This window comes from Protomyctophum parallelum (assembly GCF_964188405.1).
Source record: "Protomyctophum parallelum genome assembly, chromosome: 15".
In the NCBI taxonomy this organism is placed as follows: Eukaryota; Metazoa; Chordata; class Actinopteri; order Myctophiformes; family Myctophidae; genus Protomyctophum; species Protomyctophum parallelum.
Window position 1 is genome coordinate 36,486,289 of NC_139710.1, and position 72,089 is coordinate 36,558,377.

General features: G+C 44.3%; 5 protein-coding genes and 1 pseudogene across 6 annotated transcripts in view; 1 reads left to right on the top strand and 5 right to left on the bottom strand.

Moving 5' to 3' along the window:
- Positions 1-3,399: 3,399 nt before the first annotated feature.
- LOC310871827 (nicotinamide/nicotinic acid mononucleotide adenylyltransferase 1-like) lies at positions 3,400-4,176 on the top strand (the record flags this gene model as incomplete). The annotated part of the gene is made up of 1 exon (XM_083783463.1): positions 3,400-4,176. The coding sequence occupies one exon, from the start codon at positions 3,400-3,402 to the stop codon at positions 4,174-4,176; it is 777 nt and encodes a 258-aa protein (XP_083639589.1).
- Positions 4,177-10,624: 6,448 nt separating this feature from the next.
- Positions 10,625-11,155, bottom strand: LOC310871828 (COP9 signalosome complex subunit 8-like; the record flags this gene model as incomplete). Its single annotated transcript, XM_083783464.1, has 1 exon — positions 10,625-11,155. The coding sequence occupies one exon, from the start codon at positions 11,153-11,155 to the stop codon at positions 10,625-10,627; it is 531 nt and encodes a 176-aa protein (XP_083639590.1).
- Positions 11,156-12,329: 1,174 nt separating this feature from the next.
- Positions 12,330-16,445, bottom strand: LOC310871829 (DNA excision repair protein ERCC-6-like; the record flags this gene model as incomplete). The annotated part of the gene is made up of 1 exon (XM_083783465.1): positions 12,330-16,445. One exon carries the CDS (start codon positions 16,443-16,445, stop codon positions 12,330-12,332), a length of 4,116 nt encoding a protein of 1,371 aa, XP_083639591.1.
- A 19,849-nt stretch (positions 16,446-36,294) lies between these two features.
- Positions 36,295-36,900, bottom strand: LOC310871830 (E3 ubiquitin-protein ligase TRIM21-like; annotated as a pseudogene). The gene has a single exon. The product of its transcript is annotated as an E3 ubiquitin-protein ligase TRIM21-like (transcript).
- A 320-nt stretch (positions 36,901-37,220) lies between these two features.
- LOC310871570 (E3 ubiquitin-protein ligase TRIM21-like) lies at positions 37,221-40,652 on the bottom strand. The gene is made up of 2 exons (XM_083783167.1): positions 40,640-40,652; positions 37,221-39,585 (listed from the first exon to the last, which is right to left on the bottom strand). The coding sequence occupies exon 2, from the start codon at positions 39,574-39,576 to the stop codon at positions 37,939-37,941; it is 1,638 nt and encodes a 545-aa protein (XP_083639293.1). The 5' UTR covers positions 39,577-39,585; positions 40,640-40,652; the 3' UTR covers positions 37,221-37,938.
- Positions 40,653-62,464: 21,812 nt separating this feature from the next.
- aacs (acetoacetyl-CoA synthetase) overlaps positions 62,465-72,089 on the bottom strand; it is a gene marked incomplete at its 3' end in the record, with an annotated part of 81,114 nt that continues 71,489 nt past the window's right edge. Inside the window, exons 13-18 of the mRNA XM_083784056.1 lie at positions 68,885-68,998; positions 68,442-68,567; positions 67,749-67,818; positions 66,259-66,317; positions 63,349-63,551; positions 62,465-62,602 (exon numbers count right to left, since the gene is read on the bottom strand). Coding sequence (XP_083640182.1) covers positions 62,465-62,602; positions 63,349-63,551; positions 66,259-66,317; positions 67,749-67,818; positions 68,442-68,567; positions 68,885-68,998 — 710 coding nt within the window. The remainder of the gene's footprint in view (positions 62,603-63,348; positions 63,552-66,258; positions 66,318-67,748; positions 67,819-68,441; positions 68,568-68,884; positions 68,999-72,089) is intronic.

The window sequence follows — 72,089 nt, forward strand, 5'->3', positions numbered from 1 at the left end:
GTCAGTCTGGTGTCACTGTACAGTTTAAACCCTGGCTGTGACAGTCAGTCTGGTGTCACTGTACAGTTTAAACCCTGGCTGTGACAGTCAGTCTGGTGTCACTGTACAGTATAAACCCTGGCTGTGACAGTCAGTCTGGTGTCACTGTACAGTATAAACCCTGGCTGTGACAGTCAGTCTGGTGTCACTGTACAGTATAAACCATGGCTGTGACAGTCAGTCTGGTGTCACTGTACAGTATAAACCCTGGCTGTGACAGTCAGTCTGGTGTCACTGTACAGTATAAACCCTGGCTGTGACAGTCAGTCTGGTGTCACTGTACAGTATAAACCCTGGCTGTGACAGTCCGTCTGTGTCACTGTACAGTATAAACCCTGGCTGTGACAGTCCGTCTGTGTCACTGTACAGTATAAACCATGGCTGTGACAGTCAGTCTGGTGTCACTGTACAGTGTACTGTAAACCATGGCTGTGACGCAGCAGTCGCCAAGAGTTCGGTCAGAGCCACAATCCCCCCCTTCGCATCTCCTCCCTCCCAATCCCGCAACTGATGCAATCTACAGGCCCATTGTAAATCAATGGAGACAAGTGAGTCTAATTTAGACCATTTGATGTCAATTTGGCCTTGATATCACCACCCCCCCCCCACCCCCCCTGCAGTTAATGGCTGGCCCTGTTTAAAGTTTATTACGCGGAACGGCTAGGATCACCCAGAGGTGCGCACACACGTGTGTCACACACGCGTGCGATCAAGCACACACACACACACACACACACACACACACACACACACACACACACACACACACACACACACACACACACACACACACACACACACACACACACACACACACACACACACACACACACACACACACACACACACACACACACACACACACACACACACACGCCCTGACACCGACCATAACTCGCTGCCCGGTTCCCTGAGATTTCCATATTGCTTCTGTCAGAGACAGTTTTGTTTACTGGGCCCTTTGGATGAAATAACAGCACCTCTCGCTATCAATTACCACAGGGTGGAGGGGGTGGGGGAGAGTCTGTGTGTGTGTGTGTGTGTGTGTGTGTGTGTGTGTGTGTGTGTGGGGGGGGGGGGGGGTCTTGGAGGCAGAGCGTGAGAGAGTAGGAATGAGAGAGAGAGAGAGAGAGAGAGAGAGAGAGAGAGAGAGAGAGAGTGAGTAAAGAAGGACTGAGGTACAGTATGTATGATAAGGGAAGCAAGGCAGAAGGGAGGAGGGTTGGACCAGGAGAGAGATGGGGAGGAAATTAAATCAGGGGAAAGGTGAAGAGGGACGAATGACCTGGCAGTGGAAAGAAAGAAAGAAAGAAAGAAAGAAAGAAAGAAAGAAAGAAAGAAAGAAAGAAAGAAAACTGGACACACTGAAACAAAATAACCCAATGATGCTCACAATGCCTTGCAGTACTTGAAGAGCTGCTATGTTTGGTAAATGGCACAATTATAAATCAGGCTGGAGAAAGCCCCAATATAGCCTTCTCTTGGTTAGAGAAGAAGGCAGAGATGAAAGTGACTAAATTGTACAATTATTTTCTTTTACTCTCTAGACCTTTTTACTTGAATACAGTCATTTAGCAGCTTTAGTAGTTATCTTTAGATTATTGATGCAAAACATCCATTCACTGATGAATGGTTTCATGGTGTTTCTGGTGAAAATGTTACTATTTCGGAGGCAGATTCTTGATTCTTTATATCCATTCAGTGCTCTATTAGTTCAATATGGTAACAATGTCAGCACACCAGGTTCAAATATGGGCTGGAAGAGAAAGGTTACAGTGCAAAAGCACATAAAGTCATTAAAAAGTGATGAGTAATATATTACTATCCAATAATAATATGATTATGAAATGTGCTATTCTGGCATGAGTACTTTTTTACGCTTGGTACTGTAAGTGTATTTTGATACTTTGATTAGGTTTTTTTCAACAAAGGTTCATGTTTTAGGTTGTTATTAGAGAAAGTAAAATTAGTGCTTTCTTTCGTTTTAGGGATTTTAGCTGTTTTTGCACGGGGCATTCGAGCATGGGGCTAAATATGTATTTCTTTTATTATTTACTATAGTCCTACTATAAAACATTGTAAAGAAATACATATTTAGCCCCGTGCTCGATTGCCAGTGAACCAGGGGAATCGAGGGGATGAGCAAGTGACGTCAGGACTTCGACGCTCTATTATGGCGCCCTCCGTTTTGGTTAAAAACTATACACCCAAACTCCAGCCAACAAGATTTGCCACCAAAATAAATATATTTAAATATATATATATATTACTTCCACTTCTTCTTTCCTTAATCTTCGTTCCTACTCTCACCTATGGTCATGAAGTGTGGGTCATGACCGAAAGAATAAGGTCGCGAATACAAGCAGCCGAAATGAGTTTTCTCAGACGGATGGCTGGCATCTCCCTTAGAGATAGGGTGAGAAGTTCAGTCACATGAGAGAGACTCGGAGTAGAGCCGCTGCTCCTTCGCCTGGAAAGGAGTCAGCTTAGGTGGTTTGGGCATCTGGTTAGGATGCCTCTCGGGCGCCTCCCTAGGGACCAGTCTATGCACATTTTGTGCAAAGTTTTAGCCCACGACCTCCATCAACCTGCTGTATAACCATAAACAAATCCACATCGCTATGACTCAGACATAATAACCACAATAAACAAGCTCGACTATGACTCAGACATAACCACAAACAAACCTGATACACCCATATATAGGCATATTATGGAGATCCGGTTGTCCATTGCCACATCAGACCGCTATGCCCATATAGACAGACAAACTATACAATGGGTACTCTGACAAAGCCCCCTCGGTCTGATCGGCGGTGCGACGTAGGTGCTCTGGTGCAATAGGTAGTTTCTAACGGGAAACGGATGGTTGACATGATAAATTCATACATCAGTGGTTGCTAGGGTATAATAGGCGGTTGCTAAGGGTAAAACAGGTCATTGGTAAAACATACTTTCTAGGGTAAATCAGTGAGTATTTGAAGGCCAAATGTGGAGCATTGTGGAATATTTGGGCAAATTATATATTGATGATGTCAGTGAGGAACTCCATATAGGCATGAGTGAAAGGACACAGAGACACACATGTGTGTGTCTGTACTCTGTACTTGACTCTTAGGTTGTCATGGTTACCCCATATTCTGATCAGAGTGCTTGAATGCCAGTATCATGCCATATTTGGACAACTCCTTGAACGAGACTGGTGTCAGAGTGATGACATGAGTGTCGAGGCAGATCAAAGGTAAAAGCGTAGCATGCTTTAAAGTTAGTCTGCCTTTCCTCCAGGGGCATACACCCAATACGTACGTATAAGTCACACAAGAAGAGGAGCCATTAGAGCAGAGAATCAGTCCAAAGACAATGGAGTCCCAGCATCCAACCAAAGTAGTGCTGCTGTCCTGTGGCTCTTTCAACCCCGTAACCAACATGCACCTGAGGATGTTTGAGCTTGCCAGAGACTATCTGGAAGACATGGGCCCATACAAGGTGGTGAAAGGCATCATCTCTCCAGTGGGTGACGGCTATAAGAAGAAGGGCCTGATAGAAGCCCGCCACCGTGTGCAGATGGCCCAACTGGCCATAGAAGACTCTGACTGGATCACAGTAGAACCCTGGGAGAGCGAACAGCCTAAGTGGATGGAGACGGTTAAAGTAGCGCGGCATCACTTCGGGGAACAGGTAGCGGCAGGGCGGAACAAAGAGCTTCAAAGAAGGAGAAAGAGTGCAAAGGAGGAGCAAAGCCCACGGCTGATGCTGCTGTTCGGGGCTGACGTCCTGGACTCCTTCCAGACTCCAAATCTCTGGAAGGAGGAGGACGTGGCTGAGATCCTAGGTCTCTATGGCATGGTCTGCATCAGCCGCCACGAGACAGATGCTGAGGAGGTCATCCACAAATCTGACGCTCTATGGAGGCATCGTAAGAACATCCACGTGGTCCGCCAATGGGTGACAAACGAGATCTCGGCCACTCGTTTGCGGCGAGCGTTGCGGCGGGGACAGAGTGTCAGGTACCTGACGCCAGAACCCGTAGTTCGCTACATCCAGGAGAACAACCTGTACTCCGCTGAGAGCGAGCAGAAAAACGCTGATGTTGACCTGGAACCTCTGCAGAGAAACATGGCCGTCTCCTCAAGCTGAAAAGGCGCAAGTCTCCGCATAAAGATGCATGTAGCAGAGAGTGACTCGCATCTGCCTGAAAGACCAAAGAAAAAGCCTAATATCTCCCCTGGCCAAGCCATGTGTCAAGCCATGTGTCGGATGCACTGTGATGGATTCAAACCCCGGTACGGTGGTGGACGGACACTTTACACGTGGGCTACCTGACCACAGGGTAATCGTTATATAATTGCCATGCCTGATACCCTTTTTTGAGGGGTGCTAACCCTTCCTATGTCCATCTTTGAGGGTTTGTGTAAACACAAGCATTGTCCTAATACAAACATTGAATGCCATTGATAATGAATGGCCAGTTTTGATTGTTTGTGTAAACACAAACATTGCAGACAAAAGTGAGGTCGCAAATTGGGATTTGCCGGAATGAGATGACGTATGATGATGTATTATGAGAAGAGCACCCCTCACTTCACACAGGTGCAATTTTGTAATCACTGCCACCTTTTGTCATTAATGATTACTTTTCAGGTAACTGTGCACGGACATGACAGTGGAGAGAAAGAAACTCTATATATGAGAGACGGGACAATACGGTACTCTTTCCTTTCTTTTGTCTCGAGTTCAATTTCATACTCAAGGTAAGGACATAGTTATATCAAATGCAGAGAGACAGTGCATAGTGCCTCAGTAAATTAGGATTCAGGTAATCCATGCAGAAACCTAGCATCAGACTAAACAATTTACTAAATAATAATATGCACATTGAAACTATATACCAGGTAAACGATGAACCTAGTGTCTGTCTAATAAACATGAGATCTAAATTATGTTGTATCCTTGTGGTTAGAAAAAAACAATCCTATACAGAAGAACAAAACGACCAGGGTAAACTGTCTGCATGGTCGTCATAAAGGTCAAGTGTGTTTGCTGTTTTCAGGGTGCCAGGGTGACAGCTAAGGCTTTTAGTTGGAGATCACCTTTTGTCTGCATGCGACACTGTCGTGCGATGAGAGTATGAACTCACCAAACACTGTCCTTGGAGTCCCTGGGCCGAGCTCCGTAGCCTGCGTGGAACACGTTCAATGGTCAGGCTGCCGTCTGTGTCGTGAGCTGACTGGAAGTCGGTCACCACACGACACGGAATTCCCAAGCACCTCATCACTGCGGAAAAACAAAAACGCAGACTTATATAAGTAGAACAAGCACTGAGCCCTGTTGTCATGTCATTATGTCGTATTACTGTCAAGGAAACAGCCTGGTCACATGGTTCATGTACTCGCGCGAGCCCATAGACTCCAATGCATTCCATAAACTTCCGGTTGTCCCTATGTGGAGCCTTCAATTAGGGACAAACCAATAGAAGTCTATGTAGAAGAGTCGCCATTGGACTGGCCGCATGAAGTGAATGGAGTTTGTGTAACTCTGCTCTGATTACTGTATGATATGTATGTCATGTCATGTCATGTCATGTCATGTCATGTCTGGTAGGACACCAAGCCTATAAACCACTGTGAATTAAATCTGAAAATGTGAAGAAACTCTGTTATACAATTTACAATTAACAATTTAGGCATTTAGCAGACGCTCTTAATCCAGAGCGACTTACATTAAGCAGGAACAAAAAGCATGGGAATACATCACAAAAAAGCATTTATCATGAAACATGCGTAAGCTAAGAAAGTAACAGTGGAATATCTATATTATGAGACTATACATATAAACTATATATCTATACTACTATGCTATACATAATGTACTATGGCGTGCTATGACTATATACAATGCAATTATAGTGCTGTCTATACATAACATGCTATAAGTCTATCAAATGCTATCTAAGGGGGTAGGATAAGTGCTATGGGCCATGATGGAGTCTGAAAAGGTGGGTTTTCAGACTACGGCGGAAGATTGGGAGTGATGCTGCAGTTCTGACTGCAATGGGAAGTGCATTCCACAGTTTTGGAGCCAGAAGGGAGAAGAGTTTGGGATGTGTGGAGCGTTGTCCCGGCGTTTTTAGTGAGGGTACTTCCAGCTTCCCGTTATGCCGCTATGCCCGTTATGTGTCCATTTGGACACGTATTACAATGTATTTGTATTTAACATTGTGATGCATATACCTTCCAATGGAGTGGACATTTTGAATGATAACCAGAACTGTATAACACTAGAGCTCACATTAGCTTCATGGGTTCGTTACCTGTGCACATGACCCCGGCGAACACCCAGCACTGCCCGTACTTCACCGCGTGACAGTTATATTTGCGCCATTTCCGCAGGATTTCGACACTCGACTCACTGGCCTTGGAACGTCTCGGAATCCCCCAGGAGGAAGTCACTAATGTTGCTCTGGAGAGGGAAGTCTGGAGCTCTCTGGTGGAGCTGTTGCCCCCGCGACCCGACTACGGATAAGTGGTTGAAGTTGGATGGATGGATGGATGGACTTCCACTTCTACTTGTAAGTTTTTCTACATTGCAGTATTGATATTTTTACCTAAAGCAGCTATAAGTAATAATATATCAAAATTGTAACGACATAATTATTTATTTATTTTTCAGACAGCCATGCAAGCCAGCAATGGGTCTCTGTGACACCTCTGTGGGCCGCAGTCTGCCTTCAAAGATGACTTTGACTGTCCACTTCCTGATTGGTTAGTCATTCGCCGGCAGCAAATGAGTCAGACCAATGACAACGCTTCTAGTAAAATCGCTGAATGCAGACTGCAGCCGAGTAGAGGTGTCACAGAGACTCATTTTCTTGCGGGAGCATTTAATATCCCATTGCTGGCTGACTGAATAACAAAAGAACGTCAAAGCAAATTTACTTTACACATTACTTTACTACTTATAGTAAAGAATGTGCGTACTGCAAGGATCTTGGTCCGAAGCAAACTGTTGTTCATGCATGGGCTGATGGGCATGCCCACGAAGGAGTCATTTGAGGGATGAACTGACAGCATTTAGCACAGTTTACTGGGTGCAACTCTTTAAGTATAGAGACAGCTACTTATAATGCAACAGACTGTCAGGAAGGTGCTGAACTGCTGATGCTGCGCACGCACGCGCACACACACACGCGCACACACGCACACACGTGAACCAAGTGACAGTCTTAAGTCTTAAGTCGAGAGCAGGGGAGTAGTTTGGGTGTGTAGAAGGTCACTATGCAAAAATAACAGAGCATTTAAGCAGGTTTCCTGTCAAAGTTGCAATAACAAAATACTGTACACCCATCTGAATTTAACTGCAGGGGTATACTGCATGCTACACAGACTGGGAGTTCATAGTGTTATGAGTCTTAAATAAAGCACTATAGACCTTTGTGTAGCTCCATGCGTGTGTTTTGGAAAGAGATCGATTCAAATGGTCGGTTAGGGGTGCAACGGTTGATTGAACGAATTGATTTGAGCCATTATTTTAAAAAAAAACACAATTTTAATCATGGTTTAAAAAAATAGCTGATCTACAAGTCCACAATGCATTGTGTCGCGATATGAGCTTGTAGATCAGATATTTGTGTGTGACACCGTTCTATAGAGGGTATGTGCAAGCTTAAAGTGAATGGCACATCGAGTGGCAAAGTAACAGGCAAAGTGAGTTTAACATTGTTTAACGTTGTTTAATGCAATCAGATAGGACTTTTCTATTTGGATGTCTGGGCTGTCGAGGCCAGAAAGCAGTGTTTTGCCACTCAGTAGGCGTTCCTGCATAACTTCCTGGTTTGATGATGTCACGTGCATAGCCTCTATTTCATACAGGCCTATACATTTTATATTATAAAACAGCAACAGGCTGAAGTGGTTCATCAAACGAATAAATGCAGGTACTGTAGAAAAGGTGGTGATCCGAGCACGCAAAAATGTTTAAAAATGAGGAGAGGGTGGATAAAAATCACAGTAGTTTATTTAGAAATGTTTGAAAAAGCCAACATGTTTCGAATCACAAAGGAGTCTTCATCAGGGCAGGTCTGCCCTTTCTCTAGTAACCCCAGTCTAACTGATCTTTGAAGCACCAGTCCACTTTACTTTTAAACTTTTATTACACCTCCATTGAGCACCTGGTTGATTCTCTCTTAATCAATGTAGGTGATTAAAATGAAATCTATATATCTTATATAGCTGCTAAGAAAATACTGATAGATGAAGCCTTAACATACATGTAGATGTTTGTACCACCATTGTTTTTTGACCCATTTTGGGCGGGACCCCCTTTTGGCGTTAGCATTATGTTATAATTTAGCCATTGAAAAATAGCAGATCTACAAGCTCATAGTGCGCCACCGAGTGGCACGCTACGAGCTTGTAGGTCTGCTATTTTTGAAAAATCTCAGAACGACTGACATAGAAACATAGCTATTTCAGAAAACTGTTAGGATGTAGAAGACATTTTTAGAATCTGATCTCAGGTCTAAGTGAGCATCTCCAGCTCTCTGTCTCAGTTTATTTGCCAGGCACCTTCATGACTCTTTCACACTAGAAAGTTTACAATGCTGCATTTGTTTTCAGCACAAAACAAAAAGGATAAAAGAAGCCATAATAACTATTGTCTTTGCAATGTGTTTACTCTACCTTGAAACGGTTGCCGGCTCACCGGGGTTGCACTTTGTGAGACAGTGATTCTCAACCTTTTAAAATAATTGGGTGCAGCAAAAGGGTCCAGCACGTCCAATTGACTTCCGACGTCTTTGTGGTAACGATCACAGAGCGACAGCGGTTGAACTCGGTAAACAAAACGGTCTTTTACCCTCGCCGCCTGCCTGGAGGAGATAAAGGCCGTGGATGAGACACGTAAAAAATCAACACTGATGCAGAGTGACACATAATGCAAAATCACTAGATGGTAAATGTGAATTCTTAACAGAAGCACGCCATGACTGATGACTTAAATACACACATTTCTCTGTTTGACTTTTCTTTTCTTCTCTTACCACAGTGTGCTTCGTGATTCTGGGCATTGGGAAAGGACTAGAATGGGATTGCCTTATGGCGCCTGTCTCAAAGTGGGGAGCATGATTGGTTCTACTGGACCATATTAACTGTACATATATTTTATTATTTTTATAAATAAAGTAGTGAATTATTATGTGGGTACACTTCTGAGTAGTACAGGATAACTCGTTAAAATGTGTATGCAACTGTACGCTATTTCTTATATGGTGGGAGATGTGCCATTGGTTGAGAATGAGATGATGTATGATGACGTATGATGTAAGAGCACACGGGTGTGATTTTCAATGTATACTTTTGCTTTTCCTACTACTAAAGGAAGACATGGACATCATTCACATGATTTGTTTCTCTCGCATAGGACAAGGTTTGACAGAGCTTTCTCATAAAGACGCATCACTGGCTGCTTGGTGATGGTCACCTGCTGGTGAGGCTGACTGGCTGTCAAAGGCAAATCTCACAAACCACAGGGACGATCGATCAGATACTGTGTGCAACACTGCATGCTACCAGTTGGTCAAAGACGTATACTCATTTTTGAGCAGTGCTAACGGCTCCAACACTTCACTATGAGTGTCTATTTCAGCACGGTCACTGTGGTTACTGGGTCTATTTCAGTGACGTAATGATTCCAAGGGCAAGGCACTGCTAACTTCACAATGGGTGTGATTTTTTTTTAAATATATCTTATGTTTCATAACTGAAGTGAAGGGCAGTCGAGCCATGCCAATATGAAGCAATATGTCGTAGATGACAAACGTCATAGACTGGACATCCGGCCTGATGAAGATACAGAATGAGTTCATGAAACATGAAGGAAAAAAAATCTGGAAGTGTCTTCTTGGCCCTCGGCTTCATGTGTGCTGCATGATGGGGAAGGAATTCACACAGGTGAATTCACACAGGTGACTGATGGCTCCTGAATGGAGAGTGAAATGGCCCTCTTAATTGTCATCAGCAGGGCCCAGAGCACTTAATGGATGCATGGAGGATAGCTTTGGGGCGCTTTTTCTTGGATAAAGATGGGAAAGTCTTTCTTTTACGGTAAGACGGTAAGCCTTGTAGGTGCTTTGAACTCTCCACCATGGCATTTTTAAGTCCCGAGCTATGAAAGGATATTCTAATGGTTTTGCAGAACTGGGATGTCGAGTGTTGAGGGCTTTGGTAGATTTAATATCAAACAGTGGAACAATATGCTGTCTGACCCTAAGCAGGATAAGTGCTCAACATCAGCTAGCTAGCAAAGAAATTACTTGAAGTTGGTTCACCTCCCGCCTCGCTCTCTCTCTTCCCAGTTCCTTTTCTGTATTGTTCTCACATAAATACATAAAATGCTAAAACGTCTAAAGATGGAGAGTCCACAAGCTAACACTGTACCACTGCAAGGGCCAAGTATTGCATTCTGCATGCATGTTTGTGTGTAGCATGCAAAATCCAGGAGGGAGATTCTCAACAGTAAGTAGGGTTTGAACTTCTCAACGAATCCATCCAGCAGATGGACAAGGTGGTGTTAGCGGAGGTGGGGGTTATCAGTTCTCCAGGAAAGCCACATAATCAGTGAGTCTGGTCAACTGCTCCTCGTTTAGAACCAGAGAGACCGGAGGGGGAGTTGGTTTCTCTGGGATTACCATCCTGGTGTCGGGGTCTTCCTTCCAGTCCCGACTCAACGCACCTTTGACAGCCTCCTCCACAGAGTAGCCGACCAAGGCTGCGAGGTCTTGCGGTGCGATGGAGCTGTACGCCTGGGCCACCAGGGCGTATGCGCGCCTCCGCGTCTTTTCTCGCAGGGCCTCCATCACCGGCTTGATGTTTTCGGACCACTGGAAAGCCGCGATGGACGTGTAGACCGCCGGAAAGTCTCGTTCTTCCATGTGCTGGCCGACAGCCCAGAGCGCCTTCTGCTCGGCTAACTTCATCGCATGAGGAATCCGCTCCCAGAGGAAACCGGCGTTAGTCACGTCATTGTCCATTAAATACAAAGACAGCAAGTGAGTGTAGACTTGGGATGTTGCGATGCCTGCTGGAGCTTCCAGCTCTTGTGTTTCACGCTGTCCTAGCATTTGACGGTAATTCTCCATAATCACAGGTAAGGTTTTATAGTAATATTTTCCTGCTGTTGAACACCAGAGTTGCTACAAAGGAAAAACATGTATACATCTTATTATATACTGAGCAGATTCCTGGTCTGATGTCACACTCCACACGAACCGTTGCAATGCATGCCTAGCTATGCAGATTTGTGCAGTTATACATTTATAGGTAGATTTCCAGCATCTAGATAGAGTTCTATTGGTAATTATGGAACAGTTGCTGATGCAATTGTGAAGTGACAGAGACAGAATTTCTACTTGCTATTATCTTTTCCATCTATTATTGTCGTACTGCTTAATACTTAATAAAGGTGTCTCAAAACGGGCACATCTAAAGTAGAACATATAATTTTGTGTTAAGCAACAAAGTATTTTTCACTGAATCATTCTGATCTAAAACAGCATTGACTAGATATTCTACTGGAAGTCAATGCAGGTTGGATACGACAGGTATGACGCAGCAACTTGGGAGAGTTCAGGGATGGATTTCCATACATACATACATGTACTATGAGTCATGGTCACTGACGTCATAGTCTATGACGTCACTATACCTGTAGTAACTATTTGGTCAATACCTGCAACACCTAATTCTATAGCTCTGATGTTCTATCATGGACTGGAAAACAATGACAATACCTTTGTTATACTACAATGATACTGGAGATGGGGAAAAATAAACACAAATATATTTTCATCAATATCAACTAATGGCTTAGTACAATTTTGAGGTATATTTGTACTTTACTCTCCACTACATTTCAGAGGCAAATATTGTACTTTTACTCCACTACAATTAATTGAAAACTTAGTTACTAGTTACTTTGTAGATTTTTATTATTATTACAAAACATACATTAACCACTTCAGCCCATTTGAAAATAGCCAATTTAATAGATCTGCTATTTTCAAAAGATATAGATTTGAAAACTGCATCTGCGTTTGATACTTAAACTACAATTTTAAAGCCAATACGTTTGTGCTTTTACTCAAGTACAGATTGAATTTGGGAGTTTTACTCTTAGCAGAGTATTTATATAATGCAGTATTGATACTTTTACTCAAGTAAAAAAAAAAAGATATCTCAGACAGAATGTCAGTCCATTCTTGAAGTGGACTGACACTTCAGACAGTTTATATGCACTCAGCGGTAATTCTCTTTCAGCCTCCAGATGCCCTGCTGTCCGGCAGTTCTGTGGAAGTCACAGATACTCCTGAGCAGTTCCCTGAACACCGGCGTCTGCTCCCTGTTCAGCCTGGGCGTGAAGTACGCCAGCACCTCCTGGGTACTGGCTTGTCCATCTACGCAGGCCCGGAAGGACACAAAGTCACGCAGTTCCATGAGCAGCTCCACGTGCTCTGAGGAGGTTGTGGGTGGGCCTCGGGCTGGGCCCCCAAACGCCTCCTCCTCCACTGCTTCTTCCTCTCGGCTCAAGGCAGGTGTGACCAGGTGACTACGGGCTCTCATCGTAGCCAGCAGGGAGGAGGAGGAGAGCGGGGCTCCATTGGTTGTCTCTTCCCCGCTAAAATAAGACCCCGAGCAGGGTGTCCTCGTGACAGACTTCTTTATAGTAGTGGTATGCTTGCAGTTGTTTGGGGCAGGGGCAGCTGTGGTGTACGGTGCAGACAACTGGGACAAGGGAGTCATTTCTGGGCCAAACCGTTTCCTAGCAGGAGGTAGAGGAGACCTGTTGTAGGGAAGGCGACACTTTTGCTGCGACCCCTTGAGTGCTCTCAGGGCCTCTTTAGCAACTCTATTAGCCTCTGCCTCTACCAGAACATAGTCCGGGTTGGAGGCCTCCATGATGGTATCGTGCTGCATCACGCTGTGAATATTGGATTTCTCAAAGAGCTTTGCTAAGACATAGTCATCACTCCTCTTCTGGTCCTGGCTGTTGTCTTCTTTCTTAAACGTCCTCCTCTTCACCAAGTGGGAGATAGGTTGACCCTCCAAGAGGGCATCACAGGATTGCTCTTGCTTTCTCTTCTTACGTCCGCTTGTGTCAGTTTGGTCACAGTGCCTCCTTTTCCCCCTGTGATTATGAGGGCTGCTTGGATTAGTCTCTCTGCCTCTGCACCGGTCAGGTGAAACCAAGAGCCTGCTTGTCTGTGTGCAGTCTCTATGTTTCTCTCCCATGTGCTGTGAAATGTGTGATGGAATATCTGCACTGCTCTGACTGGCACACAAGTCAGTGTTTCCACCTCTTGGTGTGGTAATGTGATGGGGTAAGGTGTGCCTGTCCTTCTGGTTGGCTGAGGAGTGTTTCCGTGCATAGTCGCAGGCCCCGTCTGATGACCTTAGCCTCTCTGGTTTCTTTGGCGCCGTGACCTCTGATCCCGTCCCGGTGAATATGACACTTGTCTCCGTTTCCCGAGTTACGTCTGGGCTGTCCAGAGTGAAGAGCTCATAGAAATCGTTGGACTTGAAGAAACGTCTTTGCTTGGGATCCTTCAGCACCCGATTGGTCAGGAACTGTTTGAAGATTTGCCTGTGGTATATCTTCTCCTCAATTGTTCCTGCGGTCAAGAGTCTGTATATGGTCACTTGTTGCTTCTGACCAATCCTCCACGCACGCTCTTGTGCCTGAGCGTCGGTGCTCGGGTTCCAGTCTGGGTCGTATATAATGACTCGGTTGGCTCCGGTGAGGTTAATACCCAGACCTCCAACTCTTGTCGTCAATAGGAAGATGAAAATGGAGTTGTCCTCATTGTAGCGAGTGACAAGGGGCTGCCGGGACCCTATGCCAGTGGTTCCATCCATTTTCAGGTAGGAGTAGTTATTGTATCTCACAAAACCCTCAAAGATATCCAACATCTTTCTGGACTGAGTGAAGAGCAGCACTCTCTGTCCTTGTTTGAACCAGAGGCGCAGCAGTGACTCCACCACCATCAGTTTTCCAGAGCGTTTCCAATACCCAAAGTGTTCCTCTTTAGTCAGCTGGTCCTCAGGTATACTCCTCATGTGCTGCGGGCCCCCAGTAAAGATGTCCGGATGGTTGCAGATCTTGCGCATCGCTATCAAACCTTTTAACAACTGCATGTTCCCGTCCAGTATTTGGTAGACTTCTTTGGACTCTAAGAATCTCTGATACACCCGCCGCTGTTCTTCTGTCAATCTGCAAAACAGAACTTGTTCATTTTTGTCCGGCAAGGAGATGTTGGCCTTGACGTCTGCTTTCACCCGTCTGAGCAGGTACGGATGTATGGCGTCCCTCAGCACACAGGCACATTTGTACGCCGTCTGAACCTCCATGTCCGAAGCGTTGCTGTAGCCTCCCATGGTGATGGGCACAGAGAACTGCTCCATGAAGACAGGTAGAGTGCCCAGCTTGCCTGGGAAGATAAAGTCAAACAGAGACCACAGCTCTGTCAAGTTGTTCTGCATCGGAGAGCCTGACAGAATTAACCGGTGGGGGGTACGGAACTGTTTGCAAGCGATGGTGACTGCAGCATGCGGGTTCTTAATCATGTGGCCCTCGTCCAATATAACATAGTGCCAGTCGTAACGCTTCAAGGAATCCTCCATGAGCCTCACTGCCGAGTACGAGGTGATGAGAATACCATGACACGCTGCTACCTCGGTTATCAGGTTCTCCATTTTGCCAGTGTAGGAGCCGGTTTTGTGCAAGACGCACACTCTGAACTGCGGCCACCAGGTGTGGAACTCCTTCACCCACTGGTGCATGACAGTAGCTGGGCACACAATGACTGTAGGACCCAGACCTTCATACCTGTAGTTGGATCCTCTGGACCTCACTTTGCTGTAGCTTAGACTAGCGAGGAAACTGATGACCTGAATGGTTTTACCCAATCCCATCTCGTCTCCCACAATGCCACCCGCCTGCTGACAGTGGAGTTCCCATAACCACCGTACACCAGTCTGCTGGTACTTGAAAAGCTTCTTCCAGATGAGGCCAGGCACTTTGAATCCCTTGTCAAACTCTGTGTCACTCTCTTCCGTCTCTTCTTCACCTCTTTCCCTCTTGTCTTCTTGCTCTTGAAGACATTGTCTCCTCCATGTCCATATTCTTTGTTTGTATGAATTCAAATGTCCGTCATCTGTGAATTCTTCTCCCTTTACCTTCCCAGGATCCTCACTTTCCTTTCTCTTCTGCTTCCTCTGCCCGTTCCCTTGACTTGTCCTCTTATATAGCCCATACTCGTCACCCCCCCAAAATACATCGTCCACACTTTCTCCTGGAGCCTCACTGTCGGGATCTACGCTCTCATCACTGTATAGCTGCTCAGACCCCTCGCTGTCCGTATCCTCTGTGACGCAATGCTTTCTCCAGGGTTTAGGCAGCAGTGGCTCGACCTTGGGTCGAGACTTAGGGTGGGCTTTCAGGGCATTTATCTGAAGCTTCTCTCCCTCTGGGCTGGACCCAGTGTGTTTCCTATTCTTCAGAGACGCCAGCCTCTTCCTGTCTTTAGCCAACTTGGCCTGGTTTGCCAGGTACTGGTCAAAGGCAGATTTATCCACTGCCACCATTGCTTTTTTGTGCTCATTCTTGTCCAGCTTTTGAGGGATTTGCGTTCCAAACGGCGTCATGTGGCCTGTCCGGATAAGCTCTTCCCACTTGCTTTCCTGAGCTGGCACAAGCATGCTACGCAGTGCGGACGGCGTCTCTTCTTCCTCAGCTATGAGCTCAGCCTCGGCCCTCATGGCATCGTTCCCTCCCAGTAGAGACTGTAGCCTCCGCTGTTTAGCACAGATCTTCTCCAGCTGTTTTTCCTTATTCTCTCTCTCCCGCTGGACAGACTCAATCTTCCTGCTGATGTCCATGCTGGAGGCAGCGTAGGGGGTCAGTTGCTCTATGACCTTGTTGATTTGTTTTAGAGCTGTGGTAACGGATTGAACATCATTCAGTACAGACCGGTACTCTTTCTCAGCCTTGACTTTACTTGCCTCCTGAATGGCTTGGTCCACTTGCTGCAACACACCCCGCTCCAGAACATCCTGGTCGTACACGGCCACCCCCAGGCCCTGTAGTTCTGCCTCACCGGAGTTGGCAGATGCCGCCTGGATATGTTGCCGGTTGATCTGCAACAGTGGCCTCTTAGCACCTTCCTTGCGTACTGTGTTAACAGGGTAAGCCGCGTCAGTCACGGAGTTGGTCTCAGACTCCTGGCTGGTTCCAGTGATGGAAGACATTGCAGAGTGTCTCTTAGCCCCGTCCTTGTCCATGCCTCCATGTGTGAGGGGAACGGCCGGGCTGGAGAACGAAGTGGGAACGTGGTGCCTACCACCATCTTCTGGCATGGTGATGTACTTTAGCGTTCCCTGTGTAAAACCATCCCTGCATCTTATATATAGGTTTACCACATTCCTGACGTCACACAACATGAACCCATGTCAGCGTTGTGCAAGGTCACACTACAAAAGCTGTCTCAAAGTTAAGTTCACATAATGTTACGAATGAAATAGGTACAGTAGTTCACTAGAATTGGAACAATCATTTCCAGAAAATGAACTGCTTTCATGTTTTTGAAATTGCTGTATGCTGCATGGGTCTGCAAGAGGCTAGCCATCTATGACAGGGTCTGTGTTGAAATCAGGGGGGCAGTCAGCCAGATATTTCGTGAAGCCTCATTTGAAATCGGTAGTTCATATAATGGCCTGTTGTGGCGCTGGACTGGACCCAAAAAGCCCCATAGCTCCATAGAGGCCCATGTATTTTGGCCCAACTTCACCTAGACTGTATTACCTTAATAAACATGGTCATGAATACTTTCTTCTTCCAGTCACTAGTTTAAAGTCTCATTTCTAATGTCATAATATTCTTTTTGGAAAATTATGGTCCCATTAATTAAAAAAATGACCATAAAGTCGCGTATGTTCTGAGGGGCGTGGCTACCGTTACAGTCTATGATCGGGATTCCCCACCCACTCGAGTCAAAATAAAAACCAACGGAGAAGAAGGGGGGGAAGTCCCGCCTCGTTGTCTGGGCAGCCAATGACCAGCTGGTATACAAAACGGAGCCAGCCAATGGCCAGCTGGTACCAAAGATGGCGACTTACATCAGGAATTAGCATATTATTACAGGCTTCATTTTACGTTCATGTTAGACCCGGGGAACGCTTTGTCCATAGTCTATGGTTGAAATACTTAACTTTGGTGGCCCCGATAGGCCCGATAGCCACCAAAGCTTTCATACGTTGGCGAAGAGCATGATCTATCACAAACCACTGAAAAGACCATTGGACATCTATAGACGTCATTGGCAGTCAAAACAATGTGATGTTTTTAACATAAAAAAGCAGCACGATAACACTGTCTTTGTATTCTACTTGTTTTTGAGCTATTACTATCTCCTCCTATGGGGGGCGCTATCCCCTCCTATGATTGGCAGGAATGACATTTGTGATGATTTGATTGGTTGAGCATGCCTGGAGGGTATGTTTTCTTAAACAAAAGGTTTTGCTCTGAAACAGTAGCTGATAAAAATAAATTTAAAAAATCACACCCGTGTGAAGTGAGGGGCACTAATATATTTAAAGTCTAAAGGTCATTACACACTGGCGAATTGGCGACGCGATATATTCGTGCGAATAATTCGCATTTAAAAAAAAACAATTGAAGTCCATGCAAGCTTCCACATCAGTGGCGAATGTGCGAAAATGCGACCGTTTTCGCTTTTATTTGTTCGCTCTGGTGTCGTATTTTGCAGAGATTCGCAGGCGAACTGCAACATGCAATATTTCGCATTTTCAGATCGCTTATTCGCATCGCGTCGCTAATTCGCCAGTGTGTAATGACCTTAACTCATGTTGATTAGGTGATGTGTGATGTAAAACAAACGGTGCAAACACAAACATTAAATGCCATTAAAACACCTAGAACTCCCAGGACGAAGTATCTTCGTCTTTTCTATTAGTAACGCCCGACGCCCAGGACGAAGTATTGTCCAAAAGACGAAGTTTATAGATATGAAAACGATTATGATTATGTATGATGATGAAGTCACACACTTACATCATTTGCTATTGACTTGGCCTGAAAGTTTGTTCGGAAGAAATTCTTCCGTAAAATGAAACTGAAATTGTGTCCTGATTTGACGAACTCCCCTGGGGAGGTCAAGCTTGAATTATCCTCTTTCAATCTGCCAAGCTTTTGTTTCATAAAAGTCCACCCTAGACATGTTATGAGCTACTTTCTGTCAAGAAATTCTGTGCAAGTGATTCAAAATAACCAATCATACAAACATCACAGCATTAGGGGGTCATCATCATCCTCCGAGTGCCCTCGAGATCTGCTTCAACAAGTTGCTTCCACTGGTCTCTGTTGCTCATCGCCACACCAAGTTCATTCACAGTCAGTCCCTACTCAGAACATCTGGAGATGTGAGAGGTCTTGTTCCTCTTGATGGGCAGGGTATAGTCTCCACAGAAGAATATCCAAGATGACCTGGTCATCATTGGCTCTGTGGCAGTGTCCAGCAAAGCGGAGTCTTCTTTCTGCCACAACAACTGAGATGGGGGGGTTCAAACCGATTTTTCTCAATAACAGCTACAGGCTACGAGAGCTTTTATTGAGAGGGAAAAGGAAGTTGGCGCCGCCTGTTGTTCCTGCCTGTCGACTACAAAACAATACTACAACATGACGTAACGATATCATTCGCTCCCGACAGGATCATACAGACTTTTCAAACAGAGACCATGCAGGCTTTCCTCCGAGGTGGTGGAAAGCCTGGTGAGGCGAGGTTAGTGTACAGGTCAGTCACCAACACAGGGGAATTAGAGCATCTGATGACAGACACACAGACATCTCAGTGTGTGGGCATGGAAAGCATCACCACTTTGTCATTTATTCTTGTTTATATCTACCACTGCCAGAAATGACACAGTATATTGAGTATAAGGACACATGGTCACGCGTGAACAACATCTTCCCAAAACACAGGCAGGCAGACCACAGACAGCTGCTAGCACAGCACTGCCACACTGTAGAAATGGCAATGTCTTCATTTGTACGAATATGATTCTTTATTCGTTTATTTAGTCGGGACAGTATATATTGATGAACATTACATTAAAAATGCAGTGTAAATATACCAGATTTAGCATGGTACCAGATGATGCATGCATGTTTAACTGCATTTAACCGTAGAATGCAATACTCCACACGCGCTACCCAGGCCATTACCAAAACACTACCCAGGCCATTACCAAAATAAATCATACCCGTGTGAAGTGAGGGGTGGCGCTCTTATCATCATAAATCATTATACATTCCGTGCTCAGTCAATCAATTCATCACATTCACACAAAGCTGTGCATATAGGAGGGGCTACATCCCCAACGGGCCGTGTGTGTGTGTGTGTGTGTGTGTGTGTGTGTGTGTGTGTGTGTGTGTGTGTGTGTGTGTGTGTGTGTGTGCACGTGCGTGCGTGTGCATGAGAGAGGGGGGGGGGGAAGAGAGAGAGAGAGAGAGAGAGTTGGATGAAAGTGACAGTAGAGAACGTGCGTCTATAGTGTTTTTCTGATGCAGGGTATTTGGACAGATGGCTGTGTGTTTGTGTGCTAATTACAGACTGGCTGCTCGACACTGAGCACAATGAAAGTGGAACGAGCTTTGTTTGTTCAGCTTCATATACGCACGCACGCACACACACACACACACACACACACACACACACACACACACACACACACACACACACACACACACACACACACACACACACACACACACACACACACACACACACACACACACACACACACACACACACACACACACACACACACACACACACACACACACACACACACAGTGGTGTTAACGTCACATAATGTCTCAACTCCATATTTGGGCATGACTCACACAGAACTCCATGTATGGGGACATGGAAAAATCAGACGGGGGTACGGCGGGTACTTTGACAATGCGGGTACAGCAGGTTTTGCATAACTGGGGGCATGAAGGGCATAAAACATGCCCAAATTGCATCAGTGTTAAAGTGGTTAATCTTCCATTAGCATTGTTACCCTGCAGTGAGATTGTAGATCGGCTCAAAGTCAGTGAAAAAATGAATCACACCTGTGTTAAGTGAAGGGCGCTCTTATCATTGTACAACATACATTCCATGTCAATGGCATTTAATGTTTGTATTAGGACACAAATCTACACTATAGCTGAATATACCTAAAAAAAACCCTAACATCTCATAAATGGACCAGGCTTGCAGGAACAATTCATTTTATTGTTCTTGTTATTTTTAACAACTGATCAAAAGGCAACTCACCAATCCAAACAAATAAAAAACTAGAAAAAGTGCCCTTCTGGGCACAGGTCTCCACCAGGATGAGCAAATGTGAAAAATTCCAGGCAAAGGTTTTTCCTTGGCCTCTAGGGAGTTGGCATACAAAGTTATCCACAGATCCGTGCAGTTAGAGGTAAAAACACTTTTCGGCCAGTTATAGCGCCACCTTGAGGCTGAGTTGAAATTGTTCATGTGGCATTTCGTCCTCGGCCTAGTGGGAATGTGGGTGCACAATTTCACGGAAATCACGCGATGTGTTCATGATTTGCAGCATTTTGTTTGAAACTGAGCACTCCTGTGAACTTTGGAAGCCAATCTTAACCAATCAGGATGGAGTCTGAGAAATCTGAAAGACCGGTTTCGTTGAATGGCTCTAGAGAGACTGTCTACCAATTTGCGCGATGTTTGGACAAAATCTGTAGGTGTACTGTGCAAAAACTTGTTTTGCACAAAGCGGCCTCCTGGTGGCGCTATAACAGGCCGTTCTGGAAAGTTCGGGGCAGAGGTTCATCGTTGGCATCCAGGGAGTGTGTGTGCAAAATGTGGCATCGACCGTGTTAACGGTGGCCGAGATTAGCTGGTCACGGACGGACACACACACACACACACGGACGGACGGACGGACGAAGTGCAAAACATACTCTCTCCCCATGCCTTCGGCCTGGTGGAGACAATAACAGAGTTGCAGGTGTCAGCCTCTCACCATGGCAACCCACACTCAACCGAGCTGTTCCCTTATAGTCTGCAGACTCCACCCTTGGCTATCTAATCAACCAACCACAGTGCAGTAGTGATCCACCATCGATGCTGCCTCTGTATTCACCAGCTCTGCACTACACAGTTAGGCTCCAAGCCCACAGCTTCCACAATATAACAGCATCTGTGCAGATAAACAAAAATCACACTCGTGCTCAGCCAGTCAAATCATCTCAAATTTGGTACAAGGCTGGGCATATAGGAGCTGCGGCTGCGCATGTTCTCGCGCGCACACGCACACGCACACACACACACACACACACACACACACACACACACACACACACACACACACACACACACACACACACACACACACACACACACACACATACACATACACACACACACACAGTCTGGATATATAACTCAGAGATTGCAAAAACACTCGTTACCCTAACATGTTACCCAACATGTTGTGCATAAACAAACATAAAAGAACCATATAAACCAGTACAAAACACGTACAACATGTAACGCTAAATTGCTGCGACATTTGACACGTTTAAATCCCATTCATTACCGTGTGTAAATTAAATTAAAGTCAAAAGAAAAGTCAAAAAACAAGAAGACAGAATGCACATCTGGCATTTGGCACCTCGTTTGCTCTGCCTGCCTGACGAGGCATGACCAGACGCCGCCGCGATGCCAGACACGACGACATCTCGTTATGCCCTCGTTAAGCTCGTTAACCCATTTTGGGGCGGGAACCCCTTTTGGTGTTTTAAACATTATGTTATCATTTAGCTATTGAAAAATAGCAGATCTACAAGCTCGTAGCGCGCCACCGAGTGGCGCACTACGAAAAATCGTGAAAATGTGGCCCAAATGTTTGAATATATTCTTTCAGAGTGAACGTTTTCAACTCAAATCTTTGCTTCTGGGGGGTCCTTGGAACAACATATTTTGAGACGGGGGTCGGCGGCAAATTACATATATTTTTGGGGTTCCTTGACATGAAAATGTTCTAGAACGACTGACAGAGAAACATGGGTTTTTTCAGAAAAGACATTTGTAGAATCGTTCCCAGGTCTAAATGGGTTAAGGCCTTGCTCATTACGCATCTGTTAATGAGCCTGCTTTGAGGTGATTGAGCTGGAGAGGGATGGGAGAGTGTGACGGGTGGCATCTATTTCGTTTGGGTTGTGTGACTATACTGAACGATGAAGAGTCAAGCACCGTAATAAGTTCATAGTGACAGAAAACCAAAGGACAAATTAAAAATGTATTCAGTTCGGTTGAAAAATCATCAACTAGACTATGGATGTCAAATTACACGCTTGTGATTCAGAACACGAAATTGTAGCAGAGCTGAGAGTCGTAGTGGTGCACGGACACAACAACAAAGTGCATTTGCTTGAATACATTATGTTCTTTTTAGATTACTTGATTGATTTGTATTATTGGATATTTAAGACTTTCACTCCATTTCATTTTACATTACAACTATTGTACTTTTGACACTACATTTCTAGGAAGGGAAAAAGTGCAATAATATATTAACCAACTAAATATAGTAGTATAGTGTTAGTGTGTGTATATATAGTGAAAATAGCAGATCTAATAGCTGCCAGCACGTCTCAATGCAGCAAAGCATTAACATTAAAACAATGAATATACCTTATGTACTTTTATATAGTTCAGTGTTCTAATTTTCTTTTTTAAGTACACCAGCACTTTAATAGTCAAGTCCAAATTTAACTTGCAGTTGTGTAATATTTGACCAGGAGTTTCTCTAGTATGACATTTCCTTTTGGGAAAACATAGTAACTGTTTAAACGTTAGTTTTTATCAGGATTGTCAGATTTGTGGCATTTGTCTTCTGAATGGTGGTATCCATCGCGGTATTGTATGTGTGCCTGTTCGCTCTACCGCATGCTAACGTTTAGCTTCGGCGGCGGTGGGTCAGGGGTGGCTCGACGGTAACCGCAAGGTTGACAGTTCGAACCCGGGCTCCTTGAGCAAGACTCTGAACCCCTAATTGCTCATGATGGTGCTGGTTGGTGCCTTGAATGGTTTCCGCCGCCATCGGTGTATATGAATGTGTGTGTGAATGGGTGAATGTAATGCACAATCTATGTAAAGCGTCTTGGATAAAGGCCCTATATAAATGCACCATTTACCTCTCCTGTGAATTTGAATTTCAGTGTTTAATCCAGTTCTGTGGTTCTAGGTATGTTCACGTTGGCAGGTCAAATCAGATTGTTGGCCTATCGTGAATGGAATCAGCATGTTGTTATTAAGTCTTAAAAGCAAAACAAATATATATTTTTTGCTATTCAGAGATGTGAACAACATTCCTTGGTGGTTTGGAATGTGTCAGTATCAGCTGTCATTGTATGGATGTTGATGGGTGATGGTTCGATTAAACAATGTCATTAGGTACGCACACTATTGACATTTTGGCCAATATTCAACAAATGATTAACTGTCAAATCCATCAATACCAATATTGCAATACTGTGATTCTGGGTGCAGATATCAAAAAAAGACTTTTGATTCTTATTAGCCGATGTAGTAGGGCTACTGATAAAGTGTCTGCTTTCACTACTGTAGTTAAAACGGAATATATAACGTTTGCTTGTATTTGTACATCCGGTAAAGCGCCCCCCAGAAGACACTAATTTGTGACCCACCGTGAATGGGAGACAGTCATTGGACGAACGAGACACCGCACAGACGAACAGTCTGGTGAGACGTAGGAGGACACTAGAGACTATGGGCTGTATTTTGCGTGTCTTAAGTACCAGGTCTTATTCCCTAACTTGAGTAAACGAAAGACCTGGAGGCGTGATCAATGCCATTTAACTATTCTGAGTGGCCAAAGAGCATTGATCACGCCTCCAGGTCTTTAGTTTACTCAAGTTAGGGAATAAGACCTGGTACTTAAGACACGCAAAATACAGCCCTATAGTCCTAGAGACCTCTCAGTGCCTGCTATCCTCCGAGAACACACAAGGCAAAGCACTGGCTTGCCGCACCTGGCCCGCAGGTAGCTCACTCTCTCCCGGTGCTGGCTGTGCCTCGGTGATGGCTGCGCCCGGGGCGCCCCCCCCTCCGTGGACTTGTCTATAGCTGGAAGCCTGGAGGAGAGGGACAGTGACTTGACCAATCACTGCTGACCCGCCAACCGGACAGTGTAGTGGTCGAGGGTTGAAACACTCTAAGATGGTTGGAGACCTTCATCCAGTAGAAATGGATTATATTCGCATCTTTGATTTACAAACGAGATTATCATTCAAGAGTCTGCCTGTGCTATTAACTCATTTTGGATTAAAAAAAACCCCAACAAACAGTTTTTCTCCTCTCCTGAACAGTTAGTCTTAGCTGCCGCCATCACAATATATGCACATATGCATCCATGCATCCCTGTAGTAATCACAGGCTGGCAGAAAGCATCGCCTCACAACGTGTCGCGACCTGCTGTGAGTTGTGACACGTTGTGAGCATCGTAGACTGGGTTATTTTCAAATGTCATCCCGTCATACACCCAGGGTATAGTGACACATTGTGATTCCTGTGGTTAATGTGTGCCTGCGTGTCAGGCGGTAAGACAATGGGGCAGAGGATGAGGGGGATTCTGCTGTGATGTGCAGCCCTGATGTGGCACCATGACAGATGGCTGGACAGGCAGGTAGTCAGCAGATTAAACACGCACACACACACACTCTTTCTTATTCTCACCTTCAAGCACCCCGCACACACACACACACACACACACACACACACACACACACACACACACGCCGCATGCATGCACAGCACGCACACATTAAAGCCCCCCATGCTGACACCCAAGCATGCGTGTGTTGCCTATTTTACAGGCTGCATCCACTCTGGAGGTGTCGACTAGTATACTGCTCAACATTGATGAACTATGACCACCAGGCTCCAGCCAATAGATAAGACGTGAGTATATAGTTTCCGTCCAGTGCATTTGGTATTCACTCTACACTAAGACAACTCTTCGCTAAAAAAAATAGGTGAACGTTCCCCCTAGAATAGGGATGCTGGGGTTTCAAGTGGTTAACAAAAGGGCTTAAGTTTTAAGCATATTTCGATTATCGTGAGAGTGATAATATCGTTGACATGTAGGCCGTTAAGTGGTGGAAAAATAGCAGATCTACAAGCTCATAGCATGCCACCGAGTGGCGCGCTATGAGCTTGTAGGTCTGCTATTCTTTTTTAATCGAAGAATGACTGACATAGAAACATAGCTTTTTCAGAAAACTGTCAGGATGTAGAAGACATTTTTAGAATCTGATCTCAGGTCAAAATGGGTTAAGTGGGAATCCTTTACGAACCCCAACCCTAGTGGCTTGCATTTCAGATGCGTTGGCTGAATCGCCTACAACACGCCACAACACGCCTACAACACGCCACAACACACCAACAACACGCCACAACACAACATGCCTACAACACGCCACAACACACCCACAACACACCTACAACACGCCTACAACACGCCTACAACACACCTACAACACGCCACAACACGCCACAACACACCCACAACACACCTACAACACACCTACAACACGCCACAACACGCCACAACACATCCACAACACACCTACAACACACCTACAACACGCCTACAACACGCCTACAACACACCTACAACACGCCTACAACACACCTACAACACGCCACAACACACCCACAACACACCTACAACACACCTACAACACGCCACAACACACCCACAACACACCTACAACACGCCTACAACACGCCTACAACACGCCACAACGGCACAGTATAGTAATAGTCACGTGAACGGGGGAAGCAGTGACGCACATGCCGAAAATAGCCGATCTACTGGCTCAAAATGCGTCCCCAAATTAATTACGAAAGATGTGATTCGTCCTCTTACCCCAACCGCTGGGATTGGCTGAGACGCGCCCCGCTCCTGTTTCACTGGAAGATAAGCCTCCGTGTCAAACAGAAAGGCCACTTCACCATGGTCTTTACATACAGAGCTTATGTGAGCGATGCCGCTTGTGTTCTGAACATGCACGTACTGTCTACGTAGCTATCCATTCTGAAGGGGAGAGTAGTACACATCTACGCTTACTCGCTTAGCAGGTGAGCCACCTGAATTTGATTATTTTCAGGCGGTGGACAGACAGACAGACAGACAGACAGACAGACAGACACAGACAGGGTGGAGAGAGGAGAGGGAGCTAGGCAGCAGAGTGCGTGCATGCGTGCGTGCATGCGTGTAAAATGGGGAATGGGGCAGATTATATGTGGGGGTTTAAAGGTTTTACCTGTTTATTTAGGCAACAATAGACACACAAAAACACACAGACTTGGAGGCTTGGCCCATGACCAGAACAACAGCTTGCCATGAATATTAAATGAGCTTGTTTTAACTGCTGTAACCCGTGGCATCCCTATTGTAGCGGGAACATAAAATAGAGTTGTGACACATTGTGACTTGTGAGGCCTGTAGATCGGCAACATTTTTGATTGAAGACATTTGGTGTAGATGGAAAAAAAGCTAGTATTAGTTTACTATAAGTAGAGGGCTAAAGTGGTTATTCCCTAGTTTTCACTTCATACAACAGTGTGAAAACAGCCAATCTACTGACTGACGCTGACTGGTAGAGACAGACAGATTGAGACAGTCAGTCAGTCTGCAGTCAGTCACTTCTCCATGAGGTGTTAGACACCAGATGGCCTCTCAGTGGCCCAGAAGCAGCAGTCAAGAAGTCACTAATAGTAAATACACAAGACATACAGTAGGCTCACTGATGGTACTACTAGTCATATGGTATACAACCATACAAACCAATGTCTGAACATTGTTGTATGTACAGATTTATTGTTGTTTATACGACAATACAACCCTGAAGCTATATCTAAACAAGAAGGCTCTGTGATGAATATGCAATTGCGTGAACCCTATGGTCCCTATAGAACAACCTTGAGTTTCTTTGCAAGTTATCTTTCTTCTGGTTTTGTAACTGTATTTTGACCTGATCTTTTTGTCAATTAAAACATGGTTCAAAAACAGGAAAAGTTATATAAGCGATTATCTGCTGCAGGAGTGTTACCCTAAGAGGTACATTGTTTATAATATGTCACTTAAAACACGTTTTCAAGGGTTTATATTCTTTAATCCATGTTTTGATCGGATCGAATCGTTAGCTGCCTCTCGTTAGCATAACAGTCAAAGTGGTACAGTGGACATTTTGAAGATGCGGACGCATCCACTTGCACTCTATGTGCTGCTTTCAATGGCCTGTATCTCCAAATCGGCACAATGAATGTCGTTTCTGGTGAAAACAAGGTTTTCCAACGACCGACAGGAGGCGCTGTGATACTCGCGGTCGGGTTTTTTATCCACCACCGACCACCAGAACAACAACCGTTCAAGACACCACACACAGCATTTTGTCATTGTAACATCCGGTTACAGATATTTGGCTCTTCAAAATAATGGTTGCGCGCAATAAAACATTGGCAATGCGCGATAGATTAATAAAAACTGGCGGTCAAACGGTTAACCGATTCCATGTCACCATTGACTCCGACACTGTGGCACCAACGCCAACAGAATACAGGAAAAAGGCAGCGAAGACCCCGTGAACCAGTCCTGTGAACCGGAAGTAGTAATCTGCCATTTTGGAGCCGCCGTGGGTCCCCTTCGCTAATCTTTAGATCTTTAGATTAGCGAAGTAGCCAGTTCGGGGCCCCCCTCAATCCGACTACCTACTTTTCCAAATCAACGTCTATGGAACGGCCCGTCGGTTCCTCTACCTCTCGGGCTCTACGCAGTTGCGTAGTTTGCGTAGGGCAAATAACCGCCTCAATTTCTACCAGTTTTGCCCTCCTTGCCAAGGTGCCCCCCTTTGCCAAGTGCCCCGGTGCTGCTGCACACAGCGGACTATATGGTTATTCCGGGCCATGGGTACGTCAGGGTTCAAGTGGTTATATAATGACGTACACGTAGAGCTCAGATGAACAGTGAATGAAACAAGACAGACTCTCCTCCTCTTGTCTCCCTTTACAGATCCCAGAACATTAGATGCTATTATCCCATTAACACCTGAGGACAAGATTCTAAGTGTATGTTTAGAGTGGTGCTCAAACCTTTTCATGTCAAGATCCACCTGAAATAATTTTTTGATTTTAGATCGCTTAAATAAAAACATAATATATTCAAAGAATTGCACACATTCACGATTTTTCAACTATAGCAGATCTACCAGCTCATAGCGTGGCACGAAGTGGCACGCTATGAGCTTGTAGATCTGCTATATCTTTGAATAGCCAACCAAGGCTATATATGTAGCTAAAATGAAAAGAATGATACAGATGCTTTTCCGCTTTGAATGGGTTATTAGAGCCTATATTCTGGCATCCCTCAGGCTCGCTCCACAGGCTGTCTGGATGAGCTTCAGGGCTTTCTGTCTCTTTTTGTATAGACACGAGTGGTCTTTCAAGAGAACAGAGGTATTCAGGAGCCCAGTCACTCACACAGAGTGGATCATTCAGTTTGCTGCTCATAAGGGAATTGTCCACACGCACACGCACGCCCGCACACACACACACGCATGTTTGTTGTGTAATAGACTTTGATCCCATGTGGCATCTTTGTTTGGTATTCTTTTGACTAGACCTGTACGTGACCGTCGCAGTCGGCCATGATCCGGCCTACTTGGGAACGATGCAACTTAATTGGGAACCTCATGATATACGTTGCCATAGCACCCGTTTTAACTGTCAGCCGGTGTCCCACAGAGATCTGTGTATGTGCCTGTGTGCCTGTGTGTGAAGACTGCAAACTGAAAAGTGTATTTGGCAATCAACACTGGCAGAGCCTGATTGGTTGAGCCTCAATTGGCTGGGGCCTCATTCACACGTACCAAACACCAATCAAGTCGGTTTTTTTGGGCCACCATTTCCAATGGGAGTCACATGGTTTGATCAAACATTTGTGTTTGATTGCTGATTGCTGATTGCTCCCCCCTCAAACAAAAATGTTTGGTCAAACCATGTGACTCCCATTGAAAATGAATTGGAGCAGCAATCAAACAGCAATCACTCAGACATCGCACACGGACCGAAAATTTGTTGTGTAGGTGTGTACGAAGCCTGAGGCAGAAGCTGGAAATTGCACAGGTGAAAGGAGTTGGCCTCATTAGGCCCACTGGCAGAGCCTGACCAGAGCCTTTTGTGGTAGTTCTGGAGAACTGTGGGTACCGACCGACTCGATACCTGGCACTGCACTCCCTGTGGGGGTGAGGAACGCATGTCGAATGTGAAGTCGGTTGGTCAAATAGTTCTCGAGTTACGTGCATTACAACCGTACACACACGTAATGTGAAATGCTCTTCTTCTACAAGCAAAAAAGAACAAGCTTCTACGGTGGCAGTAGCCAACATCAGGCTACTGCCCCCTGGTGGTCAATGAGTTTTCGGTGATGAGGTGACCACCGTAAACTACAACATGACGTCACGCCGCGGTGGTCACCGCTCACACAACACATTCATTCCTCTGTTTAAACTAACCTAACCACCGTCGTGGTTTCGGTGGTCACCTCTTCACCAAAAACTATTTTGAAAATAGCAGATCTACAAGCTCACAATGTGTCGCGATGTGACGCATAGTGAGCTTCGGCTATTACCAAATGGCTGAAGTGGTTAATGTATATTTTGTAATTATAATCAAAATCTACAAAGTAACGAGTATACTAAAGTTTTAAAATGATTGTCGAGCAAAAGTAGGCCACAATGTTTGCCTCTGAGACAAATACCTCAACTGTACTTAATCACAGTATACTTAATTAATGTAGTTATTGTTACTTTACACCACTGCAAATGTTAGCTTGTGGACAAAGACCCACGAAGCCCTCTATATCCCCTCCTCTCCCTCGAACCCTCTCTCTCCTCATACCCTCTGGATCCTCTGGGCTATTTCCGGGCCAATTAAAACCACTGCCTATATGGGCTGGAGGGGGCCAGGGGAGGGGGTTCAGGCGGGCAAGGAGCCGCGAACGGACTTCACCCTAATCCTAGGGAGACGGGGAGGAAAGCGTACGCTCACACAGCAGGTCACGGAGACGGAGAGACGCGTGAGAGAGAAGGAAGGAAGGGTGAGATCCCTGAGACGTGCGTGTGTGTGTGTGTGTGTGTGTATGCCCCATTGCACAAGTTTTCAATTTGAACAGAAAATATTTTGAAAATAGCAGAAGTACACATGCTCACATGCTTGTATAGGCCATTTCCAAATGGCTGAAGGTCTGAAGTGGTTATAGTATATGTTTTGTAATATCACAATCTACAACGCAAAGTGGTAACTAAAGTTTCCAAATGATTGTAGGAGAGTTAAAGTACAATATTTGCCTCTGAGATGTAATGGAGTAGAAGTGAAAGTACTGCACAGGTCCTCAAAATAAAGTACAGTACTTGAGTAAATGTATAGTACACCACTGCAATGACTGCATGCGTGCGTGCGGTAGAGAACAATTGGATGGTGTGAGACAGAGATATAGACAAGCAGAGAGAGTGAGGGAGAGTTTCAGACTTTCAGAGGGGGTTAGACTGGACTGGGCAAACAGAGCGAGACTGAGATTAAGGAGAAAGAAAACACAGTGTGTGAGCCTTAGCCACTCTCAGACACACATGGGACCCTGTTGGGCCGGAATCAGTCACATGGCACTGAAGCTCAATTTGGAGAAAACACAACCTTTTTGCTCAAAATATTTGTTTGCTGCATGCACTTCATTTCTGTGAAAACAAATCTTCACTATTGTCATCGTTTGGCCGATTCAAGACAAGACGAGGCAAGCAATTAAAGTACATCAAGTATTAAAGTACATCAAGTATTAAGAGAGTGAAAAATAAACATTATCTATAAAACGCACGTCTAACTTGGACAAACCATGAAGTAAATGGAGTTGTCGTATAACGGCTCACCCCTATATCTCCATATTTGGAGCTGGCCTGTTCTGACATCACAACATGTACTTCACATTTGGGCATGCCTGACACATGACTCCATAAAGGGACACAGAGAGACAGATACAGAAATCTCCATATATGGGCATAAACGGATCTATATATAACTATAGGGTATTGCATAGCCGGGTGCATGGGGCATGGATCTATATATAACTATAGGGTATTGCATAGCCGGGTGCATGGGGCATGGATCTATATATAACTATAGGGTATTGCATAGCCGGGTGCATGGGGCATGGATCTATATATAACTATAGGGTATTGCATAGCCGGGTGCATGGGGCATGGATCTATATATAACTATAGGGTATTGCATAGCCGGGTGCATGGGGCATGGATCTCCAACTGCAATCGCTACCGAAATATCCCCCTCGTTCCCTTTTCCCAAACCAGTGTGATGTAAAATTGACCATGACAAATCCAAACAAATCCAAAATTATATGTATTTGGATTTGCAAAATGTTCAAGATTAAAAAAAAAAAGTGGCATGCTATGAGCTTGTAAATATGCTACTTTTGAATAGCCAACCAATGTGCTCATATAGTTCATGACAGTTCTATGACACGGGTGCTTTCCTGGATTTAATGGACTAGTTATGGAGCAGGTCATATTTTGGTCAACTTTAAAAAGAGCCAGCCAGCCGCACACTTATTAGCCCAGCGAAGATATTAGAGGTCCATAAAGATATATCCCCCCCCCCCCCCCCGCTTCCCCAGGGAGCCTGATTAAGGAGGGGGGAAAAGGTTCTTTAGCGCGCCTTAATATCTTGGATTCAGATGCTATCGACCAGCGCCTCCACTCAAGGTGAGGAGTTTCCCACATCGAGTTATGAGTTTCTGATACCAATTACATCACGGCCATACTTAACGCACGCGCGCACGCACACACGCACACGCAGATAACGATTTTCACTAATTCACAAGGCCCTTAACGCCATCCCCTGTGTGTTTGTTTGCTGTGAGAGTGCGGGAGTATAAGAGAAAATGAAGGTGAATTTGTCTGCGTTTATAGGTGTGCGTGTGCCACGCATTTGTGCATGTGTATGCCCACGGCGCATGCGTGTGCGTGCACGGCGCTGCACGTGGGTATGTTCCAACTCCATATAATAATCGAAGGCGTGGTGGGCGGTGCATTTTACAAGGGACGTGCGCTTGCATTTTTTTCTTTAATGCTTTTCAACAAGATTGCGGAAAACATCCAAAGTCAAACGAGAGAGCTCAGTCTGTGAATTATAACTTGGTTCCAGCACAACAAACACATGACATGAGCCAAAGACATCTGCCATCCATAGTCTCTACAGACCCGCTATATTAGGATATTAGGATTTTACTCAAATTCTGGAATTACAGTGAAAGTACAGTTATTTCTGACCAAGTCATTTCATTGGACGATGAGAGGCGTTCCATGAATAAAACTGCACTGGGACTTTTAACTGTAGGCCTATCTATCACTCCACTCCAGGTGTTCTGATAACCGTTAATTACATTACGGTTAAATTATGGGCGCTCGGTAGAGGGAAGGAACGGAGGGTCTGGATCCAGGGAGTTCAGCAAACAATGGAGAAGAACTGATCAAGCCGAGCGGGTTCACATGGGAATAACATAGTGGTGTAAAGTAACTGTACGTTTACGTCAAGTAGGCTAAGTAAAGAGAGGCAAATATTGTACTTTTACTTCACTACATTTATTTGAAAACTTTAGCTACTTAGTAGAATTATAAAAAATAAACAATGCATTAACCACTATTACCCACCCGCCATATACATTTCGTCCATTTGAAAATAGCTGATCTACAAGCTTGTAAGATCGGCTACTTTCAAGAGATTTTTATACATTTGAAAACTTGAAATGGGACATTCTGCATAATGCATACTTTCTACTTTTGGTACTTTGAGTCATTCTACATTGCAGTATTGATACTTTTAGTAAAACAAAAAGAAGAAATTGTCCCAGTGGGACGTGCCTCAAGGACTTCCCTATAGGGAGACACCCGAGAGTCATCCTAACCAGATGCCCCGGGGGCTCCTCCCAGTGGGACGTGCCTCAAGGACCTCCCTATAGGGAGACACCCGAGAGTCATCCTAACCAGATGCCCCGGGGCTCCTCCCAGTGGGACGTGCCTCAAGGACCTCCCTATAGGGAGACACCCGAGAGGCATCCTAACCAGATGCCCCGGGGGCTCCTCCCAGTGGGACGTGCCTCAAGGACCTCCCTATAGGGAGACACCCGAGAGGCATCCTAACCAGATGCCCCGGGGGCTCCTCCCAGTGGGACGTGCCTCAAGGACCTCCCTATAGGGAGACACCCGAGAGGCATCCTAACCAGATGCCCCGGGGTCTCCTCCCAGTGGGACGTGCATCGAGGACCTCCCTATAGGGAGACACCCGAGAGGCATCCTAACCAGATGCCCGAACCACCTAAGCTGGCTCTTTTCCAGGCAAAGGAGCAGCGACTCTACTCCGAGTCTCTATAGCTCCATATAACTCTAGCATGTAGTTTTTTTTCGTAAATCATCGCCCTACTTGATCATACTGCGTCACACAAGAGCATCAAGGTGGCATATCTGCAAGCTCGAAACGCGGCGTGGAGCGACATATTTTGAGTTTGCAGGTCTGCCACTTTTGATGCTTTTGAATTTGAATCCTGAAAAGGAAAAAAAAAATGTGGACATAAGACAAACAACTCTGATAACATCACCACTATGGGGAAAAATATATCAAAAGTTACAAGGCAGGCAATAGAAAACAAATGTCTGTCTGTCTTTCTTTCCTTTCTTTCTTTCTTTCTTTCGTGTTCATTTTTAGAATTGTAAACAAACGGCTCACCCAAAAGCTTCCTTCTGGCCTGGTTTAGTAGGTGGCGAGAGGAGAGGCTGCTCATTTCTTGGCTGCACCACACGACCATGCTGTCTGCTGCTGCTGCCCACGACCTCTGGTCTGGTGCTGGAGTTCTGACAGAACCACGCTGTCCATGGCGCTGATGGGATTTGAACTGTCAGAAAAACTGCAACATAAAACACAACAATATCCTTTTAAACACAATGAAACATGAAATATGAAAGTCCTTGTTGTCAGTCAATCATGATGTCCGTATTATATGTAAACAAACACAATGAGATGTACACAAACAATTAAACGATCGACAGAATTACAACACTGTTTACAAACAAAGAAAACAACTACATGTAACATACCGCCTTCTGCAGATTATTTCAGGAGAGCTACTTTATCTTCTCTTATATTCTTTATCTTCTCTTATATTCTCTATTTAAGAACACTCTTTTTAGACGTGGGAAGAGCTCCTTGCACCACTGAAACTCAGCTTGTTCTGAGTTCAGCTCACACAGGTGCAATCAATGCTGCCTCACTCTAATCACAGGGCTCTGCTCCTGCATGCCCTTCTAGGTCATAATGAACAGCAATAAAAGACCAGGCACCACACACAGCATGCAAATACAATATGTACCCAAATAAACATACATATAATGTTCACATATTATACATTTTCAGAAAGGTAAGCAATAAAATAGAATATTACAAAATACCCATTGCTGGGACAGCTACAAAAGCCATACAGTATTTTACTCTTGGGAGGTACTATAGGCCGGGTCCACGTCAATATGCCGACGGTCCATTGGTCCGATCGACAACCTACCTCAAACCCTCACCCTAACCCTAACCTCCCCCGGGGCAGACACCTAAACCTAACCCCAACCCTCTCCCGACCCCCAGTGCACCTCGGACCAATGCTCCTTCGGAGCAATGGTCCGTCGGATCATAGGGTGCTTCCCCTATAGGCCACTCTTCTATAGGCCACTAGGATGTGGTCAGTACACAACTGCACTCTTCAACTACACTACTCCCGTCGTTCGTGTGCGTGCGTGTGCCGTGCGCGCATGCGCGCGCATGTGTCCAAGTGGTGAGTGGACATTTGTCAGGTTTTTTTGTTATTTTTCTCCAAAATGACAGTTCCTCTGTACTTTTAATGTATGTGAATTCACCCACTCTATACCCCGACAAGCACAACAAGCTTTATTCTGGAGCTACAGTACTAGATATACGTCGCCCTTATTCTGTGTCTCTGTTTCTCCTCTCAAACACAGGTTTTCTAAAAATGGATGAAGCAGTGAAGATGAAAACCATTCCCTTGCAAAGAACCCACACCCACACACTGTATACAGAAGACATACAGTATAGGAAATGATCAATGCAGTGCAGGCATGCATGCATGCATGTATGCACGTCTGCTCTCGTATGCTGGATTACGTTACATACTTCCTTTTTGGATTTTACCTCATTTTATCTGAACTGTTTGTGCTTTGTGGAGTGAAACTGGTCTAGTGAACTGCACGTTAAAACGCTGCACCTGCTGCTACTTTCCTTTGTGAACTTCACATTCCGTGCTCAGCCAATCTAAATCATCGCTATGGGGTACACTACACACAAACACACAAAGATGGGCATAGGAGGGACTGGCGCCCCTCAAAAATAAGTTAAAGTAAAAGGGCTTGTGACTAAATGATAACTACAGTACATTGCATGCATTGGAAGTTGGAACACAGCTTGATGTCTCCCCCTGGACATACATTTGGTCCAGGTAAAAAGTCACAAAGATTTCAAATTGTGTTAAACATTTATTGTTCCTATAATGCATCAAATAGCCAATGCTGTGACATACAATACATATTGGGAATCACAAAGTCAAAGACAAGTCCTAAGCAATAAGACATAATAAAAACACAAAAGATAAAAGATAAAAGATAAAAGAACACACACAGGCTATAGCTGGCAGGCTATAGCTATATACTGTATAGTTAATCATTAACATTAGCTGCATGCTGTAAAGAGATTGTCATTAACATCAGAATCATTGCATGTCTCTAAAGTACAACAGATTTTTCACCATTAATCTTCAAATCAGAACGCCATTTGCAAACCATATTGGTCTTTTCAGAGAGGCTAAATTATTAGAAGTAATTTTTTTAAAGATAATTACAACATTTAGTTTAACAACTGGATGGATTTGACAGTTTGATGAGAACATATTACACAAACCTTAAATATATACACACTTAAATCACAATTCATGTTTTCATGGAAAGCTGAGGATAAGTCTAATTTGTATATCTAAGGGGAGAGATGATCAGGGGAACAGAGTTTTTGCCACTATTGTTGTCACATGGATTGAAGAACGGATAGAGTTTCTCAGTGAAGGTGCAGCCAGTGAAAGAGTAGATTAGAACTCTGGCCTCCACATCATAAAAGGAGACCAGGCCCTCCTCATAATCCACAAACACTCCCACTTTCTGAAGATTCTCTTTTACAGTGAGGAGGACAGGAGGGTCAGCAAGAGCCTCGTACTTGTTTCCATTACTCATACATATAGACCAGAAGCCCTTGTTGGGAATCGCTCTGATTTATCCCTTCCTGTTGATGGACTCTGACCACTCCTAAATCCCAGTCAGTCTTCCCTTTCATCTGAATCTCATAGTAAGACCGTCCAGAGGAGAAGCTTTGCTTTCCCAAAACAGAGCGACTCTTGGAGAATCTCTCCGTCCTCGAACTGGGAGGCTCAGGTTCTTCTTCATGTCTCCATACTTCACTTGTTTTCCATCCTCAGACAGGACGAGTTTAGTGTGTGCTGTATCAGGGTCCAGAGTTACATCCACTGCATATCGTTGGATCCTTTTCAGCTCTGTATCACCTAGATTATTCTCCATCTCTTGACTGAGGGTCTTCTCCAGCTGAGCCACAGCTATCCTCACAACCCCCGCATATGAAGACTGATGGACCTTGACCTTTGTCCAGTCCTTGGTGGGTGGAGGGGTGTTGGTGGACGCGAGGTTCTACATATAAGATTTTAGCCGACTAAATCTAAATTGACTAAATCTAAATTGATTTAACCTTGCATTATTTATACTTAACTGTGTGCCGAAAATAGCCGATCTACAAGCTCACAATGCATTGCGTGTAGTGAGCTTGTAGATCTGCTATTTTCTGAACATGACACCTGCACACGAGTGACAAACAAGTGACAAGTGACAAACCACGGATAAAATTAATTGTCTTAGTTCTAACATTTTAGTCTAGTTTCTATTGGCAGTACATTTAGTCAGTTTTAATCATCATAGTTATTTTAGTTCAGTGAAAAAAGGTAGTCGACATTTTTCATACAACATAGTTTTAGTCAGACAGACAGACACCGCTAGAGAGCATAATCAACTGTCCACCACAAGTTCAACCAATATGAACCAGTAAGGCAGTTTTGACCAGATTAAACAAAATCTGCGTAAAGCATGAAGATATTCTTTTGTTATATGCATGTAAATGTACATGCATATATTATTAAAACAAAATTTAAAACATTTAATAAAAACATACAAAGATTGAGTGGTGTGCAGGTTATACTGTAGCTAATTACTGTAGTAAGTATAGGCCTAGTTAATAATTAACATCAGCTGCATACTGTAAAGAGTTTATCATTAACATCAGAACCATTGCATGTCTCCAAGTACAAAGTAACAAAACTGATTTTCACCTCAAATTCAACAAAGTCTTATACCTAAAATCTTCAAAAGGAACGCCTTTTGCAAACCATATTATTTTCAGAGATGTTAAATTAATTTAAGTTCTTAAAATATAATTGTTAGAACATTTCGTTTTGGATAGATTTTACAGTTTGATGAGAAAATTTAACAGACCTTAAATATACACACGTAAATCACAATTAATATGTTCATGGAAAGCTGAGGATGAGTCTACTTTGTGTAACTGACAGGAGAGATGGTCAGGGGAACAGAGTTTTTACCACTCTGGTTGCTATTTGGATTGAAGTATGGATAGAGTTTCTCAGTGAAGATGCAGCCAGTGAAAGAGTAGATTAGAACTCTGGCCTCCACATCATAAAAGGAGACCAGACCCTCCTCATAATCCACAAATACTCCCACTTTCTGGAGGTTATCTGCAGTGAAGATAGGACTGTCAGTAACAGTGCTGTAGTTGTAGAGCTCATTTCCATTCTGCAACCCTATTGCCCAGTAACCATTGTTCGGGCTAAATGTATTTGATCCCTTCCTGGTGACGGACTCTCTGGCTACTCCTAAATTCCAGCCAGTCTTCCCCTTTACTTGAATCTCGTAGTAAAACCTCCCTGAGGAGATGCTTTGTTTTCCAAAGACACGGTATCCATTGGAGAATCTCTCTTTGTTGTCTGGGAGGTTCTTCCTTACATCTCCATGACTCACTTGTTTTCCATCCTCAGACAGGATGAGGTTGGGATGTGCTGTATCAGGGTCCAGAGTTACATCCATTGCATATTGCTGGATCATCCTCAGCTCATCACCCAGATTCTCCATCTCTTGACTGAGTGTCTTCTCCAGCTGAGCCACAACTGTGCGAACCCCCACATATGAAGTCAGATGGACATTGACCTTTGTCCAGTCCTTGGTGGGTGGAGGGGTGTTGATGGACGCAAGGTTCTGGAGGAAGTAGAGGTGGTCTTCAGTGTGTGAGAGCTGCTTCAGGTCGGACCTGCTCTTCTTTAACTCAGTGATTTCCTCTTCCAGCTCTTTGATGAAGCCTACAGCCTGTTTCTGTGTTGTTTTCTGCTTCACTTCAATTACATGAATGAGCTCAGCCTGGCTTCTCTCAATACAGCTCACCAGAGAAGTGAAGACCTGCACACCGTCTTCTATCTCTCTGTCTGCATACATCTCGCTGAGGTCTAGTGTGTGTTTCACTTCCTGCATCTTCTCTTGTCTCTCCTGGATCATCTGCTGAACTTCGGCCTCTGTCTTTCCCAGCTCAGCCTTCTTTCCATCACATTCCTCTTTCAGAGATACAATTTGGTGTAACTTGTGGTCTGACTCAGTGCAGAACTGACAAACACACATGTTGTCAGTCTTACAGAACAGCTCCAGAGGTCTGTCATGTTTCTTACACATCAAGTCTTCCAGGTTCTTCACAGGGTCGATGAGTTTGTGTCGTTTAAACGCTGTGACTCTCTGATGAGGCTCCAGGTGAGTCTCACAGTAGGAGGTCAGACACACCAGGCAGGACTTCACAGCCTTGAGCTTGTTCTCAGAACAGATGTCACAGCACACTTCATCTGGTTTAGCAGGTTCCTGGAGCGCGTTGGAAGTTTTTTTCAGCTGCTTTGACTTCCTGAACTGATCAACCATCTCAGAAATGAAAGTATTGACAAAGATCTCTGGTATTTTACAGAACCTTTTGTTACACAGTGGACACCGACACACATAATTAGTGTCCCAGTAATGTGTGATGCAGGCTTTGCAGTAGTTGTGTCCACATGGAGTGGTGACTGGATCGGTGAACACATCCAGACAGATGGAACACTGGAACTGCTCTTCAGACAGGAGACTGCTGGCAGACGCCATTTATACACACTGGAAACAAAGGTTGAAAATCAAGTCAGTTGTGTAGGCCTATACAGGATTTTAGCCGTGACGTAAACGCCCTCTCCAGATATGTCCGGGTCCTACGGTTTGTGTCGCTTTTAACTAGTGGACAGCTGATTGGCCGTTGTGGTAGAGCGAAACCCTCAATCACCCATTGGAATGTAAATGCATGCCTTTCAGCCTTTGAATCATACTCGTCTGGCAGGTATATCTCTTTGAAAACCTTTAGTGCTACGATTGTGCACTGGGAGACGACAATTAACACATCTTGCCTGCCCAAAATGTAATTCTTGCCTGCCCAAAATGTAATTCCTGGAAACGCCACTGGTCCCCATAGAGTTATACTGTGTCCCTCCGTCTGACTAAATCTGAGACTAGCTTTCCTTGCAACAACAAAGCTACTGGTCTCCCATATCTGGCTATGACAGGCTGTCTGCCCCACAATGAATACTATCGCCATTTAATTTCATTGTGTCAACTAAATCCTCCATTTGAGATCGTATTAATGCAAACTATAGATTTAACGTACACGTTCAAAATAAGCCCCCCAAAATATTGTACTGAGCAAATGGACTGTTACCACCTTCAATAATAATGATAATAATAGTCTTTATTGTCTCCACGTCATATATTTTCTTTGTCATGGACACTACAGAACATTAATAATTCTACTAGAGTTGGAAGCATTAAGTCCCATTAATGCACTGTCTCCACATGAACAAATTAATAACCAAAGAACAGCAACCTAACCACACACGCAGCGGCAAACTTGGTCCCCGTCCCCCCCCCCCCCCCCCCCCCCCCCCACACACACACACACACACACACACACACACACACACAATGTGTGACTAAATGCAACTTGCAAGAGTACACGTACTTCTTAACCAAAACCCTGATCAAGCTAGTATACATACATATAGTTTTAAATGTATCCACCTCACTGAAAAAACATTATGTAGAACCACAAAATAAGAACCACAGCTAATCAGAAAAGATGGTCTGCATTCTGTATAGAACAGTTTTATGTAACTATGCTCACCTGTCAATGTCTGTAGTTGTTATTGAGAAGTAGCTCTGTTGTCTCATTGCTGTGGTTTTTACTTTCGCTTTTGAAACATTGAGATTACGCAACAGTAGGTCTACACCCATCCCTACTGGTGTCATCTTTCATGATGTGACAAAGTGCAGCGCGCACACACACACACACACACACACACACACACACACACACACACACACACACACACACACACACACACACACACACACACACACACACACACACACACACACACACACACACACACACAAATAACAGCTAAATCAATACAATACTGTATATTGATTGATTGGCAGTGCACTTTACTGAAAATGAATGTACAAAGAATACAAACACAAGAAAGCCCCAAGGCTTGTTGTTTCCATTATTGTGGTCCTTTTTGCGAGAGGGAGGCACTATAGGGAGCAATGTAACACAAACACAAAACAGAGACAAAAGATAAATACAAAAACAAGAACTAGAAATTTCACAATTTTGGGAAATTGCAAGTGTTGCACCGATACTGTTCCTGAAGAAACAGTGTGGGCTTGATTAGCTCGCTAAGTACAGTACGATGATGTCTGATGATGATGTATTGACCCACATGATGTGGCGTCACAGGGGGCAGACTATTATGCAAACGTTACATCATGTAAAGTCAGGAACAATCAAACGGAAATTATTTTTCCCTCAAACCGGAAGAATAACAATAAAAGCTCTCGTAGCCTGTAGCTTTTATTGAGAAAAATCGGTTTGAGGGAAAAGGAAGTTGCCGCCCCGTTGATCCTGCCTGTCGACTACAAAACAATACTATACAACATGACGTAACTATATCATCCGCTCCCGACCGGATCATATACTCTAAATGAAATGGTGCCCATAGTTTACTCTGGTCGCCCTGTTAGGGGCAACCACATAAACACAAATTAGGTTATTTATGATACAGATCTGTTGTGAGCTTGTAGAGTGGCTATATTGTTGGCACACGACAATGTACTATTCTGCCCTAGAGAGAAGGCTGGACCCAACCAAACCCAAATGCATAAGGGGTGAGTCTTTGATTCCATTCATAGGCTACTCTCTCAGAATTCAATTAAAGGTGAAATCCATGACATTATAGTGAATCAAATATGATATTATCTGTTATCTGTATGATATTATGTTAATACAATAATATCCAAAGTGGTGGTTGTATAGTTGGTTTTGGTCTCCCTGCTCTTCCATTGAGAAATGCAGACACTGCTGGTTGACCAGTTTAATGTATTGGACCATAGGACCATTACTGGTTGACCAGTGTAATGTATTGGACCATAGGACCATTACTGGTTGACCAGTGTAATGTATTGGACCATAGGACTATTACTGGTTGACCAGTGTAATGTATTGGACCATAGGACCATTACTGGTTGACCAGTGTAATGTATTGGACCATAGGACCATTACTGGTTGACCAGTGTAATGTATTGGACCATAGGACCATTACTGGTTGACCAGTGTAAAGTATTGGACCATAGGACCATTACTGGTTGACCAGTGTAATGTATTGGACCATAGGACCATTACTGGTTGACCAGTGTAAAGTATTGGACCATAGGACCATTACTGGTTGACCAGTGTAATGTATTGGACCATAGGACCATTACTGGTTGACCAGTGTAAAGTATTGGACCATAGGACCATTACTGGTTGACCAGTGTAATGTATTGGACCATAGGACCATTACTGGTTGACCAGTGTAATGTATTGCATGTCAAAGCTCAAAGTGCAATATCTCAGGCCTTCCATCCTAGCTCAGAAGTGGACATTTTGGCACCGACGTGGGAGAATGACGCTAGAATCCAGAGTATAGGAATACACCTTACAGATTGAAGCTTTAACAGACAGACAGACATAGGAATGGACAGCATAGAACTGTGGTTTTCGACCCTTTTCATATCAAGGTCCATTATTTATTCGGCATTTGAGCCACGAGCCACCATTTGATGACATGTAGCCTCTCAGACCCACAATTCCATGCTGTATTGATCTGGTACCATAGGAGAGACAAAAGGCTATAATGTTGATCAAAATAACAATAGAGGGAATGCGTAGTTGCGTATACATGCATAAAATTAATGGCAAATCAAGTGGCAAAGTGAGTGGCAAAGTGAGTTTAACATAGTTTAACTTTGCTTAATGCAATCAGATAGGACTTTTCTGTTTGGATGTCTGGGCTGTCGAGGCCAGAAAGTAGTTTTTTGCCACTCAGTAGCTGTTCCCATAACTTCCCCGACTGATGATGATGTCACGCGCATGCCCTCTATTCCACATTCTCTCTACATTCGCTCTACATGTTCACAATTCTCTAATTGTGTGTAGACTTGAACAATAATATAACTCGGGTCCATTTGGTTTCATGTTACGCTCGCAAGACAAAAACCCATTCTGAACGGGAACCGATTTTGGTGTTAGCATCATGTTATGCTTTAGTTATTGAAAAATAGCAGATCTACAAGCTCATAGCGCTCCACCGAGTGGCGCGCTACGAGCTTGTAGGTCTGCTATTTTTGAAAACTGACATTTTTAGAATCTGATCTCAGGTCAGAATGGGTTAATCAGACCAGTGTGTGTCCACTGGAAACCTCGTATGAATCTGATCTCAGGTCAGAATGGGTTAAAGATCTATAAGGGTCCATGTGGTTACCACAGCTCTCTATTATTTAGCCACCTGGAGGACCACCTGGAACCCCCTCAAGGACCACCGGCGGTCCCCGGACCACTGGTTGAAAAGTAGAGGCACATACAGTACAGTTTATGAGCCGCACTGCAGGGGTTTGTCACCACACACACACACACACACACACACACACACACACACACACACACACACACACACACACACACACACACACACACACACACACACACACACACACACACACACACACACACACACACACACACACACACACACACACACACACACATAAAGCGCACGGTGCCGTGGACCAATCTGAATCTCATGCCCCAGTGGGCCGTTTGGAGCATTTTGCACGCCGGGCCGGGCCTCAATATAACGGCAAGCGTGGCGAGAGAGAGAGAGAGACAGAGAGAGAGAGAGAGAGAGAGAGAGAGAGAGAGAGAGAGAGAGAGAGAGGAGAAATCATGTTTCTCATTGATGCTGTCGCTCCTTCAATTTCATGCACATATGCACATTCTGCTTCACTCACTACACAAACCAATGTGCATCCCCCCGCCCTCCCCTCCCCCTCCCCATGTTAATGCATGTCCACTGTCTCTCTCTTAACTTTGCATTTTTATTTCAAGGACCACCATGAGAGTGTAGTACAAACGGAACCAAATGGACCTGTCAGGGTCCAACTCAGAGACAGAAGTAAAATGTGGAGTAGCACTGCACATAAATCCCAACAGGTCTACAATTCTCAGTTGTTTTAAATCAAAGCTAAAGGCTGTTACGTTTGCCACTACCTCCTGCTTTTAATGTTTTTATTCAATCAATTCTTCTGTTATGACCATAGGGGCGAACGTCCCGCGAGTCGCGGCTTTTACTCGGTTCCACAGATAAACATTGTGAAAACAGCCAAAGCAAAACAAAGCAAAGTTACCATGTTTACCCTGCAGGGTAACTGGACTAAGCTCAATAACTTGTTTACAGCCAGGCCCTGCTCATAGAACATTTCATGGTAGGGGTTCAATGCCTTGTCCAAGGGCACTTCAGCGGTGGTAATTTTAACGTGCCGGTCCGGGGATACGAACTAGCGACCTTCCGATATCAAGACCGCTCCGCAAACCGTTCGGCCACCGCTGCCAAAGATTTACAAGCTTACAGTGCCTCGCACCACGAGATGTTGTGCGCTTGTAGAGCTTACAGGCAGCTCACAACTTCTCGTGAGAAATGTTGTTCTTGTGAGCAATCATTTACAATTTGGCCGATATAAAACAATGATACACATCCGGGAAAACCCAAAATCGTTTTGGACGCCCAACCCCCAGTTTGGGAACCAGCTTACACTACACTACCACGGCTGTACACTGAACCACATGTTAACACCATTCAAATCATAACATGCTAACAAACATTGAGACACAGTATGGAATGGTGACAGCCAGCTCTATAGTCGAGCCCATGGTCACATAAACCAATCACCATTCAGGTTCCACCTGCTAGTTAGCCACTCCCATGCAGGGTAGACAGTAGCGTCAAGAGGGAGCCTATGGAACAGGCATCTCTTCTTCCGGGTTTTTGAACAGCTGGTGGATGAAGAAAAAACGCTATAGTGCGTGGCTTCAACTTGTAGCGTCAGCAAAGCGTTTCGCTTTTTTTTGCCCACGCTACAAGTTGCGTCATTTCCATCCACTAGCTGTTTAAAAAGACACCTGTTCTAAGCGCTTTCTTTCCAAACAAATAAGGCCACTGGGTCGGGGTGGTGCAGTCTATTGTTGCTGTATAACTCGCGTCGCCTCTCTTCTTGTAGATTCAAATACTCACGGAGATCGGATAGTTGCGTCATAACAAAACATGTATTTCTCCGTTACATAACTTAAACTTGTATTCAAATACTGTCACATTCAAGTCCTGCACCTACATATCGTTTCTCAAAAGGGGAGGGGAAACCTCCATTCAGCATGTCAAATCTATAGCATAATTATAATAATTAAATGACCACAAAAATAAACAATTCATAAAGCAGGCAATAATAATCTGAATAAATACAAATCATCATAGATAGAAAATGGCTCTAACAAGCCTGTTCTAAGCGCTTTCTTGACACCTCTTGACATTACTGTCTGGTCTCATACCCATCCTCAGCCACAACCAGTCACCACGCACCAGCTCATGGTAACCAATAACAATGAGTCACATACAGTTATATATAAACTAGAGGGTGGACTGCCCCGCCCCCAGCAATTCATTGCAATGGAAATGGTTTGATGCACCACTGCTCCACTTCCGCATTTTACCACTCACTCATCATGCAACCATGGAAATGGTGCAGCGTTTGCACAAAGACGCGCTGTGATTGTCCAGTGCACTTGTGCAAGGACGTGCTGTGATTGTCCAGTGCACTTGTGCAAGGACGTGCTGTGATTGGCCAGTATAGCCACTATGAGTGGCAGGCGTGGCGTGGTGCCAGAACATGGTTTACTCTTCTGTGTCTATCAGGGGGCAACTCGAATGAGGCCGAGTCGGCTAGCTACTTGGCCACGTTTCGACACGGCAACTTGCACGCTTTATCTCGCTTGGTGGCGTCTCTAAAACTGATTATCCCGCAGTAGGAGGCGGCCATTTCCACGCTCGCCTCACTCACTGGAGAGGGGAAAGACAGAAAAGACGCACAAAGGAATACATGTAGCCTATGGCCCAATGAGCAGAACACTTTATTCACAGCTCTTCTGTTTTATTTCATTATGTATATTTTCTTTGACTTACATTTTAATTGAATGCAAATGTCCTTTTATGTGGTTATTTTGTTTGTAAAAAAAAAAAAAAAACTATGAATTGCCTTTATTCAGTCGGCCAGAACTGATACTGTCTAACTGATGTGCGTGCGTGCGTGCTTTCAATGTGCACAAAGGCGTTCAAGGACAGACATGCTTAGTCATCGATATAAATGTTAGATTAATGAACTCAAACCCTGCAGGGAAAATCAACACTTAACTGTGGATACATCAACATACACTCCCACACAGAGCAATTAGGCCATTATTCACTGACATCACTGTACACCTCACACACACACACACACACACACACACACACACACACACACACACACACACACACACACACACACTTTGTACAAATCATATTAAAGACTCATTTCCCATTGAGAGCCATTTTGTAGAGCGTGGAGACCCCCACACGCACACACAAATGCTGTATTTCCATGCAGGAAGGTCATTTGGTACAGTCAGTCAAGCTTACAAATCGCAGGCCCAGATCCACTATTGTGTTGCACAAGAAACAGAAAAGATACACTTTGCATCTGGTTTGCTTGGATCATGCCCAATCATTACTGCAGCCTGTTCACCACTAGCACAAATTTGAACCTTTTAACCCTCTTGAATGCTAGTATCTCTATTCTGGAAATGTCACAATAGGTTACAGTATATCAATCAGCAATACGTATATCAACATAAAATTGTATGTCTGAGTTATATTGAATAACTAAAATAAGTAAATGTCCTGTACCTGTGTCAGTAATTCTTCATACTGTAACCAAACCCCAAAAAGAAAACACAAAACTGGTGCCTTTGAAGTTAAATGTTCTATTTTGATCAACCAAAAATAATAATTCAATGCAATTGAACAATCAAGATTTCAATGCACAAATGCTCAGTCAAGTATCAGAATCTATCTTCTATTTTCCAAAAGTCAAGTAATCCATATAAAGTCATCAAATAAAAAGGCAATGCATTGCTCAAAAAGGGAAAAAAGTGTATTCCTCACCCAAACTTCAAGTCAGGAGGCCACATAGCAGGTTCCCCTGGCTTTGTCCAAAAGCCCCAAAATGATTCAGAGCAAAACCCTCAGACCAAACATTGACCAAACATTTCTTTATCAGATCTCAAAGTGTCCCGGCCCCATGCACTACTCTGTGGTTTATCCATTTCTGATTCTGGTTTAGCTATTGGCCTTAAAAGAGTCTCTTTGACAAACCACCACCAAACACTCTATTTGATACCTAAAATGGAAGCCCTCGCGGCCTCACTTCCTGTACTTTTATAGCTGTTCCTGGTACCTCACTTCCTGGAACTATTGTTAACATGCTTCTTCTCCACAGCTCCCCCTATGAGCAAACCTTGTGAACAGACAATGAATGACCATGGTTTAACTACACAAATCTTTTCCATCCACTAAATTTAACATTCTTAATCAATTCCCTTGGTATGTTCTGTTTTTTTTTTTAATGTTTTATCCCACAATTTTGTAACCCATTTTTTCACCCAGTGTTAATTATCTAATGTAATCCTGGGCGCTACACTTCCTCTGACAACCTGGGGGGGGGCGGGGGGGGGGGCAGCAGACTGACCTCATGCTTCCTTCTATGCATGAGGAGTCCAAGCTGCTTCTTTTCACCTGACAGGGGAGAGTTTCCCCGGCTGGATGTAGCGCGTGGAAGGAACACGTTATTCTGATGAGTTCCTTTCCCCTCCATCAGGCGCCCCGGCTATAGCCAGGGGGAGGCAGTTTACCCATTCAGTAGCCTGACCTAAGCAGAGACATTTCTGGTCTAGAGGGGCGGGTCGCGCCTCAGAAATGCGCGCACCCTGATTGGATCTCATCGATCTGTCCGTCACCCCCGGCCCCTCCTCTCCCCCCTAGTGCAGCGCTACGTCACATCATTTAGAGCGACGCCCACCCGGAAGGGTTGACTCCCACTTTTAGACTGGTTCAGCCCACGGCTTTTTCCAGGCTTTCATCTTTCGCGCAGACGAAATGAAAGCCTGGGTATCGAGGCTACCCATTCAGTAATGGCCGCCCTCAGCTGTGTAAAGCTCTCTAGTTTACATAGAAGTCAGTCAATTGGGTTTGTGGGGAAAGGGGGCTTGGGGGGGAGAGGGGGGACAAAAGAGGGAAAGAGTGGTGAGTGGAGGAGAGTCAGAGGAGGTAGGGGATTTGAAAATAGAGCAAGAGAGAGAGAGAGAGAGAGAGAGAGAGAGAGAGATCTTTATAGAATGTAGTCACACATTATGAGGGAGGCGGGCTGAATGCCACACAGCGTTTGATATTTGTCCAAAATCTGCCTGTCAATCTTGGCATTTCATTGTGGATCTGTTTGGCTGTGGCTGGCTTCCTTCACCACCACCCACGGTGTGTGTGTGTGTGTGTGTGTGTGTGTGTGTGTGTGTGTGTGTGTGTGTGTGTGTGCGCATGCGCATGCGTGTGTGTGTGTGTGTGTGTGTGTGTGTGTGTGTGTGCGTGCGTGCGTGTGAAATGCATTTGGAATGATTTCCTTGGTCACCAATTGCACAAACACCTCTCCACTATAGCCTACTCCATACATAGGCTACTGTAGAACTCAAATGTGAAGCATGATCAAACATTACCTTTTTTGCTCAGAATGTAGAATGTAGAAATGTATTCATGGAGCAAACATGGCTACAAAATTGCCACATCTCTCTGTCCTTTCCCGTTCGCATATTCTCAGAGCTACAGACCTGTGAGGGTCTGTAGCTTGGGGGGATATTTTACTCAAGCATTCTACTGCCAGAATTAATTGACACTGTGGATAGAGTAACTGGTCAAAATAAGCTCTGGATGAAGTTCAGCTACTTATTTTTCTTTTGTTTACTGAGTTGAACTTGTGACCTTTTATTCATGTTTTCCCTTTGCCCGTATACCTACAGTATACCCCTGTACCTGTACTGGTGTCTTTTAAAGAGTGCCGTGAGGATTGGTTTCCTTCCTAAAACATGATCTTCAGGTACTAGTTAAACTAGGAGGAAGATTTATTTTCAAAACAAAGTGTACATATTGTTAAAATGATGTTTGTATGTGGCCACACCCACCAGTTCATTAAGTATACGTGGTTTGCACCACCCATCCTGAACTGAAGCCTCGCCCACAGCTGTTGTTGTATGATAATGGGGGAGGGGTGTATTTCAATTGGGCCTTTTGACTCAATTAAAGGCTTTCAGGAAGTAATGAAAATGCTCTGTCCCGTGTGAGGATTGTCATTCCTGTGTGGTGTTGCGTCTGTCCCGTGTGAGGATTGTCATTCCTGTGTGGTGTTGCGTCTGTCCCGTGTGAGGATTGTCATTCCTGTGTGGTGTTGCGTCTGTCCCGTGTGAGGATTGTCATTCCTGTGTGGTGTTGCGTCTGTCCCGTGTGAGGATTGTCATTCCTGTGTGGTGTTGCGTCTGTCCCGTGTGAGGATTGCGTCAGTCACTCACTGACGCCTTGTTCTTTTCCAAATAAAGTTCCGTAGAAAGTGGCATGCACTGCCACATACAGTCACATACAGTATCGATGCTGTCGGGCAGGACCTGAATTCCTGTTCTGTTCTTTAACTATATAGAAGTGTCAATTTGTACGTCTCTAAATGTTTTGATGAATTGAACATGGTGGACACTCTTGTAAACAAGTGTAGGCCTAATGCTTAATTGGGTCGTCCACTCACAGTTAAGTCTTTAACAGAGTTTGTGCTTGAAATGTACTGTAATTCTGCAAACTGTTAATACATATTTCAATCAATCAATCAAACCCTCTGATATCCATATTTAAACCTTTTTGTTTTTCATAAATTAACACCGATACTATACAGCATCACACAAAAGCATTAAAAATAGCAGATGAAACAATTACGTTTCGAGCTTGTCGATCTGCTATATACTTTTGCAATGTTTTTAACTATTTTAGAATTTCAACCCTGAAAAGTAACGTTATTTATTTTGGACATAGGCCTACACATGGTTTCCCATATCGGACAGAGACGACGCATATCAAACAACAGGTTGTCAAGTAAAGCGGGGGAAAGTTCCTTGGCTTAGCATATAGGCCCTATATATACTGTTGATAGGTTTATGAAATGATATCGCTGTGACTTATACAATACAGTGTGTTTTGACAGGGTGTGTGTGTGTGTGTGTGTGTGTGTGTGTGTGTGTGTGTGTGTGCGTAGCTATCCCGCCGTCCCCTCTGCTGTCATGTGCGGAAGGTTGTGGTTATTGATTTGTCTCTGGACCACGTCTACAGGAGTGTCTCCATGGCTTTGCACCCCACCCCGCCATCCATCACGGCCCATCGCATACTGTATGCATGCATCACTCCATCATCCCGCTGGCATTCTCCTCCTTCCTTCCGTCACCTTTTCAGCAAAGTCTTCCTCATCTTCCTCCGTTTAACCTTTATGCTTTTTTCTTTCTTCCTTTTTGACGGCGTGGCTCTCTATCGAGCCCGTCTGTTTCCCAAACACTGGGCGGACCAATGTGTATGGGTAAACTCACGACTCGAGTAAAAACACCATTTAATTTTACTACATTTAAAATATATTTATATATTTTTTAAAGACATTCAGTCATTTCAAATAATTATATACATTTTAAAACAGACAAACAAATTAAGAAATTCTACAAAGAAGTAGTGACAATAGCCACGCAAAGCGACGTGCGCTGTGTGCTATACTTTCACTATAGTTTCCGTACAGGGCAAACGTCTTATTTTCTCTTTTGGGTCTCACCCCAAAAAGTTTGGGAGCGTGTGTGCGTGTGTGCCTGCGTGTGTGTCTATGTCCGGAGCTAATATTGCGAAGTACATTTCTTGTACACGCTGCCAATAGGCCACAGAAGCAGGTTCGTGCACAATACTTCTCCATTCTTTTGAGGCAAACAGGCTCTGTATGCACAGCAGAAATTGGGCCTCTTCCAAACTACCTTGTGTAAGTGTTACTTACCAAATTTGATACTAATGAACTAATGAATCAGTGGTAAATGGATAAACAATTGTGTGCAGCACAGTGGATCCCAAACTGTTTTCATTTCAAGGACCCCCTACAACTCTGACAGTGCATGAAGAGATACAAAATCCATTTGTAAACAAACTCTCAGAGTTATACACCGGTGGGGGCCCCTATATGAACCACGAGGTACCACACTTTGAGACCCACTGGTGTCGTGTTTCCAATGAGCCAAGTTAGCCAACAACCTACACAATACCAGCAGCCCGACTCCGTTTGACCAGAATGGAACAAAGCCTTCATTATTAGTTTCATCATCAGTAACACCTGAGAAGGAAGCGAGGAAGAAGATAGGTCCAATTTCTTTCCAATATGGCTGCACATCAGAGCATTTTTTAGCAACTTTTAAATTGGAAACAACATATTGATGCTGTATGTATGAAGTCTATGAAGATGCTTGGTATATTGAGAAAAATCTGCCCTTTTGTTCTTCCTTCATGTAATTTAACACTCTATTATAGCTTAATTTTCCCTCATATTAATTACTGTAATATTGTCTGGGCTGCTACATATTCAACACATCTCACTAAATTACTGATCATTCAAAAAAGGTTTCTGAGAATGATTTCACATTCAAATCGGTATGAGCCGTCTGCCCCGCTCTTTATTAAATACTCACTATTACCCATTGACAAAGTAAACGTTTTTCAGACCTGTTTATTTATGTTTAAATTCAAAAAATGCATACAAGACATTCCGTCTTCTTTTCACAATTTCTTCCGTGTTACTTCTGACATTCACTCCTACCCCACAAGGCAAAGAGATCATTTTGAATTACCCTATTGTCGCACGTCCAAACATCAATCTTTCATCAAATTTAGAGGCCCTCATCTATGGAACTCCCTAGATGATTCACTTAAATCCTCATTATCCTTGTCAATATTCAAAAAACATCTAAAGAAATATCTTATTTTTTTTTTATGTTTTACTTTGATGCATTATATTTTCTTTTGTGTGTTTGTTGTTGTATTGTTTATTTCTTATAACTCTGTCTGTGTTTTTATTTCTTTACTGCACAGCTGCCCCCCTTTGCCAATTTATGTACTGTTCTTTATGAACTTTTAATCTTTTAAACCAATGACCTCTTCCTACAGGAAAGGATTCCATATAAGCCTTCTGGCTTCTTCCTTTCCTTGCATTGTATTTTTTGTTTCTTTGATATGTTATTGTCTATTTTTTGTACCACATGCTAAATAAATAAACCTAAAACTAAGCATCATTTTGGGTATATGAAAGCATTGCCGTCAGAGGCTGCTGGCGACAGACATGTTGGGATCTTTGTACGTGAATTAACAGCCAAACGCTTGGCTCCAGGTGGGATGAAATTAGAACACACGTCGTACTGTAGCATGTGCTTACAGTGCACTTTATTGCCATCACTAAACAGCTACTGAACACATAATTATGATATGCGATGCTCTGTTCTGTTACTGACATCATCCATGTGTTACTGTACAAACACTTTCACATTGCATGCATTCATTATATTATTCACATATACTGCTGTTTAAATCGTTGCAGAAAATATACACAAGTGGACTAAAACTAAACCGACAATATTGGAAACAGTGACCTATATTTATCTCAAGAAGAAGGAAAGTGAAAACATTTGAACGATCATTCAGAAGACAAATGGAGGAAACATTTTTCCCGGGAATGTCAGGTTGGATTCATGTCACTCGACGACGCACCGTGGGAAACGGCGACGTTCGGGAGGAACGCCAGACTACCCGTTGTTCTGCGTGGACAGAAATCAAACGCACCTAGCCATTAAGAAGCCCCCCCCCCCTCCCCCCACACACACACACACACACCCATCCCATCCCATCATTAGCAGTTGACCTCTCCATCTCCAGTCGACTCCCTTCACAGAGCCATACAAACACTCCAGAACAAATAAAAAGGCTCGTCTTTGCCGGGCGCTCCCCAGGGAGGTACGGGACAGCGATCGTGTTTCTCATTTTGGAACGGACTAAACGGCAGGGTTCTCTTCATCTCTGCCATTGGAATGTGGCAGCGTGTTTGTGTGTGTGTGAGCGCGCGTGTGTGTGCGTGCGGGCATGCTTCCTTCCGTCTCTCATTAAACGTGTTTCTCCAACGCTGCTTGTCAGCGATACATCCACTCAGAAGGCAATGCGCTAAAGATCTTTCTCCTTGATGTGGAGAGCAGCCACTCGCTGCGGCTGCTCTCCGCGAGAACCCAATTTAGATGAAACGAATCTCCGACGGCACGGGGGGATATTTTTAGGGAGAACGACAGCCTCCTCCCGACGACGGTCCGGGAGGCCATGCGTTTCACGAAGACACGCGACAGGATCGTAACGCCCGAAGCTGCAGGAAGTCGCAAAATGTTCACGCTTGTGCCTGATTAACCGTTATGCGGCAGCGACAACGTGTCAACACACAGTGGCACCTTTCTCACTTGAAAACGCGGCGGTTTTGTCGAGCGACCTGAACCTGCGCGTCGCACTACACTTTGTCGCGCCGAAGCGTATTCGCGACACTTGTCGACAGTGTTGCAAAAACACTTTATTTTAACCGATAGTTATTTGGATCTTTTGTCTGTCGTGTTGTATAGCGGACGGTATATATTAGGCGTCAGCGTGTTGCTCAGTATGCCGAGGGGCCACATTAGCCATTGATCCAGTGGGGCCGTGGCCCAGGGGCAGGGGCCCTTGGCTCTCAGGAGACCTTCGGGGAAACTGGACCGCGCTGTATTGGGTTTGAGGCCCTTCATTGGCCATTGACGGTGATAAATGTATAGGTCAAACAGATTATAAAGAATTTAAAAAACACAGAAAAATCCCCAAAGATCACCGGCCCAGGGGCCGTTGTTGAGGGTAAATCCGTCTCTGAGTATGCCAGGCTCCCAGTTGACCACAAGGAGGCGGTATAGTTTTGAGGACAATAATTACATGTGCCGACAGTGGGTCCCATGGTCCCAAACATGTCCATGCCAAGGAAGGACCCCCCAAATAGCCAAAGCCTCATGGCTGCAGCCCTCCTATTCCGATAAGGCTTACACCCCCCCCCCCCCCCCCAAGTGCTGCAAAACCCCACTTAGAAAAACCACTGCGAAAGGATGCAATGTGACAAAGTATTCCATAGCCGAACCAAAGTTGGAATGGAGGATGCCAACAGTGCATGGGATTAAAGTCACCTCACTTGCACTCCCTGTTTTTAGAGGCGGCAGGACGGAACATGACCCAAATACGTACAACCTTTAAGATTGGACTTCAGAGGTTGTTTTAGAGGATTATTTGTTCCGTTCTGCCGTTAAATCCCACGTTGCTAATAGCAGTTATAACTCAGGCACAGAGTGTGAGCTATGCAGAGGAGAGGACATGCTGCAAAATGGTCCTAACTAAGCAGAGGAAATAGACCTCACCGGTGGGGCCGCCTTAGGTCTAATCCTCAAGAAAATGGCTTTAGTGACTTGCTGGGCTCTTTCCACCGAGGCATATATAGCCGGAGATTATCACAGTAATCTCTCCCCTAAAAATGATCAGTTTGTCGTGGCAGTGAATGATACTGTCGTGGCAGTATCACCTCTCCCCCTTTTGTCTGGGTATAATTCAAAGAAAAAGAAAAAAAAGGTCTAGAGACCATTTTTATGTCCTTAAAAAAAACAGAGTGCTTTACTAGGAATGCAATCCCTGCTCCAAACGGCGGTGATATCGGTTCACAGGAGCGGCGCATCTGTCTGTTATGTTAAATCACTTTAGCAGAGCATATTGCATTATTTTGTCGGGGTACGTAGAAACCTCATGTGTTCGAAAATGTTTCAAAAACAGCAAAAGTATAGCAGATCCGCAAGCTCAAAATGTGTCGCTTTTGTGTGACACTGTAGTATGATCAAGTATAGGACATTGACGTACAAAGTGTCACTCCAGCTCAGATCATTCTGGGAGCTGTAACAGTTAAAGATGGAGTGCCATGATTCTTTTCCACCCTAAAACATGACCATCAGGTCTTATATATAAGGAGGAAGAATTATTTTCAAGGTTTTTGTTCTTCAGCACCCGCTGGAGAACTGTTTTACTGACATGCATACTGTATGTCATACTATACAGTATATCGTACTGTTTTACTGACATGCATACTGTATGTCATACTATATATCGTACTGTTTTACTGACATGCATACTGTATGGAGAACAGTTTTACTGACATGCATACTGTATGGAGAACAGTTTTACTGACATGCATACTGTATGGAGAACAGTTTTACTGACATGCATACTGTATGGAGAACAGTTTTACTGACATGCATACTGTATGGAGAACAGTTTTACTGACATGCATACTGTATGGAGAACAGTTTTACTGACATGCATACTGTATGGAGAACAGTTTTACTGACATGCATACTGTATGGAGAACAGTTTTACTGACATGCATACTGTATGACGTACTGTATGTCGTACTGTTTTACTGACAAATTTGAGCTTTTTGTGTTTGTGTTTGTGTTTTTTTTTTTTGTGAATAAACTCCTATACCACTACTCATACTGCATCCATCCATCCATCCATCTTCAACCGCTTATCCGTAGTCGGGTCGCGGGGGCAACAGCTCCACCAGAGTGCTCCAGACTTCCCTCTCCCGAGCAACATTAGTGACTTCCTCCTGGGGGATTCCGAGATGTCCCAAGGCCAGTGAGTCGATGTGTTTCCTCCAACTGCGCCTTGGTCTGCCCCGGGGGTCTCCTCCCAGTGGGACGTGATCCTTGGTCTGCCCCGGGGGTCTCCTCCCAGTGGGACGTGATCCTTGGTCTGCCCCGGGGTCTCCTCCCAGTGGGACGTGATCCTTGGTCTGCCCCGAGGGTCTCCTCCCAGTGGGACGTGATCCTTGGTCTGCCCCGGGGGTCTCCTCCCAGTCGGACGTGATCCTTGGTCTGCCCCGGGGGTCTCCTCCCATTCGGACGTGATCCTTGGTCTGCCCCGGGGTCTCCTCCCAGTGGGACGTGATCTTTGGTCTGCCCCGGGGTCTCCTCCCAGTGGGACGTGCGTCGAGGACCTCCCTAGGGAGGTGCCCGAGAGGCATCCTAACCAGATGCCCGAACCACCTCATACCACTCGTACTGCAGTGCCACACAAAATAATCAAAGTAGCCGATCCGCAAGCTCCAAACGCGTCTGGAAACGCACAGTTTCGGACATATTAGGTTTCGACCCGATAGAGGCGATATGTATGTGTACAGCATACACAGGCAGACAAACTGACGCACTGCTTTGGTAAGCCCGTTGTACGGCGGTATAGCCTATATACCGTGCGGCAAAAAGACACATTTTCGGAGTATATAGGTATTTTAATCAACACTGCAGCTCAAGTTGGAACATCACTTGCAGTGAGTGGAGAGACTCGAGGTGTTCCAATCTTAAAGCATCCATTAAAACACAAACCATCTCCCGTGTCTCTACTTTTCAACTTTTAGATTTATGTTTTTACCCTGTCACCGTATCCCCCCCCTTGCTGTTCTGAGGCTCGGCTGCCTGTCGGGACCGAGTGTTCACACTCAAAAGATTATGGTTGAGTTAAAGTGCCAAGTGTATTTCTCAAACTCAAAAATGGCTGAATAACCCCCCACCACACAAACACACCCTTCACACACGCACACACACACATGCACGCACGCTGCACGCTATCCTCTCATCTCTGTCTGTCTGCCAAGTCTTCATCCTCCCTTCACTCTGGCTAAAATGGGATAGATAAATTTAGCTGCCGTCTGGTTTTCTATGAAAGCCAAATATAATTGAATGTGTTACAGAAGAGATTGGTATCTGTGTCTGAAGGAAAGCAAGCAGCCAACGTCAACGTCGACCCACAAAAAGGTCAGCATCGGTTGGTTCCCCAGTATCTCAAGCACGTACGCCTCCTCGGCACTGATGTAAAGTAGCTAAGAATTGAATTAATTTAAGTCAAGTCAAGTAAGTATTTCCATTTCCAATGTCCAGTGCTGTTATACTTCTACTCCATTACATCGCAGAGAATATGGACACTTGCAGGTCTGTAACGCCGAGATATTTTGTACTCCCTCTCCTCAGAGTTATGGGCGTCAGTGGCCTAATGCAGGCCGAAATGGGGGACCTTGAAATGCTAAAGTTTGAGAACCACAGATTTAGGAACGCCTTGGTGTCGCCACCATTCACGGCCGAGTGGCACCAGACGGTTGGTGAAAAGTGTTCATTTGAGGCCAAACTCTGCCCAGAGCAGAGGTGGGTAGGGAGAGGTTAGTAAAAGTACTGTTTATAGAGCGTCGCAGTCCCGCCCCCTTTCATGACGCCAGGCCCAGGAAATAGTTTCCAATGCATTTTTCCCATAGACATTTCAAAACGTATTTATTTAAGCGTCGTACAGAGCCAACTCTTGTCGTGACAAATCATGACAACAAACACAATATTTTGGACCAAACAAATAATTACAAAGAACCGAAAAATTGTGTTTGTTGTCATGATTTGTCACGACAAGAGTTGGCTTTGTCCGCGGCGTAAACGTCTTTAAATAAATACTTTCTGAAAAGTCTACGAGGAAAATGAACGGGGATTTTTTTTCCGGGTCTCTCAATGGGGGCGGGACTGCGACGCTCTATAGCCTACTGTTAATACGTCATCTATAAATGCCCCACGTCTTACGTGTGTGTATGTACGTACGTCTGTAATGCGCATAACTCGAAAACTGTTCGCCCCACCGACTTCAAATTTGACACGCTCGTTCCACACCACCGCTGGGAGTGTAGTGCCCGGTGTCGGGTCCGTCGGATAGCCGATTGTCCAGAACCAGCACACAAGCCTCTGCCCAGGCTCTGGACAGGGCCCAAATTAGCCAATTGATCACACCTGATGAGCAGGCCTGTTCTGTCATCGCAAGACTGACACCTGCATAGACTCCGATAACTCCATATATGGGCATGAAAGGGACATAACAACTTTGTCGGGCAGGCACTTCCATCTTGCATCGTTCCAAGTAGGCCAGTGCCCAATGGGCACCGCTCTTGCATTAAGTAGAAGTAAAATAAGAATGAGAAAGTATACTGGTATCAGTGGAAAGACTACTCAAGTACTGAGTCTGAATCTGATTTATTGTTTCAATAATCTGTATGAGATTAAAATGTGTAAAATATAAAATTACAAGTACTTCAGATATAAATAAACACAATTGGGTGTCGTCTCTTTGAGAGAATTAAATACAGAATGTGCATTTAATAAACAATGAGTAAAAGCAACAAGGCGGAATGTAGCCATGTCATTTCTTCACACACATACTTGCATCAAAACTACTCAAGCACAATTAACTAACTGGTTACTAAGTAACTGGTTACTACCCACTCCTGTGGTTTACAGAGGTTTCAGTTGAAGATATTCGAGGGCCAGGTGTGACCTTGATGAGATCCTTCGTTTCTTCAAGTTTAACCCATTTTTCTGAAATTTATATTTTCACGATTTAAAAAAAATAGCAGACCTACAAGCTTGTAGATCTGCTATTCTTTCAATAGCTAAATTATAACATAATGTTTAAAACACCAAAATGGTTCCCGCCCAACATGGGTTAACAAACTGTTTTGTGGATAAAGGGGACAAAGCATGACCATACTCTTGGGGCTGGGATTACAATATTATTATTATTTATTTCCTTAAAAAAAGTATTACACAATTTTGCAACCATTAATTCACCCAGTGTCAATTATCTAATGTAATCCACTACACTCCGTATTAGGCATGTAACAATTCACTCAACTCACGATACGATTCGTATCACGATATGAGGTTCACGATACTAAACCTTTTCACGATATTAATATATATATATATTTTAAAGAAAAAATATTATTTTTTAATTTTATATAATTTATCTCCCCCCCAGAGATTTTTTTATTTAACTACATTGCAAAAGAAGTAGCATTACTTTTGGGCACAGTCACAGACACACACACAGCTCCCCTCTACAGTGCTCTACTACTGAAAGTGACTGTCAATTCTCTCCAAAAGCACTTGAATATGATGGAATATGACTAAAGCTCACATTTCACATCACACACTAACCCCCTAAAATAAAAATATATATAAAAAAAGGGAGGGGTGTTATCGATTTAAATGAATCGATTCATATCGTCGGGATTAATATCGATATACGATATATCGTTACATGCCTACTCCCTATGTCAACCAGGGGAGAGCAACAGACTGACGTCATCGGGCGCCCCGGCTGGCCAGGGGGAGGCAGTATAGAGAACAGGATTACTGTTTGTGAGGGTACCTACCCTAGGGGACACGGGAGAACATGTGAGGGTACAAACCCTAGGGGACACGGGGAGAACATATGAGGGTACAAACCCTAGGGGACACGGGGAGAACATATGAGGGTACCTACCCTAGGGGACACGGGGAGAACATGTGAGGGAACCTACCCTAGGGGACACAGGGAGAACATGTGAGGGTACTTTACCCTAGGGGACACGGGGAGAACATATGAGGGTACCTAGTACCTACCCTATAGGGGACACGGGGAGAACATGCAAACGCCACACAGAAAGGCCCTTTCGCCAACCCCACCTCGGGTATGGGTACTGATGATGTGGAGGAGAGAACCAGCACCCACAGCGATCCCAGCGACCAAAACCATAATATTATATCAATATCACGATATGAGACTAGATAACTAGTAGATATCTAATCTGGTGTTTTGGATAGCGTAATGCCTAACCCTAAGCAAAAGTGTTTTTTTCATGGTTTAATTATCACGTTTTATTATTATTTTACGCATTTAACCACTTTTTAATTACTCGTCTTTCATAATTGTAAATACAAAATAATAAAATACTACTAATTAAAAACTAAATTGATACGGTCACAAAACGACAATATTATCACAATATCGATAGACTGAGGTATCTGGTCCAAATAATATCGTGATATCTGATTTTCTCCAGATACAATACAGCCTTAATTTACGTTGGGATACTTCCACTCGGAACCTATTGCACCCATAATATCCTCCCAGTAAGGAGTTATCCTCTACCGTGTTAGTTCTAGACGTTTCTTCCTTTTTTCTTTTCCTATGCTGAGGCTTGATTTTTCTTATTTATTCTTCTGCTGTGTTTTACCTCGCCTATAATCAGCAGTGCCACTGCCTTAAACTGTCCACTGTAGTGCTGTTGTTAGTAGAAATAAACACAGAAGCCCCCGGGAGGATTTTTGTATTTTTTTGGAGGGGAGGGTGGGGTGTTCCCAGATTTTACCTTGGCTGACTAAGGGTCTATATGGAAAGGGGTTGGCACCAATTTGCCCTTTTTAATTTGGTTAAATGTGGTCCCTGACTGTAAAGCCGTTTGAAAGTGTAACAGTGATTGAGAGCTATACAGTAACAACTCTTTTGGTCTGGCGGTGCACGAAAACAACCGCTTCATGAGGTCCCGATCGAGATGCTTCAGCACCGCCATGTTATTATGACAAGTAACAACAGACAACGTTACTGGACAAAAAAATCGGATACATTTCACATTGCGAAACACGATGACACCCGACAGCAATGAGGAGGTGAAAGCTGAAGCTAGCAGGTTTCACTGGCTGTCTCTGGGGCTGCATGAGCGTGTGTGTGTGTGTGTGTGTGTGTGTGTGTGTGTGCGTGTGTGTGTGTGTGTGTGTGTGTGTGTGTATACACTTTAGTTTTGCCGTCACTTAGACCCATTCAGAGAACAGTCTCGCGTAGCCAGACAAATATTCTCCAAGAACTACACCTCCCAGAAGCCGAGGAAGGAAGCTTGACTCCTGTTTGTCATTTCTGTTACACAGAAATACATTTAAAAAATATGTAAAAAGATATTTGACGTTTGAATTTCCATGTCGGATAGGCAACAAGCTATATACAGTAGGCTTTGATTATTTTGATTTGCGGTTGGACAAATTTTGCGCGACTCTAAAGACGAGACGGAAGCGGGGAAGGCAGCGTCGTCACGTCCGCGTTAACCCCGGGACGCATTTTGAAAGTTGTGAGAGGCAACAGTCTGGCACGCGAGACTAGAGGACAGTTAACTCCGCTTCTAACCTGGCGCACCGATTTTGGGCATGCATTATTTATACAGTGAAAGTAGCCGATCTACAAGCTTACAAGGTGGTGTGATGCCACGCGTTGTGAACTTGTACAGCAGCTATTTACGCCGGGAGACACCGCCGTACGACAAAGTACAAGACGGGGCACACGGGTGTTTTTCAAAGCAGCAGAGGAAGAGGCATTGAACTGAATCTCCCTTTTTCCTTCAAAACAGTTATCCTTCTCAAGCTCTGGCGCGCACAGAACGCAGTTTGAACACTGGACCAGGGGTCATCGCACTTGGTTGGTTGTGGTGGATTTTTTTCTTTGCCAAAATTACATGTTTACCACGGACATAAAAAAATGTGTGAACAATAATATTACCAGAAACACATTAAGAGCTAGCTCTGAATGACCACAACAGGTCTGTAACTCTGAGAGTGTTCAAATGGTTAAACTTGTGCACTCTCAGAGTTACGGTGGTCCTTGCAAATAAAACATTTTGGGAACCACTAGTACTAGTTGGACTCACTGTCATACATATTCTGAAGAAAACCCGGAGACTTGACATTCAGTAATTGGGTCTTATATGATCAAAATAATTAATAATTATTAAAATTATTTATAATGGTGTGTAAAAAAGAAAGTGTAAAAGTTGCCACGGGCAAGGCCAAGTATTTGCCAGGGACACGTTTGTCCGTGTACGGACATGTCGATGACCCCTGCGTTGCCGGACACATGCCACGACGCGGTTAGCGAAGCAACAACAACCCACTTCGCTCCAGTGTCGCAAAGGTGACCTCCTTCCCAGGAGTTTCTCATCTCACGAGGAGAAAAGCCTGGTGGTAAAAATAACTACAGCTGAAAGTGTCGAAATGCACTCGCCCAGCGGAAGCTGCTCTTTTTTTCCTCGACCAAAATTACGAGACAGTTTTCATGCCCAGGGAATGTAAACAGATCTCCACGTCGCCGTCGTACCGTCCTTGGGTGGCGCGGTGCGTCCTGTACTGGCACAGTGCTTCCTGTACTTCCACATAGACACTTTCAGTAGCAATTCTTGGTGCGGCATACTTGCAAGCTAGTGCTCCGGGAAAACCACCGTTTTCCCAAGGCGTTAATTTACGATGGAAAGTGTCATCTCGTATTTGCTAGTCCCCCCCCTCCCCCCTCTGTACAAACTCAAGGTGCAGTCTCTCTCTCTTCCCGTAGCAACAAAGTTTACTAGAATTAAAAACGTGAACGCTTGTCCCGCCACGCCGGTTCCCTTTCACAGTGTCCTCCTTTTTTGTTCCAGTGTTGTTGTGATTCTGCAGCGTTTCCAGGTCCTCGTACAGTACGGGCTAGTAGTTCTGCAGTTCTGGAATATTCTTGTAGAGGTCCAGCGAGTCGGGGTTGGAGAACGCTCCCCTCTGCGTCACCTCGCGCCCCGCAATGATCTGCTTCACCGCCACCTCCACCTTCTTCCCACTGATGGTGTACTGCAAAGGAGACAAAGACAGGAGCAACGTCAACTATTTGGGTGCCGGGGAATCTTTCAGAATAAAAGGTGCTACGGTGCCAAGCAGATGAGGGAGATTTTACTCTGAAAACCCTCCGCCTTTCATTTCGCCCCCAAAACCGGGAGGTGAAATCTTTCCTTTACAACATCGCCGTCGTAAAACTCTCTCTCTCGGACGGTGACAACTCATGACAATAAACACACTTTTTTGGGCAGGGTACAACACTTTTTTGTTGTTTTTCTTCTTTCTAATTATTTATTATTATTGTCATGATTCGTCACCATCCGAGTTGGCTTTGTCCGAGGCTTACAGGTCTTTAAATAAATACTTTCTGAAACTTTCTATGGGAAAAATGTATTGGAAATTCTCTTCCAGGCCGCTCGTCGTCATGAAAGGGGGCAGGACTGCAACGCTCTAGACGTCACTAATTCATCCAAGTCCTGGACTTGGATGGAACAGAGTGAACTCACAGGGATGTCCCTGGTCTCCAGCAGCAGTGATATGGAACAGAGTGAACTCACAGGGATGTCCCTGGTCTCCAGCAGCAGTGCAATGGAACAGAGTGAACTCACAGGGATGTCCCTGGTCTCCAGCAGCAGTGATATGGAACAGAGTGAACTCACAGGGATGTCCCTGGTCTCCAGCAGCAGTGATATGGAACAGAGTGAACTCACAGGGATGTCCCTGGTCTCCAGCAGCAGTGATGTGGAACAGAGTGAACTCACAGGGATGTCCCTAGTCTCCAGCAGCAGTGCGGGGACGTGGCGTGCCGACAGGGCCTTCCTGATGGCCCCTCGGATCTGCTGCAGCAGCTCCGCATGGAACGCCTGGCCCGGCGCCATCTTCAGGAACAGAATCACGCGCTCCTCGCCGTCACCGTTGTACTGGGGGACGCACAGGCTGTCCGACACCTCCTCGAACGCCTCCACTGCACAGGGGGGTGGGGGGAGAGAGACAAAGAGAGAGACAGAGAGAGAAAGAGAGAGGGGGAGAAAGGGGGGAGAGACATTTTTAAACACCCGTATTTTCTAATAAATCATGACTTTTTAATAAATCAAAACTTTTTAGACCTTTAACACCTTCTGAATCCTGATCAAAGTTTTCTGAACAAACTTCAAATATTACAAAAATGTTATGTTCAAGGTTCAAGTTTATTTAGTGTCCCCAAAGGGCAAATTGGGTTGCAGCATAGAAAGTACATTAAACAATGAGACAGTACAAATAAACAAACAGTTCACATAGCAGATACCAGAGTACAAAGGTGCACATAACCATTAAAGTGCAGGCGTTAAAGTGCTATGCGATAGGTCATAAAAAGTGTGTGTGCATAGACATTAGGCACGAGACCAATAGTGTAAAAAGTAAAAAGTGCTTATCATAAGGTTATCTCCTAGATCTACCCACAGCAACATTTAGTGTGCAAATAGAGAGACAGGGACAAAGGCATGTTTGTGCCTGTTTTTTTGTGGCACAATAAGGGGCATGCAAGCGAAGGCCGGATGGGAGAAGGATGTATTCTCCGTGTAGTGGGTGAGCAGATCGGATACACAGGGCTTTGTTAAGCACCTGTTGCTACAGTATATACGGTACCGTACATGGCAACAAGAACTCCAGAAGGGGTTCCCGTCCTGAATGGGTTATTTCACTAGAGGATAAGGTCCCCTGAGTTGCAGCAACTCATTTTCGAGGGGAGTCCTTGGACTATATACCAAATAACACATCAGTTGGGGGTCGGACTATATACCAAATAACACATCAGTTGGGGGTCGGACTATATACCAAATAACACATCAGTTGGGGGTCGGACTATATACCAAATAACACATCAGTTGGGGGTCGGACTATATACCAAATAACACATCAGTTGGGGGTCGGACTATATACCAAATAACACATCAGTTGGGGGTCGGACTATATACCAAATAACACATCAGTTGGGGGTCGGACTATATACCAAATAACACATCAGTTGGGGGTCGGCGGTGGATCAGGGGTGGAGTGGCCGGATGGTAACCGCAAGGTTGCCAGTTTGAACCCGGGCTCCCCCAGAGTTGGTGTCGGAAGTGTCCTTGAGCAAGACACTGAACCACTAACTGCTCCTGATGTGCTGGTTGGTGCCTTGTATTGTTTCCGCCGCCATCAGTGTATGAATGTGTGTGTGAATGGGTGAATGGGTGAACGTAATGCACAATCTATGTAAAGCGCCTTGGATAAATGTGCTATATAAATCAGGGGTATTCAATTAGATTAGGCCGGGGGCCACAACTGTAGAATTATTGTGTGTGGGGGGCCGCACAGTGTGCGCGCGAAGCGCGGAAATTTGTGGGTTCTCAAAATGCTTTTTGTGCTCAAACACGAAGATTTATGTATATTTCCGCACAGTAATGAGCAGGATAATATGTCTATACAGGTATATGCCACCTTAGAATAGATGTAGGCCTAGACCTATTTGACAGTGCATAAACAGCATTGCTTTGACATTAACGACTGGACGGACACACACACACACACACACACACACACACACACACACACACACACACACACACACACACACACACACACACACACACACACACACACACACACACACACACACTCACTCTGCTGTGGGCAGTTCAGAAACCCGTCCACGACCACCAGTGACATCATCGTTAGGCAGATTGTTTTTTAAACAAGATTTATTTACGTGAGAATAGTTTATCAGACTATAAAGATCAGATTACATAGAGCAGTGATTCCCAAAGTGGGGTTCGGGGTCCGGGGACCCCCAGGGTCCTGGAGGCAGTTCCAGGGGGTCCCCAGGGAAATGATGGTTTGGAACCAAATGGACCCTTATGGGTCTGTAACTGTAACTGTGTACAAATGGAACCAAATGGACCCTAACAGGGTTTATTATTGTGAGAATGATGGCTTCCATTTTCGCATTGCAACTTTTCAGGACTAGAAAGCCTGCAGTTTCTATTAGCTTGGATTCTCCATTGATGTCACTGTTGGGTGGGTTTCTGAACTGCCCACAGCCCTCCTATGTGACACAGACCGAGTAGAAAAAAACGTGTCATTTTATCATGATTATTAGTGAGGACCTATTATATGAAGATAGGTTGAAAAGTGGTCCTTTAATGATTACCGTCATTATGGTAATCAAACAATTAATATCGCACACACCATACCTGTAACTTTTATTATCCCTCTTATTATTCTAAAAAAAAAAAAAAAAAAAAAAAAAAAAAATTTTTTTTTTTTCAAAATTCTTCCAGGGGCCACAAGGGGGCGCTCCGCGGGCCGCATGTGGCCCGCGGGCCGCCAATTGAATATCCCTGATATAAATGCACCATTTACCATTCATCAGTTCAAGCCTATACAGTAACACCTCATTACATTGAAGCGCCACAGAGATGTAACTAAAAACCTCAACATTATTCATGACTCAAAATCAAACCCAAAGTCCACTCTGGTTCTGCAGGCCTTTAACACTAGACATAAAACTTTTCCTGCTTGTGTAAATATTAAGAGGCGAGAGGTGAGAACACATAGGAGTATTAATGCCTATTCTGAATCACTCAAGAATGTTGTTTGTAAATGCTGTACTGTACTCTAGTACAGTGATGTTTCATCGAGACTTCAAGGCTTACCGATGTTGTAGATTTCCGAGCTGCCGAAACGGACGCCATTAGGGTTCAACGTGCCGTCGCTATAAAGAAAACACACACACACACACACGGCACACACACATACACACACACACACACACACACACACACACACACATACACACACACACACACACACACACACACACACACACACACACACACACACACACACACACACACACACACACACACACACACACACACACACACACATACACATACACACACACACACACACACACACACAGTATATACATTATTATTTTTACACAGATCTTCTCTCATGGGGGTCCCTGACACAAAGCATTTTCAGATGCCAGTCCGACCGGCCAAATAGAGCACCGAAGTCTGACGTCAATATCGGTAGAGGACCGCAAATCCACAGGTTCATGTACTTTTTATTTGCATTATAATCCCCATAGGGGGATTTTAGATCGCCTCATATAAGAACTGTGTTTGAAAAATAAACATCCTGGCCGCTTCACTCATATGGATATGAAGAATCCACTGACTGAGAGAAAACGCTAATGTTACTGCTACTGAATTAGTAACATTTTCGCTAGAAGCAGACTGTATCATATATGACTGACTGACTGTTGCAAACCATACAGAGACACCTCCCTGACAATAACGCAGAGACAGCTTGTTTATTTTTGGACCAAAACGCTTATAGTAGACGATATTAAGATCACCCGTGTTATTCTCCATAGAGAAATTACTTCCGCGAACCAGGGGAATCGAAGGGATGAGCGAGTTACGTCAGGACTTCGGTGCTCTATAAATATGAATTTAGTGCTCCTTGACATGAACAGGCACCACCTGCCAGCGGGAGGGGGGGGGGGGGGGAGGCCATTTCTCAACATAGGACGACCTCGCAGAGAGGCTGCGGCTATTTTGCTTGGCGGTGAAAAGTTTGGGAGGCCCTGCATGGAGGCGAACACGGAGCACGTCTGAGAACAAGGCAGGAGGAGTCCAAGGTCGCCGCCGTTCCATTCCAACCCAAATGAGAACACGCTGATGGCTTCATGGACACGGCGCCAGCCAAAAGGACCCATAACGGATTGGATCGTGTCACCAAGCTGTTGCTGATGGGGTTGGAGGAATCAATACAAAACAATCCATTTTCAGAGGGGTTTTTTTTTTTGAGGGGGTTGTGGGGAAAGAACAGTTATGTCTCTGAGATCAAGACATTTTACTAAAATGCCGCCTTCAGCATCTCGGTTTCATTTCAGTTCATGCAATGGTGTGAGCTCACTCTGCATCGCATTATAACGTCACCTTAAAACAAATATATCCGTGCCTTGTTTGTTTTGTTTTCTGTCCTTTTTCTTTAGGGTGAAAATTCAATGTATTGATTCTTCTACATTACACTTTGTGGGGTTTATTAAGAGAAGCTGTTATAATGCCACCATGAATGCTTCTGTGAAAAAAACAATAAACATGAAACAGGTTTTAGAGTCACAACCGACCTTCGACCCAGCATAACGAGGCCTCCTGTCTTAGGGTTGATCTTGCAGTAATCTCCGTGGGCCCACACACCTGGTGACAGAGGTACAGTACACTGTTGATTTGGATAGCAAAATGCTCATTTAGTCTGCAATGCAATGTTATTGGTTAGCTGCTAACCAATAGCGGATTACAAGGTTCACTCACACTCGATTCTATACCAGATTTCCTGGCTTGTTTGCCCAGGCCTTTTTTTTTTGACACACATGATGTTACACAATTAATTATGTTGGGTTGTGTTTGATCGTACCTGGGAGACCCCCCCCCCCCTACAGAGAATACATAGAGTAATATTACCTTCATATTACATGAGACACTGATATGGTTTGATGTTAAGAGTAGGTACACGCCCACGCCTACTGGTACAGGAAATGTATTGTGAAAAATTAATAGGCCTTGCATTTGTGTGTTGTGGGGGTACTGTGTGTGTGTGTGTGTGTTTGTGTGTGTGTGTATGTGTGTGTGTATATATATTTTTTTCTCTTCTTTTCCCTCTGTGTGTTAAGCATGTGCAGCAGCTATATCTGTTTGGACCATATAATGTATAACCTAATTCTGATCAGTGTTTGGATCTATTGTATTACGCCTCTTGTGCAGATCCAAATAAAATAATTCAAATGTGTGTGTGTGTGTGTGCGCGTGCGCGCGTTACTGACCAGGATATGTAGAGAAGTAGGCCTTGTGGTACTTGATGCCATTTTCGTCGTTCCAGAAGTGTGTGGGTTGACACGGGATCGGCTTCAAACACACCAGCTCCCCACTCTCTCCCCACACTGGTTTACCTGCACACACACGCACGCACGCACGCACGCACACACACAAACGCACACACGCACACACACATGCACGCACACACACAAACGCACACATGCACGCACAGACACACGCACAGAAACATTAACATGTATTAAATATGAGAGCCACCTCCAACCCAATATCGCTGGAGCAATTTGTTTATTTTTGAGAAAAAGCTATGGCGATGAAAATATGACTATAATGGAATTGTATTCAGACTAGGACTAAAACGAAATCAAAATGTGCTGTCAAAATTAACACTGACACGCACAAACACACATGGACACACAGAGACACGTCTTACCCTCCAAGTTCCATGCCTCTACAGCCATGCCGAGATTTCTGGTTTGGATCTCCCCTCGGTATACTGGCACTGTGGGGTTCTGCCCCATGAAACAGGACACGATGTCTGTCCCCCCTGTGACACACACACACACACACACACACACACACACACACACACACACACACACACACACACACACACACACACACACACACACACACACACACACACACACACACACACACACACACACACACAAAGACAGAGATTTAGCTTGTGTCGCTCGCCAGAAGATTGGCGATCTATGAGCGGACAAGGCGTTATGGCACGATGTGTTGTGTGAGCTTGCAGAGCTTGTAGATTTGTAGGTCATGGCGGTCTATTAAACCCTACCCGGTTGACCGGAGTCCCTCAGGGCTCTGCGCTAGGGTCCTTTCTGTTGTTTTGTGGGGAAAGCTTTCTTTGAACCCCTTAGATAGCATTTCTGTTGGCTTAGATAGCATTTGACACAGACTTATAGCATGTTATGTAGACAGCACTATAATTGTATTGTATATAGTCATAGCACGCCATAGTACATATGTATAGCATAGTAGTGAATATGTATAGTTTATTATGTATACTGTATGTATAGTTTCATCATATAGATATTCCACTGTTACCTTCTTAGCTTACGCATGTTTCATGATAAATGCTTTTATGTGATGTATTCCCATGCTTTTGTTCTTGCTTAAATGTAAGTCGCTCTGGATTAACAGTTTCCGTGCCGCGAATGGATTACTCCAGGTTAATGTCGCTGCCGTATCGGACATACCCGCCTTTTGTTTTATGTGTTTAATCCGCCGTAATGTAATGAATCAAAAGAAAATCCGTCTTCGTCGCGGAGTATGAGACTGGATGGCTTCGCTGTGATGACGAAACCGGAAATCGTCACATGCTGTGGGCTGCTAGGGCTTCTGGGAAATTGAGGCCAATGGAAATGCATTGGTTGCAACGCCTCATTGAAACCAATCTTGTGTGCGTCTTCCGGGTGCACCAAGATGGTGGATGCTACACACAGATCATAACAAACCACGGGAGCTTTTTTTTATGGATTTTCGCGGATTAAAAGCCCAAATAATTCAGCGTATGCTCTAAAGGTAATACAACAATCTCGGCAGTGAAGGGGGGTTGATTAAAATGCGGGTTAATCGTAAAAAACAGTCAAACTGTTAAGAGCGTCTGCTAAATGCCTAAATTGTAAATTGTAAATTGTAAATTGTTTGAAAATAGCAGACCGACAATCCTACAACACGTTATTTCCCCGCACGAAGGCCTTCCACACAATAACACACATTGGGTCATGTGAACTGACAATAAAGTACTGTATCATAATTCATATCATAAGGATGCCAGGTGGCAACCGGTGGCTTAACCCATTCTGACCTGAGATCAGATAAATGTCTAAAAATGTCTTCTACATCCTGACAGTTTTCTGAAAAAGCTATGTTTCTATGTCAGTCGTTCTTTGATTTTTCAAAAATAGCAGACCTATACAAGCTCGTAGCACGCCACTCGGCGGGAATGAGCAGCGAGGGGATTTAGTACATTCACGCACAATGATTTGTGTTATGACGAAATGATCGTACATTTGGGCAGTACTGGAATTATTGATCGTGCATGTGACATCTCTCACTCAAAGATGGAGTGCCACAATTTTTGCATGTTTCCAGTTTTTCATGTGTCTATGAGGTGAGGTTCTTACTCCTTATAACAAGGATGATCATGTTTTAGGGTGGAAAAAAACCATGGCACTCCATCTTTAACATCCTCTGGTCGCACCTGCACGTCAACAAACGCACACACACACACACACACACACACACACACACACACACACACACACACACACACACACACACACACACACACACACACGCTACATACAGTATACACACAGCAGCAGAAAACGCGACGCACAAACGTCCCCGTTGCATAGAAATAGGGAATCCGGGGCACCGCCGTCTAACCCCACGGGAGTCACGCAGAGAGAGAGAGAGAGAGAGAGAGAGCCTGTATGTACAGTATACGCTCTTGATCAGTCTAAGATAAATTTAGATAGAGATCTATCCATCTTTGTGAAGGCGCACAATTTTATACACAGTTCATTTATGATGTTTCGTTTGCCTCGCGGGTACTTCGTAATGCTTTCATATAGTTTCTATTATTGTTGTTTCATAACTTAGATTATTTTTCTGTATGTTTAATGTCATGTCTTGTTTGAAAAAGTTGACTTGCTTACTTTAGAAACAAGTTACGATGTGATAATAAATGCTGGTAAAACAAAGTAGGCCGGTGGATAGAGGAGGGGAGAAACGGAGATTTACCATGAAAAACATCATTTGAGAGAAAGCCGGTGAAAATTACAGTTAACCCATTTTGACCTGAGATCAGATTCTAAAAATGTCTGTTTGAAAATGACAGTTTTCTGAAGAAGCTATGTTTCTATGTCAGTCGTTAGCAGACCTACAAGCTCGTAGCGTGCCACTCGGTGGCTATTCTCTATTTTTTTAAAATCTTAATCTTGCGGCACAAATCTTTGAATATATATTCTTTCAGAGCGAACGTTTTTTAAAGCTGTGTTAAAGCTGTGGGAAATACTTTCCATTAATATATATATATATATATATATATATATATATATATATATCACACTCCAGGGAACAGAGACGGACAACTTACTGCATCAAACTTATTTATTAGCATGACGCGTTTCGCCGTGAGCTTCGTCAGGTGCTATGTGCTATATATATATATATATATATATATATATATATATATATATATATATATATATATATGTGAACCCTTATTGAGAAAAGGATATCCCCATGAAATATCATCTCGTTTTCGAGGGGGTCCAGCAACATATACAGCAAATACAGAACACAACAAATACATTCATACATACATAATCAAGGACAAAACAAACAACAAAGCTCTCCTAAAACTAGCCGCTCCCACCCCACCTAATCACCCGCAACATAGTATCAATAAATCAATATATTCATGTAAAGGATATAAAGATGTAAAGATGATGAACATATATACACCGGAAGCCAAAGACAGGCCGAAAAACCTAACAGACATGCAAATGCGATGTCCTGCATGCATTAACAACATCCTTGAGTGAATACACAGAGTACAAACATGCACCTTAGTAGTTATATGACAGCATGTTGAA

Coding starts and splice junctions, on each gene's coding strand:
- LOC310871570 (XM_083783167.1), bottom strand. CDS start 39,576: ATGGCGTCTGCCAGCAGTCTCCTGTCTGAAGAGCAGTTCCAGTGTTCC.